This window comes from Scyliorhinus canicula, chromosome 5 (genome assembly GCF_902713615.1).
Source record: "Scyliorhinus canicula chromosome 5, sScyCan1.1, whole genome shotgun sequence".
Classification (NCBI taxonomy): Eukaryota; Metazoa; Chordata; class Chondrichthyes; order Carcharhiniformes; family Scyliorhinidae; genus Scyliorhinus; species Scyliorhinus canicula.
The window spans coordinates 146,899,711-146,971,799 of record NC_052150.1 but is presented as its reverse complement, the minus strand read 5'-3'; the positions used below and the strand labels follow the sequence as shown (position 1 = coordinate 146,971,799).

Below are 72,089 nucleotides of genomic sequence, written 5' to 3'. Positions count from 1 at the left end.
GTTTCTTCGGGGTCGATTTGCAGGATTGAGGGAGCTGGAAGCGAAGTATGGGCTGGAGCAGAGAGAAATGTTTAGATACATGCAGGTTCGGGATTTTGCCAGGAAGGAGATACAGAGCTTCCCGGAGGAACGTGCCTCCACATTGCTGGAGGAGGTGCTGATGACAAGGGGACTGGAGACGGGGGTAGTGTCAGCGGTGTACAGAGCTATTTTTGAAGAGGATAAGGCACCACTGGAAGGGACTAAAGCAAAGTGGGAGGAAGAGCTGGGAGAGGTTATAGAGGAGGGGGTCTGGTGTGAGGTGTCCGGAGAGTAAATGCCTCCACCTCATGTGCGAGGTTGGGGCTGATACAGCTGAAGGTGGTATATAGAGTGCACCTCATGAGGGCGAGGATGAGCCGATTCTTTGAAGGAGTAGAAGATGTGTGTGAGCGTTGCCCGGGGGGGGGGGGGGGGGGGGGGGCTAATCACGTTCATATGTTTTGGGCCTGTCCAAAGCTAGTGGACTACTGGAAGGAGGTTTTTAGGGTAATTTCCAAGGTGGTGCACGTGTAACTGGACCCGGGTCCCCGGGAGGCCATATTCGGGGTGTTGGACCAGCCAGGGTTGGAAACGGGTATCGTAGCCTTCGCCTCGTTGATCGCCCAAAGGCAGATCCTGCTGGGATGGAGAGCACCCTCTCCACCCTGTGCCCTGGCTTGACGGGGGGACCTGTTGGAATACTTGACCCTTGAGAAGGTTAAGTTTGAACTGCAGGGAAGCTCGGTGGGGTTCTACAAGCCATGGGCATTATTTATTATGCACTTTCAAGAACTGGATAACATCGAACATTAGTTGGGGGGGGGGGTGGGAGGGAGGGTTTGGGGGAGGGGGACAGTGTGTGTTAATGGTAACTATAGGTAATCCCTGATTCCCTTTTGTCATTTGTTTATGTAAACATGCGGGCTGATGTTTAGGGTTGGTGGGAGGATGGGATCGTTGTGATTGTTGTGGGGACTGACATATCTGTTGCTGATTATTGTATATTTTTGGTGGGTGTAAATTCGGGAGAAAATGTGAAAAAGGAGAATAAAAATGTTTTAAAAAAGAAACAGGCAAAACTGGAACCCATATAGGTACCCATCGTCATGCCTTTGGTTTGGAGGAACTGAGCCAAGTTAAAGGAGAAATTGTTCTCCTGAGAGGACACGTTCAGCCAGATGGAGGACAGTGGTGGTGGATGAAGATTGTTCAGGCCTCTGTTCGAGGATGACGTGGAGTGTCCTCAGACCATCCTGGTGGAGAATGGAGATTGAGAGGGATTGGACATCCATGGTAAAGAGGTTAGGGCCAGGGAACTGGAAGTTGTTGATATGATGTGAGGTATCAGAGGAATGGAGGAATAGGGGGCAGCAGGGTAGCATGGTGGTTAGCATAAATGCTTCACAGCTCCAGGGTCCCAGGTTCGATTCCCGGCTGGGTCACTGTCTGTGTGGAGTCTGCACGTCCTCCCCCTGTGTGCGTGGGTTTCCTCCGGGTGCTCCGGTTTCCTCCCACAGTCCAAAGATGTGCGGGTTAGGTGGATTGGCCATGCTAAATTGCCCGTAGTGTCCTAATAAAAAGTAAGGTTAAGGGGGGGATTGTTGGGTTACGGGTATAGGGTGGATGAGTAGGGTGATCATTGTTCGGCACAACATTGAGGGCCGAAGGGCCTGTTCTGTGCTGTACTGTTCTATGTTCTATGTTCTATGTAGGTGGGAATGGACTGGACTCTTTTCTTTATTCCCACCACCATCATTCTTCATACTCATATTTATTGCCTCATTCCCCCAAGCCCCATCTATTGCTTGGCATAAATGTAGTGTCATCTCTCCAACTCTTTGTTGGACAGACTTGAAGAGCTGCCTGGCATGTATGTGATTCCCCTCCCAAATCAATGTACTTGACTCTCAACTGCCCTCTGAAGTAGACTGGAAAGCCATTCACGTGCACCAACCCAAAACTGGAATTTACTCCAATTATTGCTCCAAATATGCAAAGAAATGGACTCTGGAAATGATGAAGTAAATGCCTCTGCAGACCATCGGTGGTAATAACTCATTTTTCACTGATATACAAGTGATGCAAGACATCACAAGAAACACCTAGGCATATATTTGCAGGGATATGTTGTGGTGACCAACCCTTGCTTGCTGCCTTTTTAAATGGCAATGTCTAATTTTGAGAAATCTATTGCCTTTGCATTAAACTTTCAACACCTGCAGCTAATCTTGATAATAACTACAATTTTTGACAAAATCTCACTGACAAGTTTGATTGCAATGATGGCATCAAAAGAAAGCTACAGAACAATTTACTGATGAAGAATTCTTAATGTTCATTCTGTTTCTGATGAGATTCAGATTGGTGTATATTTGATGGAGTCATTAACACTGTCATCTTGTAGTATCACATTTCACTGACTTGCTTGAAAATTAATTTCACTAATCATGCTGCTATGTAATTTAAATTCTACAAAAGTGTTCTAGAATGGTACATGGTTAATTTGTTGTGCATAGTTTACACTTGTGATTAATGCGGAGATTGCTCTCGGTATTCACAGAGATAAATATCCAAATATCCCTGTTCACTATTTGATTTTAATGTGTTTCAGATGTCAATTAGCTGGAAGTAAAAGCTATTCCCTGTCCAATTTGTATTTGCCATGATGATCAAACAGTCACAAAGAAAAAACATTAAAATGTGTTGGACTCCATTTTCCATCTGCTAATGCCTCAACAATCTGAATGTTTATTCCCAACAATCCATTTCCATCCGTCCATATGGTCATAGATTTAGGAAGGAATTACATTACCTAAAATATTGTTCATTTTTGAAATGCATGAACAATTCTATGGATCATTTGACCTACAACCGTGTAATTTTCATACAGGTAGGAAATACATTCTGATTTGGATTGCTATCAGTAATACACACTATCTGATGTGGTTCAGTTGGTAGCATCCTTGCTATTCAGTCAGAAAAGTTGTGGGTTCAAGTCCCACTCCAGAAATTGAGTGTAAAGATCAAGGCTAATGCTCCAGCGTGGTACTAAGGGAGTGTTCGAGGTGTTTTTTGGATGAGACAATAAACAAGAGGCCCCCAACTGCCCTTTCAACTGGATGAGAAAGATCCCAAGGCACTGTTGTACCGTCTAAACCACAGTGTGTATTTAACCCGTATACAATGGGCAAATGACCACAAGTTACTGAGAACAATAATATTTTATTTCACACACACAAAGTTAATGTTAATTAATAACACACAAGTTGAACTCTAAGCTAATACACTAGAAAGACCTTAATTTAACTTCCAGGTGACTGGCAAGTACAGAGCAGATATGGCCTTATCTGCAATCCTGTTGTCTGGCAGTGCTGGATGTCTGTTGCTGGTCGTCTGTGTCTTCGGCTCTGGTCCCTCTGTAGATTCCGTGGGCAGTCCTCTGCTAGGCTGGTGTAGGGGTCACCATTGTTGTCGTCTGTCGAATGCTGCAGTCGAGAGAGCGAGTGGTGGGCTGCGCAGCACCTTTTATCCCTTGGGAATTTTGCATGCTTTTGGGCGGTCCCAGGTGAACAGCCAATCAATCGATCAGGGCTCAATCACCCTGATTGATTCTAACCAATTGAGGGTGGCCACCTTGATGGCTGGGCTCTTCCTGGTCAGCCATGGCCATTAGTGTCCAAGGCATGTAGGCCTTCCCAAATAAGGAAAGCAGACGCCACCAACTCTGCCACTTATTGTTAGTCTCTACCTGGAGCCCATTGTCCCAGGATGGCCTTTTAACGGCCTTTTTCCTGTGTCAGTTTCTGCAAAAGTCTGAGCTGCAGCTTTTGTATATTTGCGAGCTGCAGTCTGTCTGTGTTCTGTCTTTAACCAAATTTCCCATCGATCTTTACGGGTGGCCATTTTAGATGGCCACAGGACTGTTGTGAAGAACGGCAAGGGTGGGGGGGTAGTTTATCCCTGGCATTTTCGCCAATATTTATGTCTCAGTCAACATCACAAAAACTGATTGTCAATGTAAAGCTATTACATTGATTTTTTGTGGGAGCTTGTAGTGAACAAACACTCTGTTGTGTTTCTTACATTGCAACTTAACAAGGTTCCTTAGGCAGCACCTTCTAAACCAACGGTCACTACCATCTCGAAGGACAAGAACAGCAGATACCTGGAACAGCATCAGCTGGAGGTTCCCCTCCAAGCCACTCACCATCCTGACTTGGATATATAACGCCTTTCCTTCATTGTTGCTGGTTGAAAATCCTGAAATTCCCTCCCCAAAGGCACTGTGGTGTACCTACAGCACAGGACTACAGTAGTACAAGAAGGCAGCACACCACCACCTTTTCAAGAGCAATGAAGGATGGGTGATGAATCAAATACAGAAAATGCTGGAAAATCGCAGCAGGCCTGAAAGCATCTGTGGAGAGAGGACAGAGCTTACATTTCGAGTTTGGATGAGTCCTTGTCAGAGATAGAGAGAACTGGAAATAGGATGAGATTTAGACTGTTGTTGTGGAGGTGGGATGGGGTGGAGCAGGAAGATGGATAGAGGGCCAGCGATAGGTGGAGGCTAGGGAGAAATTGACAAAAATGTCATGGACAGGAAGACAAAGGGACTGTAAATGGTGGTGATCATGATTAAGAAGGCTGTTGATGGTGGCACATTAAGAATGTGTTGATGGCAGAACAAAGGAAAGCAGTATGTCAAAGTACAACTTGGAACAGATGGCCCAAGTGAGGTGGGGTGATGTGGGTTATGGGGAGACAGTGGTAAGAGAAAACAAAATGGAAAGCGGGATGAAAAAGGGGATATATCAATTGAAGAAATGAATATAAATTGATGGAAGAAAAAAATGAGGTGAAAGTCGAGCAGAGTATTCACAGTCGGAAGTTGAATTTTAAGTCCAGAAGGCTGTAACGTGCCTAATCGGAAGGTAAATAGATACATATACATAGAAGATAGGAGCAGGAAGAGGCCATTTGATCCTTCGAACCTACTCTGCTATTTATCACGATCATGGCTGATCATCCAACTCAGTAGCCTAATCCTGCTTTCTCCCTGAAAGGGCTGGGGGGGGGGGGGGGGGGGTTTCAGCGATGATACCTCTTAAAACTGAATAGTTAGCATGCCACAAGAGTAGTTTTACATAAGTTATTTTATTAAGGATTTAGATGAATTATAGGACGGAGTAATCATTATTAACCATTAAACATGTATATTTAGGACATCGCAGTAATAAGTAATCAAATGGGATTTAGGATAGCTAACTTGACCAAAAGGACATTACTTCTAACATTTTGCCTATGTTAAACAATCCAGGGTGCTGGTTCTGTTGCTCACAAACAGTCAGCACAGACTGCTGGGATTGTACACAGCTGTCAGGATGAGGATCAATCATAAGAACATAAGAACTAGGAGCAGGAGTAGGCCATCTGGCCCCTCGAGCCTGCTCCGCCATTCAATGAGATCATGGCTGATCTTTTTTGGACTCAGCTCCACTTTCCGCCTGAACACCATAACCCTTAATCCCTTTACTCTTCAAAAAACTATCTATCTTTATCTTAAAAACATTTAATGAAGGAGCCTCTACTGCTTCACTGGGCAAGGAATTCCATAGATTCACAACCCTTTGGGTGAAGAAGTTCCTCCTAAACTCAGTCCTAAATCTACTTCCCCTTATTTTGAGGCTATGCCCCCTAATTCTGCTTTCACCAACCAGTGGAAACAACCTGCCTGCATCTATCCTATCTATTCCCTTCATAATTTTATATGTTTCTATAAGATCCCCCTCATCCTTCTAAATTCCAACGAGTATAGTCCCAGTCTACTCAACCTCTCCTCGTAATCCAACCCCTTCAGCTCTGGGATTAACCTAGTGAATCTCCTCTGAACACCCTCCAACGCCAGTACATCCTTTCTCAGGTAAGGAGACCAAAACTGAACACAATACTCCAGGTGTGGCCTCACTAACACCTTATACAATTGCAGCATAACCTCCCTAGTCTTAAACTCTATCCCTCTAGCAATGAAGGACAACATTTCATTTGTCTTCTTAATCACCTGTTGCACCTGTAAACCAACTTTTTGCGACTCATGCACTAGCACACCCAGGTCTCTCTGCACAGCAGCATGAAATAATATTTTGCCATTTAAATAATAATCCCTTTTGCTGTTATTCCTACCAAAATGGATAAACTCACAGTTGTCAACATTGTATTCCAACTGCCACACCCAAGCCCATTCACTTAACCTATCCAAATCCCTCTGCAGACTTCCAGTATCCTCTGCACTTTTTGCTTTACCACTCATCTTAGTGTCGTCTGCAAACTTGGACACATTGCCCTTGGTCCCCAACTCCAAATCATTCTATGTAAATTGTGAACAATTGTGGGCCCAACACTGATCCCTGAGGGACACCACTAGCCACTGATTGCCAACCAGAGAAACACCCATTAATCCCCACTCTTTGCTTTCTATTAATTAACCAATCCTCTATCCATGCTACAACTTTACCCTTAATTAATGCATCTTTATCTTATGCAGCAACCTTTTGTGTGGCACCTTGTCAAAGGCTTTCTGGAAATCCAGATATACCACATCCATTGGCTCCCTGTTATGTACCGCACTGGTAATGTCCTCAAAAAATTCCACTCAATTAGTTCGGCACGACCTACCCTTTATGAACCCATTGCTGCCCAATGGGACAATTTCCATCCAGATGCCTCGCTATTTCTTCCTTGATGATAGATTCCAACATCTTCCCTACTACCGAAGTTAAGCTCACTGTAATTACCCGCTTTTTGCCTACCTCCTTTTTTAAACAGTGGTGTCATGTTTGCTAATTTCCAAACCACCGGGACCACCCCAGAGTCTAGTGAATTTTGGTAAATTATCACTAGTGCATTTGCAGAATCAAACACTGTTTGCAATTCTATTGGATAAGTTTAAAAGTAGCAGCTTCAGGCATTGGATCGCGTCCAACTGGGGTGGGCTATTGATTTTTGAATGTTGTATAAGTACTGTGTTCTGGTCTTTGTTCGGCAGAACAAGTCTTGGCAGATATCCAGTCTGTTCTCTGTGTACACGTAACAAGCTTGCTTAAATAAGCCATCTTGTCCAGGTTGTCGTGTTTGTTCCTCTCTGTACTGAGTTGAGCCACAGAGAATAACCCCACGTGGAAGCTGACTCAATACACAGGTCTTGAAACTGTCCTACATCACTCCCCATAACCTTTGGTCCCTTCGCCCCAAGTGCTCTATCTAGTCGCCTCTGTGCGGAGTCTGCACGTCCTCCCCGTGTGTGCGTGGGTTTCCTCCGGGTGCTCCGGTTTCCTCCCACAGTCCAAAGATGTGCGGGTTAGGTGGATTGGCCATGCTAAATTGCCCGTAGTGTCCTAAAAAGTAAGGTTAAGGGGGGGGTTGTTGGGTTACGGGTATAGGGTGGATACGTGGGTTTGAGTAGGGTGATCATTGTTCGGCACAACATCGAGGGCCGAAGGGCCTGTTTTGTGCTGTACTGTTCTATGTTCTATATTCAATGTTTTAGCATCAGCTACTTCCTGTGGTAATAAATTCCACAGGCTCACCATTCTTTGGGTGAAGAAATGCCTCCTCATCTCTGCCTAAAATGGTTTACCCTAAATCCTCAGACTGTGACTCCAGGTTCTGGATACACCCACTACTGGGAACATCTTGCCTGTCTAGTCCTGTTCGAATTTTATATGTCTCTATGAGATTCCCCCTCATTCTACTGAACTACTGTAAGAACAATCCTAACCTAGACAATCTCTCCTCATATGACAGTCCTGCCATCCCTGGAATCAGTCTGGTAAACCTTCTCTGCACTCCCTGGAGAACAAGAATATCCTTCCTCAGAAAAGGAGACCAAAACTGCACACAATATTTTAGGTGTGGCCTAACCAAGGCCCTGTATAATTGCAGCAACACATCCCTGCTTCTATACTCGAAACCTCTCACAATGAAGGCCAACATACCATTAGCCTTCTTTACCGCCTGCTGCACCTGCATGCGCACCTTCAGCGACTGGTGCACAAGGGCACCCAGGTCCCGCTGCACACTCCCTCTCCCAATCTACAACCGTTCAGGTAGTAATCTGCTTTCCTGTTTTTGCTTCGTAAGTGAATAACCTCACACTTATCCAAATTATACTGCATCTGCCATTGATTTTCCCACTCGCCCAACCTGTCCCAATCATGCTGTAGGATCTCCGTATCCTCGTCACAGTTCACCCTCGCATCCAACTTGGTATCATCTGCAAACTTTGAGATGTTACATTTTGTTCCCTCATCCAAATCATGAATATATATTGTGAATAGCTGGGGTCCCAGCACCGATCCCTGTGGTACCCCACTGGTCATTGCCTGCCAATTTGAAAAGGACCCATTAATTCCTACTCTTTGTTTCCTCTCTGCCAACCAGTTTTTTATCCACCTCAATACACTTCCCGCAATCCCATGCGCTTTAATCTTGCACAATAATCTCTTCTGTGGGACTTTGCCAAACGTCTTCTTAAAGTCCAAATATACCACATTAACTGGTTCCCCCTTGTCAACTGTGCCAGTTCATCTTCAAATAATTCCAACAGATTTGTCAAGCATGATTTGTCCTTCATAAATCCATGCTGACTCTGACTGATCCTGCCTCTGCTTTCTAAACGTTCTGCTATAACGTCCTTGATAATGGATTCAAGAATTTTCCCCACTATCAATAGAACATAGAACATACAGTGCAGAAGGAGGCCATTCGGCTCATCGAGGTTGCACCGCCCCATTTAAGCTCTCCTCTCCCACTAACCCAATCACCCCTCCTAACCTTTTTGGACCCAAAGGGAAATTTTAGCGTGTCCAATCCACCTCACCTGCACGTCTTTGGACTGTGGGAGGAAACTGGAGCACCCGGAGGAAACCCACGCAGACACGGGGAGAATGTGCAGACTACGCACAGAAGTGACCCAGCAGGGAATTGAACCTGGGACCCTGGCACTGTGAAGCCACAGTGCTAACCACCATGCTACCGTGCTGCCCATATGTTAGGCTTACTGGTCTATAATTCCCTGTTTTCTCTCTACCTCGCTTTTTGAATATTGGAGTGACATTAGCTGTCCTCCAATCTGCAGGGACTGTTCCAGAGTCTATAGAATCCCGGAAGATGAACGCCAATGCATCCACTATTTCCAGAGTCACTCTGGGATGCAGATTCTCAGGCCCTGGGGATTTATCCGCCTTCAATCCCATCAATTTTCACAGCAACATTTCTCTACTAATATGTTGTCTACTAAGATGTGCTGTTCCTCTAGTTTGTGTTGGGCTTCACTGGAACATTGCAGAAGGCCAAGGATGGACATGTGGATGCGAGAATAGGACGGTGATTTGAAATGACAAGCAACAGGAACGTCTTGGTCCTGCTTGCAGACAGACCGGAGGTGTTCTGCAAAGCAGTCACCCAGTCTGAGTTTAGACTCTCCAATGTAAAGTAGCCCGCACTGGGAGAAGCCACTGTGGTCGACAGGGATCGCGCCTGTGTCTGACCCATCTCCAGCACATCTGCCCCTGCCCCCCCCCCCCCCCCACCTCCCTGCCAGAACCAGGATACACTCCCCCTTGTCCTCACTTTTCACTCACAAGCCTCCACATTCAAAGAATCATTCTCCACCAGTTCCGCCAACACCAGCATGATTCCACCACCAAACACAGCTTCCCCTTACTACCCATCAGCATTTCACAGGGACTGTTCTCTCCGGGGTACCCTTGTCCACTCCTCCACCAACCCCAACACCTCACCATCTTCTCACAGCACCTTCCCATGCATTCTTAGAAGGTGTAACACCTGCCTCTTTACCTCCTTCCTGCTCACCATCTATAATAATCTTTATTGTCACAAGTAGGCTTACATTAACACTGCACTGAAGCTACTATGAAAAGCCCCTAGTCACCACATTTTGGCGCCTGTTCAGGTACATGGAGGAAGAATTCAAAATGTCCAAATTACCTAACAGCACATCTTTCGGAACTTGTGGGAGGAAACTGCAGCACCCAGAGGAAACCCACACAGACACAGGGAGAACGTGCAGACTCTGCATAATGACCCAAGCTGGGAATGGAACCTGGGACCCTGGAGCTGTGAAGCAACAGTGCTAACCACTGCGCTACCCTGCCAGATGAAGGCCCTAAACACTCTTTTCAAGTGAGTCAGTGCTTCATGTGCACTTCCTTCAATCTGGTCTATTGCATTTGTTGCTCCCAGCGTGGTCTATTCTACATTGGAGAGTCTAAACTCAGACTGAGTGACTGCTTTGCAAAACACCTCCGGTCCGTCTGCAGGCAGGACCCAGACCTTCCCGGCGCTTGCCATTTCAACTCATCTCCACATCCACATGTCCATCCTTGGCCTGCTGCAATGTTCCAGTGAAGCCCAGCGCAAACTGGAGTAACAGCACCTCATCTTCCAATTAGGCACGTTGCAGCCTTCCGGACTTACAGACAACTTCAAACTGTGAACTCTCTCTTCCACCTTCACCCCGTTTTTATTTCTATCAATTTATTTTCATTTCCTGCATTGATCTGTTTTTCACTCACCAAATTGGGACCTACTCCGTGTTTTACTGTCACATCATTAGCTGCCAGGACCAAAGATGGCGTTCCTCAATTCATCACAGCTGTTTTCGGCAGCACCAACCTTTTAACCTCGGCAATCAACGTGCATTACGAGCAGAATTATCCCAACTGTGAAAGTCCACATAATTCCAAATCCACGAGACAGAGAAAATGCCTAAACTTAATATATGAATAGGTATTCAACCAAAACCAATTTGTAGAGGAAATGTTAAAGCGAATGACAGCCATATGACAATAAAGATTATTATTCAGTAGTCCGAGGGTGAAATCTGCCCTGTGATTGTCTTGTGGCGGGACGGCGGCTCTGCACGAAATGTCCATTATATTCTGCAGTTGCCTTTGTTCGCAGGGCCCATCCGTGTCTTACGTTATCCGATGAATGACACTTTTTGTTAGTTTTCTTGACACCTTTTCTTAACGTCTACGCACGTGACTGACACGTATCATTAGCACATTCTGAATTGGTGAAAAGACAAATGGAAATCTCAGGGCACATCCAGATAAAGCCATCGTGTCCCTGAGGAGGCCCCACGAGTGCGGGCGCTGACGTCACATATACGTCCGTGATTACGCCATCGCAGCACCAGCAGTGACGGGCCGCGCATGCGCACGCGGATACCGGCAGCCATCTTGCGTTGGCGGGAGACTCGTGCGTTTTTGGTTTAACAGCCAACAATCGACAGCGCATTCCTCTGCAGCTTCCCACGGTCAGATCTGCAGCCTCCTGGAGCAACCAGGTTCAACCATGTGGCCACATTGACAGTTAAACCGACAGTGGATGACGAACAGTCATCCAGTGTCCATTCTTTCTCCACAGATGCTGCCAGACCTGCTGAGATTGTTCAGCATTTTCTGTTTCTGTTGCCAGTTAAACGGACAGACTGGGAAGCCTTCAAACAGTGAAGGAAAAGAGGAACTTCCTCTGAGAGTGTGCTTTTATTTACTGTCGACAGCTGATTTCCAACTTATTAGGAGTCTAATATCACTGTTCCAGGTTGTCCTTTGACACACTGCTTACCTTTATTCTGCCATTAACACATTCTGATCTCTTCATGTGCCACTATTCTTAGTCGTTATTTCTCCCATTTATATTCCCTTTATCTTTGTCAATCTCCACCTATTGCTTTCCCTCTAACCAGCCCCACTGCTCCTTGCCCCCAACTCAACTGTATAAATCATAAACAAAAGAGAAAATGCTGGAAAATCTGAACAGGTCTGGCAGCATCTGTAGGGAGAGAAAAGAGCTAACGTTTCGAGTCTGATGACTCTTTGTCAAAGCTATCGCTATCCCTCTAACCAGCCCCACTGCTCCTCACCCCCAACTCAACTGTATGAAACATATCTTATTTCCGTTCTCACTAGCTTTGACAAAGAGTGATACACACTCGAAACACGTCTTTCTCCACAGATGCTGTCAGACCTGCAGAGATTGTCCAGTATTTTCTGGTTTTGTACTTGGGAGTCAGTTTGTTTACCTTACATTTTACTCACTTGAAATCTACTTCTGGACAGTCAGCCTTCACCAATGGCACGGGAGCAGCTTATGCAACTCCACTTTCCATCAACAAGAAGAACAACATCACTAACAGGAGAAAGAACAGGAGCAATACCAGCAGCAGCACAAGCTCCCCTCAGCCATGTGTGGCTCCACTGTACAGAGGGCATGGACACAGATCCAGCTCCAAGATGGCAAGACTCGCAACCCAGGGCCTACTGGCAGAAGAGCAGGTTTCTTCAGATGTGAGAGTTCAGGAGGCTCAGGCTTTCGCAATAGGTCATATGGAGCCTTCTGGAACAAATTCTCATTTGCAGTGGGCAAGGTGATGTTCGCTGAAGGCATATCACCATGCTAGTTCACTTTTTCTCAGAATCATAGAATCCTTACAGTGCAGAAAGAGACCATTCAGCCCATTGAGTCTGCACTGACCCATCGAAAGGGCACTTTTACCCATGTCCACTCCGCCCTATTCCATAACCTAACCTGCACATCCCTGGACACTAAGGGGCAATTTATCATGGCAATTCACCTAACCCGCAAAGCTTTTGGACTGTGGGAGAAAATGATGCTATTAGGCAGCAGTGCTAACCGCTGTGCCACTGTGCTGCCCCTCAGGTTCTGCGCTCACTGTAAGGGGTGAAATTAGAGAGATTTGAGTGTGAGAATAGGATAATAGGATGTGTGTGTTAGCTGATTGTATAGGGATGTGAAGAGGTGCCTGGGGAAAAATGAGTGGAGTTGTGAGATTTGTTGTCCTGCTGTGATGCAGAAAACTGGGAAAGTTAGAATATGACTTGGCAACAGAAAGTGTTATACACGGTCCTTGAATCTCTTGGGGCACTGGCTCCAGGTTCAAGGGACCACATTGCTACTGCTTACCTCCTTGGCCATTTCCACACCCATGGTTTGAGAGAGTGTCCTCTTACTCCCGACCTTGGAAGCTGACTTCAGTCCCTCAGATTCCACAACAAAATTTTCATGTAAGAGACAGATCCTGGGGGCAGCCTTCTCAGGTCTCTTTCCCTTTCCTACTGATGGTGAAGCTACTGCAACCACAAACAATGTATTGTTCATTCATTCTGTCGAGCTCTCTTCAACAACAAATCCATATTTTGACAAATTGACACCTCATGATTGTTTGAGAATATGAAAACTAAATGATGGCTGAGGTGAAAACACAAGGGCAAAATCTGTTTCATTTTAATGGGGTTCCCAAGCCATTATCAGTCTCTATATTGTTGTTGGTCTGTTTTGTTGCAATTACCCATTGCAGCAGCAAGAAATATAATGAGACCCAAGTGTGAATGATATATGACTACATTTATGGGGGAATGGGGGGGTTGGAGTGAGAGTTCCAGATTTCCACTAGCTGTTGAGTAAAGGAATACTTTCTGAAATTACACCTGAATAGCCTGGCTCTAGGGTGGCACAGTGCAGTGATTAGCACTGCTGCTTCACGGTGTCAAGGATCCAGGTTTGGTCCCGGCCCTCCATCATGGTGCGGGTGGAGTTTGCATATTCTCCCCATGTTGGCGTGGGTCTCGCAACCACAACCCAAAGATTTGCAGAGTAAGTGGATTGGCTATGCTAAATTGCCCTTTAATTGAAATTTTTTTTTAAAAATTGCCTGGCCCTAATTAATAATAATAATAATCACATATTGTCACAAATAGGCTTCAATGCGAAAAGCCCCTAGTCGCCACATTCCGACGCCTGTTCGGGGAGGCCGGTACGGGAATTGAACCCACGCTGCTGGCCTTGTTCTGCATTACACGCCAGCCGTTAAGCCCACTGTGCTAAACCAGGTTATATCTCATTGTCTGGACTCAGCTACCAGCAGAAATAATTTCACTGTATCTATTCTATTTAATCCTTTAATCATTTTAAACACAGACAAATTGAGAGATACAAATGTGAGTGATAACGCTAAATCAGCAGGACAGGGGTAAATAGTTCAAAAAACGCTAAAATGGGTTTTTGTAGAATCTATGCTGATTATTAATTCCAAAGCTTTTCTATCCAAAGAACAATATCGCGAAGAGGAAGAAAGCCAATTAGAAAATGTTTCCACAAGCTTTGCTGTAAGGAAACAAGAAACTAAATCTGAGCTTGAATATGTGCCAAGAAGGGCGGCAAGGTGGCGCAATGGTTAGCACTGCTGCCTCCACATGAGGACCCAGGTTCGATCCTGGCCCCAGGTCACTGTCCCTGTGGAGTTTGCACATTCTCCCTGTGTCTGTGTGGGTTTCACCCCCACAACCCAAAGATGTGCAGGTTAGGTGGATTGGCCACACTAAATTGCCCCTTAATTGGAAAAAAAATAATTGGGTACTCTAAATTTATTTTTAAAAGGTGTGCCAAGAATGCTGTTATCCACTGGGAGAAATATGTTTTCAAAGCCTTGGCTGCCTCCAGAAGAACAAATGTGCTGAATCATGCAATACAAATATTCATTGTTGTGTCAGTACATGGAATGAAATTAAAGGTCATTGCTGTGGTTGTGGGTACCTATGCCTGATCTTTAAATGACAATAACATATGAAAAGATGTAGATATTTATGAATACTAATGTTAAGTGGATGCCTGCATTTGTATCTTATCAGCAACAATATGGTGCACAGTGCTGCTGCCTGTGTTGATTTTCCTGACCCAACGCTACTATCAATTTCTTCCAGTATCTTCTAATTCTGGCTGAAGGAGAAATGGGAAGTGCAGCCTCTCTCAGAGAACTCCAATGAATAGCAATAGAGTTGGGGATGTGTCCTGTTTTTACAGCATTAGCTGCTGTTTTTGGTTAGATATTTAAAGACCCAGTCTGTTAATAAATGAATGCAAGTTAGCGAATGGGTGAGTTAGCGGAGGGCCGAAGGGCCTGTTTCTATGCTGTACTTTTTTTTGAATGGGCGACTGGATAGGATAGCTACATGGGTGAGATGAGTAGATGGGCAGGTGGGTGGGGTCAGAGTGATAGTTGGGTGATTGGGATGGGGGTAGACGAGTTGATCAGAGAGGTTGTTGGGTAGTCGGGGAGTAGCCGGGTTGATCAGGGTGCTGGTCGGGAAATAGCCAAGTTGATCAAGGTTGCTGGTCGGGAAATAGCCAGGTGGATCAGGGAGGTAGCTGGGTAGTCGGGGTGTAGTCTGATTGATCAGGGAGGTAGTTGGGTAGACAGAGTAGCCAGGTTTATCAGGGAGGTAGTTGGGGAGTAGCTAGGTTGATTAGGGAGGGAGGTTGTCAAGAGGTAGTCAGTTTGATATAATTCAGGGGTGGGGTCAATTGTGGAATTACCCAGGTGTTAGATCACATTTCCAGGGTAACTGAAGATAGGTTGCATGGATTTGTCACAAGTCTCTTAACTCTAGCTCAGAGTTGGAATCATTTGCAGATGGACCTGAGCAGTAGAGAATTGCCCACTGAATGTTTGAACTTCCTGAGCAATTCCCATGTAGATTCACATGTCAGGACTTCCGTAGGATCCTGACACATATCTTCCATCGTAAGTATGGTCTCCAACGACCTGGAGACTAAAGGTTTGAGCCAGCATTTCATTATTAATGTGATTTTGTTCAGGGGCTCATCATAGTTCAAACACAGTCACACACCAGGAGTAATAGGCTATATTGAAAAAGACAGTCCAATGTGAAAAGTCCCTGCATTCTATATGTTTCACACATATTTCCACCGGCATTTGCAACTGGTGCAAGAAACAACTGCCTGAACCATAATATTCAAGTGTACAGGTAGCTCTTCAGTCCATAATGGACTAAAATAAAACAAGTTTCCAAAGATACAAGATGTTCATCTAAAAGGTGTAGTCAGATTACTTGGTTAGCATTTTAAGATCACTTATGGATATGTTTTTTACATAGAATTTACAGTGCAGGAGGCCATTCGGCCCATTGAGTCTGCACCGGCTCCTGGAAAGAGCACCCTACCCAAGGTTAACACCTCCATCCTATCCCCACAACCCAGTAACCCCACCCAACACTAAGGGCAATTCTGGACACTAAGGGCAATTTATCATGACCAATCCACCTAACCTGCACATCTTTGGACTGTGAGAGGAAACCGGAGCACCCGGAGGAAACCCACGCACACGCGGAGAGGATGTGCAGACTCTGCACAGACAGTGACCCAAGCCGGAATCGAACCTGGGACCCTGGAGCTGTGAAGCAATTGTGCTATCCACAATGCTACCGTGCTGGAGTTTAGTTTAGTTTTAACAATAATTTCCCTTGGAAAGGCCATAATTATTTATTATCCATCCTCTGTAACTTATTCATCATCTTTGACACCCCACGATAAACTATATCTGCTTCCTCCTCGACCACTATCCCATGCTGAACCAGTGTTCAGCTCCGCAGCATCAGCAGTTAGAAGTTGCTGCAACTGTACAAGGCATTGGTGAGACTGCATCTGGAGTACTGTACAGTTCTGGTCCCCTTATTTGAGGAAGGATGTTGTTGCTTTAGGGCCCATTCAAAGGAGGTTCACTAGATTGATTTCAGTGATATGGGGTTTATTTTATAAAGAGAGATTGAGCAGTTTAGGCCCATACTTTCTCAAGTTTATAAGAAAGTGAGGAGATCTAATTGAGGTATATAAGATGATACAACGTATTGACAAAGTAGACGTAGAGCAGAAGATTGTGGGGCAAACTAGAATGAGAGTTCATAGTTTTAGGATAAGGGGTAGCAGATTCAAAACAGTATTGAGGAGAAATTGCTTTCCAAAGGGCGAATCTGTGGGCTTCACTACCCCAGAATGTGGTGGATGCCGGGACAGTGAGTAAATTTAAGGAGTAGATAGATTTTTAATTAGTAATCGGTTGAAGTGTTATGGAAAACAGGCAGGGAAGTGGGGTTCAGGCCCAGAAGAGATCAGCCATGATCGTATTAAATGGCAGAGCTGGCTCAAGGTGCGTAATCGCCTACTCCTGCTCCTGGTTCTTGTGTTCTTGCATATCAAGCCCTGATTGCAGAGCACCTCACTAAACAAAAACTGAAAATATTGGACAATCTTGGCCTGTCTAACAGCGTCTGTGTCAAGAGAAGGGAGCTAACATTTTGAGTCTGGATTACTTTGTCATTCAGACTCAACGTTAGCTACCTTCTCTCCACAGGTGCTGACAGGGCTGCTGAAAAGGTCCAATATTTTCTGTTTTTGTTTCAGATTCCAACATCCGCCGTAATTTGCTTTTAACTTCACTAAACGATATTGGCTCCAAATTCCCAGGTCTCATTCTTATGTCTAAGTCGCTTCATACCTTGCCACCTCCTGCCTTGTAGCTTTCTCCAGTACTAAGATTCCCTCTTTGAGTCTCTTCTGTACACTCCAGTTGAGGCTGAACCAGTGTTTCAAGAACATTACTTTATTTAGCGCTACCCTAAGGGCCTTATCCTTAAAATCTTCCAAGTAAAGCTCCTCACACAACTGAGCTCAGTCCGCACTTCTGGGATGATGACAGAGCGATTAGAACTACCGTAGTGTAACATGTCTCTGGTAACAGGAATGTAATCTGTCCAGTCTAATCGGGTTTCTAGGGCGTGGGACGTTTGGAGTCCACTCTGAACCAACCAGTCGGTCTCTGCAGGATGTGCTCACTCACACATATCCTCAGCAAATTGACCTGGGGCACCTTGCAATAATTTTTCAAGCTCACCTCCATCCACCCTGCGCCCTCCTCCCCGAAAAACGTACAACGCACATTGTTACCCCGTAATTCGTTTTGTAATAAAGGTCAGGCATGTGGCAATTTGGTCATTACAACATGGGGTCTTTGTCTCCAATGACTGGGGTATCCCAGCAACTGAACACAGGCGCTGCATGAAAGATAATTTAAAAACATCAACAAGAATTGCAGTGACACACCACAAGCGTCCCGAGTCAAAACCAAATCAACACGGACCCGCCCTGACCTTCCTTATTCGGAGGAGGAGCCACCACCTGAATGTGAGGGATGATTGGTGAATCGAGAGTCATGAGGGTGACAATCCTAGCTTCCGTGACAGAGGGAGAAGCAGTCAGTGAGTGACTGGCTCAGTGAGTGAGTGAGGGGCACACAGCAGCACATCTACCGCAGGGAAATCGAGCCCAGCGCTACCACTCGACAGCCCTCACACCGTCTTCATTCTGCCAATATGTGTGGCAAGGGGTAAAACGCTTTTTGTACACTTCATTCCTCTAACCTCAGGGTCGTAACGGGGCTTTGAAAATCCTTTTTTTTTAAATAGCAAAAAGAGCCAGCAGTAGTGATTTCACGTGAGGTCGGAATGTGGTGTAAATTAAAGGGGGTTTGAAGGATAACTTTATGTTTCTGTTGAAATATTTTGGAGTTTTGTTACTTTCGCACCATTCTCATGGTGACAAAAATACTGTATTCACTGTCTTTATTTGCAGTTTTGATTACATTCCACGGTTCTATATTTGTTTTACTGTAATTCCAAGTTTTAAAAAAAATCCGTTTGGCTCACTGGCAACACAGCACATTCTGGGATCCAGCCTTAATCCAAGATTTAAGCACTTCAGGTTGACGTTTCAGTGCAGTATTCAAAGATTTCTGGACGAGTCTTGGCCCCCACGTCCTTTTTGCTTCTTCAGTGCTCCTGAAGTCCATTGTGCCATGGGATCTCTCATATTCCTCTGAGGCAATGGTCAGGACTGCAATTTAATGGCTGCAGCATTACTGCACTGAAGTGTCAGTCTAGGTTGAACGCTTAAATCCTGGAGTGGGACCCACTGCCCTTTAACTGGGGTAAGAATGCCACTACTGAGCCAAACCTGACATCCATGGGTGGAGCATCTCTTTCTTAGGTAATCACACCAGATGAAGGGTGACCTGTTCTGCTCCTGTTTGATGGGTTCTAAGGTGGCTGACAAATCCAATGGATTATCTCTGCCACATGTGGGGCAGGTGGAGCTTGAAGGGTTGGTTTAATGGCTTATTTGCTTTGATGTTTGGCTTCACCTCTGCAGGTTCCCAGTGAAGTCTGTCTGTGGTCAGGCCTTTATGAATAAACCTCCGTTTTGGTCAGTCACTCACTTGAGTCAGGGGGATGTTTAACCTCTCCAGGATTTGCTTTGAGGACACCTCTAGAGTGTTTCCACTGTTCTCCAGGGAGTCTCCTACCGTGGCCACGTTCTGAATAGAACAATTGCTTCAATAGTCTGGTGTCAGGCACATGAACAACATGTCCCACCTGGCGGAGCTGTTTTTGAGTTTTTCACGCCTCAATACTGGCAGGTTGACTTGGGAGAGGACGCTGCTGTTGGGCTGACTTTCTTGTCACTTGATTTGAAGGATCTTTTCTGGTGCTTTGAGATGTCTGTTGTAGGTTGTTCTAGTTTCTGAAACATAGGAATGCAAGGATCCCTGCTGCCCTGTAAACCATGACTTTAGTTTTGAGATTCTGGCCCTCAACTACTCTTTTCCTTGATTGACAACGGCTGCGCTGGCACATTGAAGGTGATGATGAATTCTGCTTATCTATCTGCCATTGTCAAGAGGAGGTTCCCAAAGATATGGAAAATGGGCCTAAATTTGGGCAATGGGGAAGGGAGCAGGGAGTGTTTTGCTGTGTAAGCTAATTAGAAGAGAACTTTTGTTTTCTGGATGTTTAGTGGTTTTAGATGGGAGACCGTGTAGGTTGGACCATTTCCTGTCCTATAGGTTATCTCCATGCCGATGGGCAATGTGCTGAAAGTGAGGTGCAGTATTGCAGTGAAGAAAATGGAGAAGAGAGTTGGTGCAATGACACAGCCTTGACCCCAGTTTTCACTGAGATAAGGATTTTGGTGGTTCTGTTGTGAGATTCATCATGACTTGCATGTCATTGTGGAGTAGGTGGAGAATGATGACACATTTCTAAGCGCAGTTGAATTTGAGGAGGACAATGCAGAATAGCCTTTGCATGTTGGTTCTGGTTCATTGCATCTTTCTTGAAGTTGTTGCATAGTGCATATAATATTGGACCATAGAAAAATTATGGTGCAGAAATTCAGCCTGCCATGTCTTCTCCAGCCAAAAGAGAAATTAGCTGTTCATTTGAATCCAATTTTCCAGCACCTAACCCGTAGCCTTAAAGGTTACAGCACGTCAGATGCAGATCCAGGTACCTTTAAAATTAATTTTTTAATTTAATAATCTTTATTGTCACAAGTACGCTTACATTAACACTGCAATGAACTGTGAAAAGCCCCAAGTTGCCACATTCCGGAGCCTGTTCGGGTACACAGAGAGAATTCAGAATGCCCAACTTACCTAACAGCACGTCTTTCGGGACTTGTGGGTGGAAACCGGAGCACCTGGAGGAAACCCATGCAGACACAGGGAGAACGTGCAGACTCCACACACAGTGGCCCAAGCTGGGAATCGAACCTGGGACCCTGATGCTGTGAAGCTATAGTGCTTGCCACTGTACTGTCCACACGGTAGTTGAGTGTTTCAGCCTTGACCACCAATGAGCAGTGAATTCCAGACACCCTACTCTGGGTGAAAAGACTTTTCCTCAAGTCTCTTCTAATCCTTCAGCCAATCACTTTAAATCAATGCCCCCGGTAATTGAGCCCACATCTAGGGAAAATAAGTCTTGCTTGTGTAACTCATAAATTTGTGCATTCCAATAATGGGAATCTCGTAGTTTCTTATGTTCTAAGGAAACCAACCCTAGCCTATCCAATCTCTCCACCTACATGAAATTTTCAAGCCCTGGCAACATTATTGCAAATCTCTTCTGCACTCTCTCTCCAGAAAAACCCATGTCCTTCGTGTGACCTGATGACCAGAACTGTACACACCATTCTATCTGTGGCCTAACCAGCATTTTATGCTATTCCATTATTAATCCCTGCTTTTGTATTCAATACCTAATCCAATAAAGGACAGCAATCCATTTGCTTTCTCGACCACCTTGTCTGTGTTGTCTTTCGATGGACAAAAACTGTCCTGCAACTCTGGAAGGAGTTCCTCACCCCTGGAAGGAGCTAGTTGACGCAAATCCTTGCAATGATCTTCTCTGTGTCAGATGCCAGGGAGACTCTTGGCTGGAAAACATGTAGCAAAGGTTGTGTTTGCAGCAGGTTTTTCCTTTTTGTAAGAAATGTAAATGCTGCTATCTGTTTATGTTGTACTCTGATCTGAGATTATGTTGTACTCTGATCTGAGATCATAAATTAATTAAACTCTTGGACTGAACAAACAAGTTAGATTCTGCATAATTTTATAATGTGCTGAAATAGGGGTGGCACGGTGGTTAGCACATTTGCTTTACAGCTCCGGGGTCCAAGCTTCAATTCCTGGCTTGGGTCGCTGTCTGTGCGGAATCTGCACCTTCTCCCTGTGTCTGCGTGGGTTTCCTCCGGATGCTCTGGTTTCCTCCCACAGTCCAAAGATGTGCAGGTCAGGTGGATTGACCTCGATAAATTGCCCTTCGTGTCCAAAAAGGGTAGGTGGGGTTACGGAGATGGGGTGGAGGTGTGGGCGTGCTCTTTCAAGAGCAGGTGCGGACTCGATGGGCCGGATGGCCTCCTTCTGCACTGTAAATTCTACGATTTTATAAGAGTTAGAATTTTTTTTCATTGATGGAATTTTGGTTGCAAAATTATTTCCGGTTTACTTTAGATTGGAAAATTAATCCTGCTAACCAGTAAGTGGTGTTATTTTTGATGAGCAAACTGAAAGACCTAAATAGATGCCTGCTGCTGCCGATCCTCTACACAGTTCCAAGATTGGATTTTAAAATAAATTCTTCCACAGAATGTACTCTCGCTGACCAGACCATCATTTGTTGCCCATCCCTAATTACCCTTGAAAAGGTGGTGAGCCGCCACCTTAAACTACTGCTGTCCATCTGGTGTAGGTACATCACAGTGCTGTGAACAAGGGATTTTCAAACTTTTGACCCAGAAGAAATGGGCATTATAGCTCAAGTGTGATGGTGTGTGGCTAGGAGGGGAAATTGGCTTAGATTAATTTAAGTTCGCCATTGATGAGCCTCCATTAATGCTGTCTTTAGCTGAAATTAATACAATCATATAATTTCACTTTTGGTGCCAGGCATTGCCATGTGCATTGCTAACTCCAGGGGGCAAATTTTGGAATGTGTCTGCAGCAAGATGTCAGCTTCTTTATTGTATTGCTTCAATTTAACCTAAGCTTGCATACACTTCAACTTCAGGTTTTTCTTTCTGGTGCCTTTCTTGGTGGTTAAATGTGACATTAGCACCTTTCGTGTGTTCAGGTAGACGGCGTCTCTGGCAGCCTGGTCGCATATAAGCTCTTTCATTATTAATTGTAACCATATGGCAGCCGTGGCAAAGTAGCGTCTTGTAATAAAGGTGTGAGAGACTCCATATACAATATCCTCGGTCAGGAGACTCTCTGGTTTATAGTTTTCATTAGTAACTTCTTGACCCAAAGAAGAAACTTTCTTATTTGGTCAATGTCATCTGCTTCTAGCCTATTCTACTTCTAATTTGTGTGTTTATGTATAAGTGAACTGCAGCCAAGAAACTAAAAGCACTTAAGGGAGTAAATTAGATATTTTGTTAGAATATTATCAATTAACTTAAGCTAGAGTCACAGACTAGCGACACAGACTCTTATCGGTTGTGGCAAGGCTTAAACAACATATCGGGCTACAAAGCAAAGCCGAGTAGAATCTTGGGCAGCAACACAACCTTCCCCGATGAACTCAATGCATTTTATGCTCAGTTCGAGCAGGAAATCATTGGACCATTGCCAACTGCCCCAGCAGCATCGGACGCACCCATACCTACCGTCACAGCTTCCGAAGTCAGATCGGACTTCTTGAAAGTGAACCCTTGGAAAGGGACATGTTCTGATGGGGTCCCTAGTCGTGGACTCATATATCCTGTGCGGACCAACTGGCGGATGTGTTCACGGACATCTTTACCTTTCTCTACTCCGTTCTGAAGTTCCCACCTGCTTCAAGAAGACTGCCATCATACCAGTGCCAAAGAAGAACCAGGCAACATGCCTCAATGACTACCATCCGGTAGCCTTGACATCTATCATTATGAAGTGCTTAGGGAGGTTGGCCACAAAACAAATCAACTCCATACTCCCAGAATGTCATGGTCCACTGCAATTTGCAGATCGCCACAACCGGTCCACAGCAGACGTTTCTCCCTGTCCCTACACTCATCCCTGGAGTATCTCTACAACAAAGATTCCTACGTCAGACTCCTATTCATTGACTACAGCTCTGCTTTCAGCACCATAATCCCAGCCAAGCTCCAAAACCTAGGACTTGGCTCCTCCCTCTCGAGGGTCAGGATTGTCACCTTCTTCCTGACCCACAGACCACAATCGGTAAGAATACAACAACACCTCCTCCATGATAGTCCTCAATACCGGGGTCCTGTGATGCCAATCACCACCAGCGTCACCAATAATGTTGCCAATTAATAATGATGCTCTTTAGAGTTGCCAGGTATCAAATGATACCACCGCAAGTCTTTACCGGATAGCGATCAAAGGATCACACAACCAGTTAGTCAGTTCAAGTTTATTTACACACAAGGGTTACTTCGACATGCAAGCACAATATACTACAAGTTAAACACCTATCAACTACAATAACCTATACTTATATACTTAACGTCGGGCAATCGACACTGTGCAAGTGGATAAGGCCTTTATCTTGATCACATGGCTGGTTTGAAGAAGTGGCTCTGTCTCTGCTGGGCTCATCCGTCAGGTAGCGATCGTTGGCCTTGAACTGGTCGTTATGCTGTAGTTGGGCTGGCACAGGCTGGATTCAAAGGAGGCTGGCACAGGCCGGGTCCAAAAGAGACAGAAATCATGGCTGCATTGTTTTTTTAACTGGCTTGAGCAGTTTCTGGGTCACTGTCAATCAATTCCTCAGAGCTCCACCCTCTGGTCACATCCAATCAGGGGCTGCCACATCACTTTTGAAGTGGCCAAAGAGGGCTCCGAGCAGGACCTCGGGGCCCCCTAGTCTGGAAGATGATGCAATGGACCTGATGGTCCCATTGTTATTTTAATCGCCTTGAATGGCTCATTTGCAGGTGTGAATTCCTGCATACTTCTGGGCTGCCGTTTGCAAAGATAAAAGCTGCAACTTGTCTGTGTCCCAAACCTGGCCATAATTCCCATCATTCTTTGCAGGTGGTCATCTCCGATGGCTACACCTGTAAGGCTGTGTACTTAGCCCCCTACTCTACTCCCTAAACACACATGACTGTGTGGCAAAATTTGGCTCCACGTCAATCTACAAGTTTACTAATGACACAGCTGTAATGGGTCGGGTCTCAAACAACAATGAACCAGAGTACAGGAGGGAGATAGAGAACCTAGAGGAGTGTTGCAGTGACAACAATCTCTCCCTCAATGTCAGCAAAAAGAGCTGGTCACTGACTTCAGGAAACAAAGTATCATACATACGCTTGTCTGCATCAATGGTGACGAGGTGGAGATGGTTGACAGCTTCAAATTCCTAGGTGTTGACATCACCAACAATCTGTCCTGGTCCACCCATGTCGGCACTGACTGAGAAAACGCAACAGCACCTCTACTTCCTCAGGAAACTGAGGGAATTTTGCATATCCACATTGACTCTTACCAATTTTTACAAATACACCATAGAACACAGAACACATTCTATCTGGTTATAGAACATAGAACAGTACAGCACAGAACAGGCCCTTCGGCCCTCGATGTTGTGCCGAGCAATGATCACCCTACTCAAACCCACGTATCCACCCTATACCCGTAACCCAACAACCCACCCCCTTAACCTTACTTTTTTTTAGGACACTACGGGCAATTTAGCATGGCCAATCCACCTAACCCGCACATCTTTGGACTGTGGGAGGAAACCGGAGCACCCGGAGGAAACCCACGCACACACGGGGAGGACGTGCAGACTCCGCACAGACAGTGACCCAGCCGGAATCGAACCTGGGACCCTGGAGCTGTGAAGCATTTATGCTAACTACCGTGCTGCCCACAGACTTATGTCACAGACTTGTATGGCAACTGCTCGGTCCAAGACTGTAAGAAACTACAGCGAGATGTGAACACAGCCCAGTCCATCATGCAAACACGCCTCCCATCCATTGGCTCTGTCTGCACCTCCCTCTGCCTTGGGAAAGTGAGCAGCAAAATTAGGCCCCTCCCACCCGGGTTATTCTCTCTTCCAACCTCCTCCATCAGGCAGGAGATAAACAAAAGTCTGCGAACACATACTAACAGATTCAAAAACAGCTTCTTCCCCACTGTTACCAGACTCCTGAATGACTCTTTAAGGATTGATCTGATCTCTTCACACATCTTTTCTACTGAGTAGTATTACACTCCTGTATGCTTCACCCGATGCTTGTGACTACGTATTTATATTGTGTATTTATATATGTCCTACGTTTTTTTTTGAATGATCCGTCTGGATGTACTCCGAACAATACTTTTCACTGTACCTCGGTACACTTAACAATAAACTAAATCCAAATCCAATTATTTTATTATTGTGATAAGAGAGAATATGCTACTAGGTAAGTAGCCAGGAGGTAAACCATGTGACCAGCAGACATTCAGAGAAGCGTTCAGTTTCGCGAGTAGCATGTACTGTGAAGAAACTGCAATTGTACTTTACTGTTCACAATAGCTGCTGAATTTTTTTGGTAAATCCATCTGCTGAGCAATCTTGTACTACGCATTCAAATAAACCAAGTCTATGTACATCAGTCCTGCATTGAAGTGTATGCAAGCTTAGGTTAAATTAAAGCGATACAGTAAAGAAGCTGACATCTTGCTGCAGACACGTCTCAGAAGTTGTCCCCAGGAGTTAGCAATGTAAAGTCACCAAAAGCTTCTATTCCCAAGAGAAATACAGCTGTTATACGATATTACTTCACCTCATCTGATTTTATCTGCAATCTCCTCAGCCACAATCCTCCAAGCTATTTTCATTCCTTGGATCATACCCTTTTAAGCATCCCTGTTTTTAATTGCTCTACCATCGGTAGTTGTATCTTCATCTGTCAGGTCCTAAGCTCTGGAATTCTCTCCTAAAATTCACTACCTTCTTTTCCTACTTTAAAACTCACGTCTTTGACTAATCTTTTGGTCATCTGCCCTATATCCTATTCACAGCTTTGTCATTTTGTTTTAAAGTGCCTCGGAATATTTTGGGTGCAATTCACCTGAAAAATTTCAAGTCCGGTTTCAGATGTGTTTGGCGGGGTGTTTCATGACGGCTGCAATGCCAAGATTGAGACCGCTTTTCAACGGCACTTAGCCTTTTTTTGGGCCTTGGGAAATTTCTCCCCGTCAAGGCCACACTTTTTAATTTCCCGGTACTGGGAAGTTGAATTCGCCAGCAGGACCGGATCCTCACAGATCGAGCAACATTTTGAAAGGCTACCTCAATCTCTACACCCCCACCACCCCCCTTCCCCCAACCTTTCTGCGGCCTCCTTCCCTTTCATGGGCATGAACCCCCAGGCCCTAACCATTGGTGGTGCAACATGACACCCAGGCACCTTGGCACTGCCAGCCTGACACTGGTGATGTCCAGGTGGCACTGGCAAGGTGCCCAGGTGATACTGGCCAGGTGTCAGGTGGAGGGTCTTGTTCCTGGTCACCTGAGATCCACCCCCAATGTGCCATCCCGCCTGGTTTCGCTTGTGGAAACCAGTGCTGATCGGTGCCTGGTTGAGGCCTCACAGACGTGGGATGTTGACCCCCGGGCATCAGGTGTATGTGGTGTTGAGACCGTTAAATGAGCCCAAAAGCTTATTTGAATATCATTACCTGAAACATGCCCAGCGGGGCAGCAGGGTAGCATGGTGGTTAGCATAAATGCTTCACAGCTCCAGGGTCCCAGGTTCGATTCCCGGCTGGGTCACTGTCTGTGTGGAGTCTGCACGTCCTCCCCCTGTGTGCGTGGGTTTCCTCCGGGTGCTCCGGTTTCCTCCCACAGTCCAAAGATGTGCGGGTTAGGTGGATTGGCCATGCTAAATTGCCCGTAGTGTCCTAATAAAAAGTAAGGTTAAGGGGGGGGTTGTTGGGTTACGGTTATAGGGTGGATACGTATGTTTGAGTAGGGTGATCATGGCTCGGCACAACATTGAGGGCCGAAGGGCCTGTTCTGTGCTGTACTGTTCTATGTTCTATGAGGGGATGATCCAAATCGTGCCAGGCGTAGTGAGTCGGGTGACTTGCAATCAGCCCAACGCGTGTCCCGTTTGGAGCTCTCCCAGGTTTCATCTGTTGCACCTGACTCGGTCCCAGGCGCAATACGGTGGCTGAATCGTGCCCTATATTATGATAAAAGTGTTATACAAATACGAGTTGTTGTTGATTAGCACCATAGACAGAATAATTCAAACACAATTAATCTTGTAGACAAATTGGTGCTGAGATTTTACCAGCCAAATATGCTTCTTCCTTTTAAAGGTAGCACTGCTTTGTTGAATTAAATATTGGCTTCTTCCAAAGTTAAAACAAGAGATCACACTTTCTCTAAGTAAGTAATTCCAACGTGAGCAAAACTCCAGTTAAATAAGTAGAAATAAGTGAACTAGGTCACAAAATGTATCTCCTTGAACAAGATACATTTGAACTTGAACATTTGCAAAATACATTTGCTTGAACAAGAAGCAGAGGTAATAGTTAAAGGATCTCCACCTGTGTTGTGATCGCTTCTTCATCGAGTAATATGCTAGAGATTTCTCTCGACCCTCTTTGCAAAAAGCACTAATTAGAATTAATAAGTAAGCGTTCTATTGTGCTGATGTGACAGTCAATTTGGTGTGAATGTTTTCTTTCTAAGGGTTCATTTTGTCTTTCCCTTCTTTAGCTTTGCACAGTATGAGGAAGGATGTTAGGTTGCTTAATAATAAAATGTGGATTGCCTCATTCACAGTGACTTAAGGTTCATAGATATAGATATAGAATTTACAGTGCAGAAGGAGGCCATTCGGCCCATCGAGTCTGCACCAGCTCTTGGAAAGAGCACCCTACCCAAGGTCAACACCTCCACCCTATCCCCATAACCCAGCAACCCCACCCAACACTAAGGGCAATTCTGGACACTAAGGGCAATTTATCGTGGCCAATCCACCTAACTGCACATCTTTGGACTGTGGGAGGAAACCGGAGCACCCGGAAGAAACCCACACACGCACGGGGAGGATGTGCAGACTCCGCACAGACAGTGACCCAAACCAGAATCGAACCTGGGACCCTGGAGCTGTGACGCGATTGTGCTATCCACAATGCCGTGCTGCCCGTTTTTTTTTTTTGTTTTTTTGTTTATATTTTTAACAGGCACAGAGACAACTTTTATTCCATCAGGCAGAACAGGGTTTGAATCTAAACCCAAAGTGAATGATATGCAAAACTGAACTCCAATAAAATAACCCGACTAAAATATCCCTAATATCCTTTTGAGGTTACAAATCTCAAAACAAGCACATACTTGATGACGGTTCCAGAGGAGCAGGTGACCAATCTTCCATTTAAAGTCTTTATCTGCTACATATACTGTATACATACATATTCTTTAAAAAGATAGTAAAGCCATGATATCGAAGTGGTCCAGCGAATAATGGAGAGGAGAAGAGACAGGTTTACATTTTACAATACTTTAAATGCTACTCTTACAGGAACAGTTCAGAATTTCAAAAACCATAGGGTAAATTACTCATGCTGTTCGACACTGGTGGCGAATGCCACACTGCAGAACTGGTGCGCTTCAGGTAACGTGGCTTAATTTTGCCAAAGATGGTCTTAAGGTCAGGAGGTTGAATGACACCAAAGAAGTGGTCCACATCATCTAGTGAGTTCCTTCATTCCTTCAGTTTTCTCTTAATGCACCATTCTGTTTTGTAGAACTGTAACTGTGTATGCTTCCAAGACTCAAAATTTCTTAGTTCCATCTTGCGTCTAATCAAAGAATGAAGCTGTGTGTCAGAATCGGGGCTTTTATGTAACATTGATGGGAACAATATCTGATCAAGTGCTTATGTTTGGCAAAATGCTTTTAGCTGGGCAACGATTATTTTCGATATCTTCCCTCTGGCTGGATTCCACACAGGCAATGATTCACTAAAGCAAAGCACTAGAAATCTGAAATCAAAACAGCATATGCTGGAAATACTCACCATATCTGACAACATCTGTGAAGAGAGAACACTTAACCTTTCAGGTCTGTGACCGGCTGTCAGATTGACCCTAGTTTTTATGGATCTGAATCACGTGGAGGGCATTCAACTTATCAATAGGACCATGTGGAGACAAACATTTTTACTTTAATTGCTTGTGCTGTATATTTTCTTCAGCTTAGTAGGACATAATTTTGTAAGTGAGTAATGATTTGAAAGAATGTGTTTAGAACATAGAACAGTACAGCACAGAACAGGCCCTTCGGCCCTCGATGTTGTGCCGAGCAATGATCACCCTACTCAAACCCACGTATCCACACTATACCCGTAACCCAACAACCCCCTCCTTAACCTTACTTTTTAGGACACTACGGGCAATTTAGCATGGCCAATCCACCTAACCCGCACATCTTTGGACTGTGGGAGGAAACCGGAGCACCCGGAGGAAACCCACGCACACACGGGGAGGACGTGCAGACTCCGCACAGACAGTGACCCAGCCGGGAATCGAACCTGGGACCCTGGAGCTGTGAAGCATTTATGCTAACCACCATGCTACCGTGCTGCCCTTTCTTCCGTTTCTTCCCACCTTGGGACATTTTATGACGTTATAGGTTTTTTTGTCGCCATCGTCCCATGGGCTGCTTCTGACTTTGAAGGGGAGAGATGACTGGTGGTGATTTAACCTGAGGAACACCACAGATGAGGCAAGGTTGAGAAGGGGACACCTTGAGCGGCATGAGGCGCAGTGATTAGCACTGGGACTGCGGCGCTGAGGATCCGGGTTTGAATCCCGGCCCTGGGTCACTGTCCATGTGGAGTCCATTCGCCCCATGTCTACATGGGTTTCACCCCCACAACCCAAAGATGTGCAGGTTAGGTGGATTGGTCATGCTACATTGTCCCTTAATTGGAAAAAAAATTAATTGGGTACTCAATGTTTAAAAAAAGTAAATAACCTTGGCCAATACAGGAATTGAACCCACACTGTTGGTCTTGCTCTGCATCATGAAACAGCCATCCAGCCAACTGAGCTAAACTGGCTCCCAATTGACATTATGTTTTGGGTGGATGGTAACATCAGCTTGAATCCAATTCAGTCTTGAGATCCATGTTGAGATCCACTTTATGGATGCTTATTCACTTTTCAGTGACAGCAAAATTCAGATACAGGTTGAGCTTGTGACATAAAAGATGTATGTCCAAAAAGTTTACCGCCTTGTTTTAGAAAATCCCTAATTGCCCTTAGTGTCCAAAGGTTAGGTGGGGTTATAGGGATGGGCGGTGGAGTGTGCCTGGGTAGGGTGCTTTTCAGAGGTTCGGTGCAGGCTCAATGGGCTGAATTCTGCACTGTAGGTATTCTATGATATGTACCGTGATGTTTTTCATTCTCCTACTCTGAAGAAGTGTGGCTGCTTAGTTGATGAATATACTCAAAACTTTCCGGTGAAAGATTTCTGGGCATTGAGAAAATCGAGCAAAATGGAGATTGGATGGGAAAGTGTAATGATGTAAAAGAGGAGCCACGATCATCTTGGATAGTTGAACAGACTTGTAGGCATGAAATGAAAATTGACACTGAGCCAAAGGAGGGGGATGATAGAACAGGTGACTAAACATTTGGTCTTCAAGGAGAGAGTGAGGTGAAAATAATGAGGAGTCCAAGAAGGGAGTTTCCAGAACTTGGAACCTAGACACTGCTGGCAATGGGGGTGGTGTGTCAAGGGAGCACATTCTTGGAAGGTTGTAGGGCTGCAGGGGGTTACAGAAATAGAATCATAGAATATTACAGCACAGAAAAGGCCTTTCGGCCCATTGCGCCTGCGTTGGTCAAAAACAACCACTCAAACATTCTAATCCCATTTTTCAGCACTTGGCCCAAAGTCTTGTATGCCCTGGGATCGCAAGTGCACATCTAAATACTAAATGTGGAGGCATAATGAAGCATTATGAAATCTCAGATCGGTTTTAATACAGGACTCTACAGCTAATACCAGAATTACAATTAACATTTTTCTATGAACTTTTGTTTCTCAACAGAAAAAGAGCAACAAAATTGTCAGGAATCAGACTGGAAAATAAAACTGTATTAATAACTGGCGCGAACACTGGAATTGGCAAAGAGACGACAAGAAACTTGGCAAGAAGAGGTACAAGTAGTTTAACTTGTTTATAGTTCAATGCCTTGATATTTACTGATGGTGGCCGTGATTTTATGAATTGAATTTTCTGGGATTTAATGGAGCATTTGCCAGCTATTCCTTGTTATTATTGATCGCAAAAGTTTTGTCACTGAAGTGTGACATTAGTAAAGTCATCTGAGATAATACTAAATTTGGTGATGTTGGGAATAAATTCCCTCACTAACTTGATGTTTCAATCAGTCTTGAGATGGAAAAAGTGCAGTTGGGTGGAACAGGGAAAGTCCTCCATACCTGTGCCCCGCAAGGCTGCATGCTTATCCCTTACAATACTCCCTATACACACATGACCGTGTGGCAAAACTCGGCTCCAACTCCATCTATGATGACACTACCGTAGTGGGCCGGATCTCAAACAACGATGAGTAAGAGGACAGGAGGGAGATTGAGAACTTAGTGACATGGTGCAACGACAACAATCTCTCCTTCAATGTCAACAAAACAAAGGAGCTGGTCATCGACTTCAGGGAGTAAAGTGTCATCCATGGCCCTGTCGGTATCAATGGGGCCGCAGTGGAGATGGTTGACAGCTTCAAATTCCTCAGGGTAAACATCACTAACAATCTGTCCTGGTCCACTCACGTCAACGCTACGACCAAGAAAGCTAAAAACAGCGCCTATCCTTCCTCGGGAAATTAAGGACATTCAGGCATGTCCACAATAACTCTTACCAATTTCTATACATGTACCATAGAAAGCGCCCCACCTGGCTGCTTCACAGCCTGGAATGACAACTGCTTGGCCCAAGACCGTAAGAAACTACAGAGAGTCGTGAACACAACCCAGTCCTTCACTATAACCCGTCTCCCACCCATTGACTCTGTCTATACCTCCCAGCGCCTTGGGAAAGATGGCAGCATAATCAAAGACCCCTCCCACCCGGCCTATTCTCTCTTCCAATCTCTTCCACAGGCAGAAGATACAAAAGTATGAGAACACGCATCAACAGATTCAAAAACGGCTTCTTCTCCACTGATACCAGACTCCTGAATGGCCCTCTTCGGGTCTGAACTGATCTTATGGATTGAACTGATCTTTCTATGCATCCTCTTTACAGTTCATAGAATCATAGAATTTACAGTGCAGAAGGAGGCATTTGACCCATCAAGTCTGCACCGGCCCTTGGAAAGAGAACCCTACCCAAGCCCACACCTCCACCCTATCCCTGTAACCCCAACTAACCTGGACACTTGAGGGCAATTTAGTATAGCCAATCCACCTAACCTGCACATCTTTGGACCGTGGGAGGAAACCGGAGCACCCAGAGGAAACCCACGCAGACACGGGGAGAACGTGCAAACTCCACACAGACAGTGACCCAAATCAGCAATTGAACCTGGGACCCTGGAGCTGTGAAGCATCTGTGCTAACCACTGTGCTACCGTGCTGCCCGAGTATTTGTAGCACTATATACCATATACTTCACTTTATGTTTATGTATCCACGTGTATTTATCATATGATCTATGTTTTTGTGATGGAACTATCTGACTGGACTATACTTTTCACTGTCCCTCGGTACAGTACATGTGACACTAGATGTAAATATATATCAGACCCGCAATACAACAAATTCATTTCTGTCATGTGACAGACTTTGACCTAGAAACTGTAACAGTAAAGACAATTATTAATTACTGTAAAATATTTGTGGAATCTATAATTTTTTTTTTTAAATGATTGAAAATGATGTTTTGAGGGTTTGAATCATGATCAGAAATTACGTTTAAAATATGTAGGCTATACGGCAGACAAAGAGGAAAGAGAAGAGCTGTATTCTTGAGCAGTTAGAAAGCACATTTAGAATTGCTGCTACTGTTTCTTTAGTTCTGAGTGATTGAATGCCTAGAATCAACTGTACCATGTGACTGACAGAATCTGTGAATTGAGAAAGTTGCAGAAGTTAAGTGTGTCATTGTGTCGAAAATTGCACAAGAAGAGTTGACTCTGTTCACACAGGAACTGCTGACTGCATAGAGTCACTATGTCCTTGAAGGAAAGGGGCTTAAGGAATTCGGCTTAAGAAAGTTCTAAGCTTGGAAACGGTGTGGTTGAAATAGGAGCCAGACAGCGGGAGTGGACTGCCTAGTAACTCCATGATGTATCTTGAATTTGTTATTAGATTTATAATTATAGTTTGCATTGACCATGTCAGTTTTATGATTAATTGTGATTTCTATTGAAGTAAAAGTTAGCAAAAATGAAATCTTATCTCGTCATTTTTTTTCTTTTGGGGGGCTATTCAGTAAATGTGGTTCTTTTGGTGGAGGAATTCCCATGGGAATTATAACAATTGCATATTTAATGTAAAAAAACATCTCAAGCGCTTCTCAAGTGTAATGAGACAAAAATCAGTCCTAGGTTGAAGATATTTTGAGGGGAATCGCTAAAGCATCGGTGAGAGACGTGGGTATTAAGAAAGCGCCCTCCAAAGGAAAAATAAAGATGTAATATCCCTCACGGAACCTACGGGGTGGGAATGCTAGTCTTCCCTGGGCTCCTTACGGAGTACGAGCTCCCCCACTAGAGGCGGGGGGTATCTCGTATTTAACCCATGTGTATAAGGTCAGTAAGGCACTGACCTCCGAATGAGCCTGACAGGGATCTACTGGGAAATGCACATATCGTTCATATAAATAAAACTTTGTTTCTTCTTTTACTCGGTTACTCGGTGTGGACTCCCCATGTCCTTACTAAACTGGCGACGAGAAATAAACTAGTTTGCTGTTGACACTGCGACCCACTCAGCTGAGCCACCTCCCTGATTTTCTGGACCCAGGTTTGGATTTCTTTGATTCATCATGCCTCTATTTGGGTGGTTAGATGCATTTAGCGCCGGTGTTGAAGACTGGAACCAATATGCTGAACAAATGTGTTATTTCTTCCGGGCCAACAATTTCACCAAAACAAGCCCAGATGGTCATCGTATTGACTGCCTGTGGACTGCATACATTCGAATGCCACCGAGACGCCGTCACCAGTCCCAGCTGAAGATAATTCTGGCTAACGTGTGGATGCTGCTCTAGGCGAACCCGCAGGCAGCAAGAGGGTCAGAACTCCAGGCACCCTGGTCGAGGTAGGCATCAGCCCTGGTGGCAGGCCTTGCATCTGGATGACCCAGAAGAGGCAGAGGATGAGGCTGAGATGCAGTTGAACTGTTTGGTAGTGCCCCATGTGGCCCCTATTCTTCTTCCAATACAAGTGAATGGCCATATGCTCCAAGTGGAGCTAGATGTGGGAACGGCCATTTCTGTTGTGGCACAGAGCACTTTTGATCTTGGCAAAAAAGGAGTGGCCAGGATTCTCCAAAAACGCTGCTAAGTGTTGACGTTGGCTAAAAACACCGGAAAGTTTCACGCCGGCGTCAACGGGCCTCTTAGCCCAACAATTCTGTAGCCCACGGGCACAGCACGGCACCGGAGTGCTCCGTGCTACTCAGCTGCAGTACGCGGCCCTGCACTGCTGGCCGTGGGTCCGCGCCAGCGCGCACAACATGACGGAGCCTCACAGCGGGCTGGCGCGGAATAATCGCCGTCAGTCGCCTGTGCGGTCGATGCGACGCCGGTCGGGGGCCGTTGAAACAGGCCCCCACGGTGATTCTCCGCGGTTGACCGGCCGAGTTCCCGCTGGCTTGGTTTACGTATGGTTCCACCTGGCGGGAGCTCAGCGTCGTTGCTGCTGTGGCCATGGGGTATCAGTCTCCGAGGAGAGCTCCACGACGGCCAGGCCCATGATCGGGGGCCACCGATTGGTGGGCGTGCGCGATCTGGATCTCCAAGTGGGGTCTGGCGGTCTGTGTACGGACTGAGCAAATTCACGGACGTTTTCCAGTCTGGTTTGGGCACCATTCAAGGTGCTGTGTCCAAAACTCAGATGGACCCAGAAGCCCAGCCCTGAAATTATCATGCCGGCCTGGTTCCCTGTGCTATAGTGGAGAAGTTTGAGACTGAATTTCGGCGTTTAGGAAGTTTGGGCATCCTTCGACCTGTGTGCTTTGCTCATTGAGTGACGCCGATGGTCCCCACAATGAAGCCAGATAAGACAGTCCACCTCTGCGGAGACTATAAATTGACAGTGAATACGGCTTCGAGATTGGACCTTAACCGCACATCGTGGATTTGTATGCCAAGTTGGCAAGTAGCTGTACATTCACTAAATTGGACTCTAGCAACGCTTATCCACAACTGGAGCTCAATAGATCCTCCTGGAAATACGTCGCAATTAATATGCACAAGGGACTCTATGAACCCTCGAGCCCCCCTATGGTGGATGAAGTAATTACCATCCCGAATTTCATGGACTCCTTACCCGACTTTGCCTCGTGTGTTCGTGACTGGATGCAAACTGACTCTGTGCTTGCCAATGTCCGACATCTGGTGCTATATAGTGGGCAGCCGTGACAGCCAGTAGGGGAGTTAAAGATTTTCTCCTCAAAATTGTTGCAGCTGGCCATGGAAGAAGGTATCCTCCTCTGGGACACGAGGGCTGTTGTCCCAGCAAAAGGCCAGGTAATCATGTTAAAGAACCTTCACGATGGACATCCTGGATCTCCAAAATGAAGATGCTGGTGAGAAGCTACGCCTGGTGGCCGGGTTTGGACATGGGTATTGAGATGTTGGCCAAGCAGTGCTCCAATTGTCAAGAGCACCAGAAAGATTGGCTTGGTGGCACCCTTTCATACCCTTGTGAGTGGCTGGGGTGCCCTTGGGCTCATGTACACGCCGGTCTTGCCGGTCCATTCTCGCGTTCGATGTTTCTCATCCTGGTGGATGCCCACTCAAAGTGGCTGGAGGTCCACAAATTGGCGTTCATCACTTCCTGGGCAACCATCAAGCGAGTTGCGCATTTCTTTTTCCACACACAGAATGCCTGATATACTCATGACCGATAAGGGGGCCTCCTTTAAGAGTGAAGAATTTGCCACTTTTCCGAAAAGCAATGGGATTTGCCGTGTCTGCACCACCCAATGCTATCCAGCATTGAATAGTTCGGCAGAGAGGACTGTACAGAAAGTTAAACGGGGACTCGAGAAACAGACAGCTGGCTCAATGGACACGATACTGGCGAGATTTTTGTTCTCGTACAGGACCACGCTGTAACTGGGCTAGCCCTCGCTGAGATGTTAAGAGATCATAATCCTTGTGCACGGCGGTGTTTGATTCTACAGGACATTGGTACAAAGGTGCACCGTAACCAAGGTTTGCAAGGCGTTGGCCAGTTCGACGTTGACCTCTTCGATGCTTCGTGTCTAACGACACTGCGTTCGTTCATAATTTCAATAACCGTGCTCGCAGGCTCTCTGGGATTGTCGTCCGTCAAACAGAACCAGTCTCTTACCAAGTTTGGGTCTGGGGCAAATAATAAGACGGCACCTGAATCACATTCGCTCATGGAGGTTGCTCCCTCACAAAGTATCTCAGAAGAAACCTGTCCGAGATCCTCCAGTTCCATTGCCGAACCTGCCTGCTGTGAAGCCTCTGGTCTTTCTTGACAATGACATACCCGACATTGTGTCTTCCAATTGTGAAATGGAGACGCAGATCTCTGAGATCTCAGATGCCAACTCCTGACGATCGTCTGCCACAATGTTCCTGTACAGACAACGTTCACCAGCGACTGATCCAACGCAGCAGCTCCATGGTGACTTGCTGGAGCCGAAGGACTCCGTCCTCCGCCTGCTGCTCCTCTGCCTCATCACATGTTGAGGGGGTCTTCAGATGAACCTACGGTGTGTGGATGCCCGTCTTTCCCGTGCTCCTTACGAATATGAACTCCATCGCTCGGAGTGGGGTATCTCAATTAACCAGTATATAAAAGGTTGGTCAATAAGGCACCAACCTCAGAAGGACCCTGGCAGGGATCTACCTGGTAGTGTACATATCATACGTGTAAATAAAACTTTGTTTCTTATTTTACTCGGTGTGGACTCCCTGTGTCCTTATTAACAAAGCCTTGACTTTACAGAGCATCTTCACGGCTATAGTCCAACTGATATCTGGGGTTTATAGAGGAAGTAACAAGCCCTGCTTTCAGTTTTCCAAGTGTTCCACGAGAGGAAAATTTTGCTTCATTCACTGCTCTGTGTCGGACAAGGAAAGGCAATCGAGGGGTGAATGGAGTGATGAGAGCGTGGTGTTCTCCGTCTTTATGGAATGTATTCCGATTATGTCGCCATTATAGGACATTGTGGGGGCCAAAGGGATAAGATAAGTAACACAAAATTGATTGAAATAGATTGCTTCAGCTGAACAATGATGGATAGGTGTTCTGACCAGGCACTTGAATGTTAATGACTCAGACATACAGCTGTCATTTGTGGACTAATGCACAGTTTTCCATGCTCTTGAGTGGGTGGATGTTTTGGTTTCACACACAATGTACAAGTGAATGGTGCCAGTGTCTATAATTCATGTCCCTAAGAAACATACACCACTTAGCAGCCACCACAGTGATTGAAGATGTGAGACAAACAACTGATGACTTCACTTTTAACACTGCTCTCTGAAGTGCTGTTGCTGTGAACAGTACAATGTGCATTGTTGTGCTGGCTTCTCAGTTCATTATTCTTGACACAATTGTTAATTGGATGCACATATGCTACTGTACAGAATAGGAAGTGCGTGCAGGTTTTTGTTTTAGTCTGAATATTGCTTGTAAGCACTGAAATATTTACTACTTGGCTAAACCATCACCTTCCACATACCGCTGTGCTAGGAACTGTGTGCAGGGATGGCATCAATTGTAAGCACGAACCAATTCAATTAAAAAAATCAAAGAGTAGGGCTTCTCTGACTCAGGTCTTCAAAGTTTACAGAACATGAGGAAAAAAAGTTTGCAGAAGGTAAATATAGCACTACATAGCAATTTTTCTAAGAGATAATGATAGGATCTTATTTTTGTTTGTTTTTAATTTGGAGTTTTTTTTGTACTACTTTGATGCTTTAACAAAATATTGGATCCAACAAGAATACATTTTCATTGCAACATGACAATTAATATCTGCAGGAGTCCCAAGCAAAAGTTCACTGTCTATGTTATTTGTTTCTTTGCCTTTCTAACCCTTGTCCTCTTACTATTTTCTTTTACACATAGGAGCCCTGGTTATAATGGCATGCAGAGATGTAGAAAAAGGTGAAGATGCAGCTAAAGAAATAATAGAGGAAACAGGAAATAGTCTTTTAATTGTGAAGAGGTTGGATTTAGCCGACACCAAATCTATTAGGGAGTTTGCTCAACAAATCAATGAAGGTATGTTTTTCTTTCTTTCTAACAGTAATACATTCTCATTTTATTCTGGTCTGTCATTTTATGAAAATTGCCCAGAAATTCCAGTTCACAAACTTGCACACTTAAACTATTCAATCAGTTCTTTTTTTTTTTTATGGTGTTGTGGATGGGGGTCCTTGTATATCTGGATATTTGTGGCAAGGGTGTGGACAAAGCCATAATTGGGCATGGAGGCCCCGTGGATCTCAGTGATATGGCCACATTTAAATATATTTCTGAATTCTCCCACCTGACTATTGTCCAGATCAATAATCTAACCAACGGGCGGCAGTATAGGAAATACCGACCTCTCAACTTTAGTGGAGTTTGGGACTTGAACAACTGCAGTTGGGTGGATGTGGTTGTGGCAGGCAAAGTGAGTGTCAACTATGGAGCGGAGGGTGGAGAGGTGGCCTTTTCACAAGAAAACCTGCAAACGTAATTTCAAACTTAACCAGCAGGGCCTCTAATGGATCAGGGTCAGACTCTCAGCAGATTCTTCCCGACAGTGGAGACCCTCCCCCATGCTCTGACCACTGGCTGATGTTGACCAGGGAAAGCACAGGAAGAAAGTAACCAGTCAGTAAATCCAATTTCCGATGACTTACTGTGACTCATTTCAACAATAGTGAGGCATTTTGATGTGTTAGACTGGTGCAAAAAACACTCTAGAATAACAAGAATAGTTTTATATGTGTGTGTCCAGGGACCTAGGTTCAATTCCGGCCTTGGGTGACTGTCTGTGTGGAGTTTGTATGTTCTCCCCTTGTCCGTGTGGGTTTCCTCCCACAGTACAAAGATGTGCAGGTTGGGTGGATTGGCCATGATAAATTGCCCTTAGTGTCCAAAAGGTTAGGTGTGTTACGGGGACCGGGTGGAGTTGTGGGCTTAAGTAGGGTGCTCTTTCCAAGGGCGGTGCAGACTCAATTAGCCGAATGGCCTCCTTCTGCACTGTAAATTTTATGATTCTATTCTCACCCCCAGCGCTTGGCCCATGGTCTTGAATGCTATGACATTACAAGTGCTCTTCCAGTACTTCTTGTTAATTCTGTTTCACAGATGCTGAACGTTTCTCGCATTATTCGTTTTTTATTTGTTTTCCCTTTCAGTCTCCCGAGCATTGGAATATTCTATGTTAGTTCATTCTGTTTAACTGTAAAATGCATTACCAACATGGTAAGAGGGGAAAATAAATCACTTTCAGTTTGTGTTGGGATTCCCTTTTGACAATCAAATCCTTGGGGAGGCTTTGGAAGTGTATCATAGAATCATAGAATTTACAGTGCAGAAGGAGGTCATTCGGCCTATTGAGTCTGCACCGGTCCTGGGAAAGAGCACCCTACCTAAGCCCACACCTCCACCCTATCCCCGTAACACCACCTAACCCTTTTTAGAAGTGGAATTTATCATGGCCAATACACCTAACCTGCACATCGTTGGACTGTGGGAGGAAACCGGAGCACCCGGAGGAAACCCACGCAGACACTTGAGAGAACGTGCGGACTCCACACAGACAGTGACCCAGCGGGGAATCGAACCTGGGACCCTGGACCTATAAAGCAACTGTGCTAACCACTGTGCTACCGTGCTCACGTGTAGTAAGATCTTTATATATTTTGTTAGCATTATCCATTATTAAAAATCCCTATGAGACCATTCTGGCTTGAATATATTCCTCTGCAAACAATTTATATCTCAGCAACATGAAGTCGCTCTAAACAAGAGTTAGAATAACTCGACTAAAGTCATCTCCCACAAAAGCTGGAAATCAGTAATGAAAACAAAGTGCTGGAAATATTTGGCAGAATATTTAGGGCAGCACGGTAGCATAGTGGTTAGCATCAATGCTTCACAGCTCCAGGGTCCCAGGTTCGATTCCCGGCTGGGTCACTGTCTGTGTGGAGTCTGTACGTCCTCCCCGTGTGTGCGTGGGTTTCCTCCGGGTGCTCCGGTTTCCTTCCACAGTCCAAAGATGTGCGGGTTAGGTGGATTGGCCATGCTAAATTGCCCGTAGTGTCCTAAAACGTAAGGTTCAGGGGGAGTTGTTGGGTTACGGGTATAGGGTGGATACGTGAGTTTGAGTAGGGCGATCATTGCTCGGCACAACATCGAGGGCCGAAGGGCCTGTTCTGTGCTGTACTGTTCTAAATTCTAAATCTGTCAGCATCTGTGAAGGGAGAAACAGACTTAACTTTCAGGTTGATTATCTTTCGCCCAAATCTCCCCTTTTGTACTTAATCGTGCATGGGTGTATAGGACATCACCAACATTATTTCAGGCAATATTTAGCAATTATAATTCTACAATACATTTTCCCGTGTTTTCGAAAACTTTTTCCACTATAAATATAGGGAGACACGGTGGCACAATGGTTAGCACTGCTGCCTCACAACGCCAGGGATCCGGGTTCAATTCCGGATCACTGTGTAGAGTTTGCACATTCTCCCCGTGTCTGCAGGGGTTTCCTTTGGGTGCTCTGGTTCTCTCTCTCAGTCCAAAGATGTGCTGGTTAGGTGGAGTGGTCATGCCAAATTATCCTTCAGTGTCCAAAGGTTAGGTGGGGTTTCAGGGTTGCAGGGATAGAGTGGGGGTGTGGACCCAAGTATGGTGCTCTTTCGGAGGGTTGGTGCAGATCCAATGGGCTGAAGGGCCTTCTTCTGCGCTGTTGGATTCTATGATACTTAACGCGTTTTTTTAAACAACAAGAGGTGATAGGGTTTTAAATTGAGCAAAATGTTCCATTCCAATAGTCGCTGGATTAATGCTAAAATTCTGCCAGATATCACTGTGTCTTCTAACTAGATTTATTTTTCTCTCTCAGAATATCAGCAGCTTCACATTCTCATCAACAATGCTGGAGTAATGATGTGTCCTTATTTAAAGACAGCAGATGGGTTTGAGCTGCAGTTTGGGGTCAACCATTTAGGTGCGTCTAAACATAGAAAATAATACTGGTTTTCTAAAGCACTCTTTGATAAATTGAATAAATGGTGTTCAGATGTCTTTTAAACCTTTTTGCTTTTTTGTAATTTTCTCCATTTTTAAATCTCCCTCATCAGAGTCCTTATTTGAATTTGCAGTTTTATGGTGGGCCATTTTAGTGTTGTGAACTCTGCCAGTGAATGAGTGCCAGATGCTGCATTTTGTGAAGAGAAGTTGTGGTAAAGCCTGAATGGTGTACAAAAACAATGTTTATGTTTTGGTGTTTGTCGCAGAGTTTAAGCAATCTTGATCACATAAAATTTCTCTTGACAGAATGGGGGGGGGGGGTTGGGCTTACGTAGGGTGCTATTTACAGGGGCCGGTGCAGACTCGATGGGCTGAATGGCCTCCTTCTGCACTGTCAATTGTATGATTCCATGAAAGTTAGTGGTGGAAAGGAAAGGGAAAGACATTTCTGTATTTAATTTTTAAAAAGTGTACTAGACTCAAGAAGTGCTGAGAGGTTTCCGTTGAAGGAGAGGGATAAAAGATAGACCATCAAAGCTCCAAATGGCAACGTGAATTTGTAACATTACCCAACTCTGCCCCTGCCTCAGCTCATCTGCTGCAGAAGCCTTCATCCATGCCTTTGTGGCTTCTTGACTAGAGTACTCCAGTGCACTCCTGGCTGGTCTCTCACATTTTACTTTCATAAGTTGGTCATCCATACCTTTACTTGCACCAAGTCCCATTCAGTCATCACCTCAAGGTTCACTGACCAACATGACTCCTAGATGAACAACATGTTAATTAAAAAATTCTCATCCCTGTTTTCAAATCCCTTCGTGGCTAGGCCCCCTTCCCCCGCCCACATCCTTGTAATCTCTCCCAGCCCAATAACCCTCTGAGCCATCTCCACTCATCTAATTTTGGTCTCTTAAGCATTCCTAATTTTAACAAGTCCGCCATTGGCAGCTGACACCATAGACTCCTAGGTCCTAGGGCTAGATTCTCCGTTATTGGGCCGAAGTCCCCACGCCGTCATGAAAACTGTGGTCTTTTACGCCAGGAAAACCGGTGTCAAAAGGCCACAGATTCATTGTCTTGCTGGGCGCTAGCAGGCAGCCGTGGTAAAGCTCGCAGCTCTATCTGCTGATACAGCCCCCCAGCACATTCGGGTCAAAGGCTGTGCACAGTTGCGGCTTGCAGTGGCTGCACCGTGCTCCATGGCAGACTCAGCCCGCAGGCCTGGACCGGCAAAACGCCGCTACGTACGGCCCGTGAACGAGGTCTACGCGCGACACCTCTTCACCAGTTCCAGGACCTGGATGACACGGTAACGTTAGCCACCTCTCTGGGGGGGAGGGTCGACATTTAGGGTCTCGAGGCTGCATATGGTGAGTGGGGGCAGGGGCCCTCCGAACTTCAGGGTTAGGCTCCTGAGGTTACATTGGAAGTCGAGTCCCAATAGGAGAGGTGCGCAGATGTCTGGGAGCACATATAATTTAAAGTTAGCGTACTCAGCACCCTGTACTTCTAGGGTTGCAGTAGTGCACCCTTGGATTTGCACGAGGTGCGACCCAGAGGCGAGGGAGATGGTTTGTTGCGCCGGGAAAATTGGGAGCGAGCAGCGTCCTACCATGTCCGGGTGAATGAAGCTCTTTGTGCTCCCGGAGTCGAAGAGGCAAGGCGTCTCGTGCCCATTAACCCGGACGGCCATCATGGAGCTCCGGAGGTGCTTGGGTTGCGACTGGTCCAGGGTGACCGCGCTGAACTGCGGGTAGCCGGCTGCATGGTCGGAGGTGCTGGGCCGGCTCCGCGATGACTGTCCATATTGATCATACGCGTCGAGCGGCGTAGCAGATAGCGGCCAAGGTGGCGGCCCCCATGGATCGCACATGGCCGGCCATGTGGGGGAGGATGGGCAAGATGGCGCCCCCTCGTGCATCGCACGTGCTGCGTGGGCTAGAAGATGGTGGCCCCCCACTGATAGCACGAGGCTGATGACTCGTCTGCAGGGGGTGGAGTGGGCAGACACGCTGCCACACTGCGGGCCTGTGAGTTCGAGTTTTTAGACCTGGCCAGGCAAACTTTGGCGAAATGTCCTTTTTTTCCGCAGCTGCTGCAGTTTGCGATGCGGGCCAGGCAATGCTGTTGGGGGTGTTGAGACTGGCAGCAAAAATAGCTGGGTAGCCTCCCATGATGGGTGGGCGGCCGCACAGCACAGGCCTAGGGTAGTCTTTGGTCCGGGGCCCACGAGGGGGTCGCATGGTCAGCCGGGGACGCAGTAAGGCTCTGCAACGCAACCTCCAGAGAGGTGGCTAACGCCTCTGCCTGCTTGGTTGAGGGTGGCGGCGAGAGAGACCTCTGATGCGCCGCTCTCCACCTGGAAGGGGACGGACTCGTCCACCACGCGCATCACGGCTTTGGCAATGTCCGCCCACTAATCAAGGCCACCATCTTTCCACTGGCAACTGAGCCCCGCCAGGCCTTCAGCTGCATCAAGGCGGACATCGCCAAAGCCGCGATGCGCACGGTGGATGAGTCCGTCCCCTTCCAGGTGGAGAGCGACGCATCAGAGGTCGCTCTCGCCGCCACCCTCAACCAAGCAGGCAGACTGGTAGCGTTCTTTTCGCGCACCCTCAGCACCTCTGAAATTTGACACTTCTCGGTCGAAAAAGAAGCCCAAGCCATCGTGGAAGCCGTGCGGCACTGGAGGCACTACCTCGCGGGTAGGAGGTTTACCCTCGTCATCGACCAACGATCGGTAGCCTTCATGTTCGACAATATGCAGCGGAGCAAAATCAAGAACGATAAGATCTTGAGGTGGAGGATCAAACTCTCCACCTATAACTGCAATATAGTATATCGTCCTGGGAAGCTCAACGAGCCCCTAGATGCCCTGTCCCACGGCACATGCGCCAGCGCGCAAGGTGACCGAATACGGGCTATCCACGATGACCTCTGCCACCCGGGGTCACCCGGCTCGTCCATTATATCAAGGCCCGCAACCTGCCCTACTCCACCAAGGAGGTCAGAGCTATGACCAGGGACTGCCAAGTGTAAACCGCACTTCTATCGACCGGATAAGGCCCACCTGGTAAAGGCATCCCGGCCCTTTGAACGCCTCAGTATCGATTTAAAGGGCCCCTCCCCTCCAATAACCCAATACAGATTTCTTCAACATCATAGATGAGTTCTCCCGCTTCCCATTTGCAATCCCCTGCCCCAATATGACCACGTCCACTGTCATTAGAGCCCTGCATAGTGTCTTCACCATATTTGGTTTCCACAGTTATGTCTACAGCGACCGGGGCTCGTCGTTCATGAGCGACAAACTGCGTCAGTACCTGCTCAGTAAGGGAATTGCCTCGAGCAGGACTACCAGTTACAACCCCAGGGGAAACGGGTAGGTGGAAAGGGAGAACGCGACGGTCTGGAAGACCGTCCTACTGACCCTGCGGTCGAGGAATATCCCAGTTTCTCACTGGCAGGAGGTCCTCCCCAATGCGCTCCACTCTTTCAGGTCCCTCCTTTTGGGGCTGAACAGGGGCTGTTTAGCTCACAGGGCTAATCGCTGGCTTTGAAAGCAGACCAAGGCAAGCCAGCAGCACGGTTCGATTCCCGTAACAGCCTCCCCGGACAGGCGCCGGAATGTGGCGACTAGGGGCTTTTCACAGTAACTTCATTTGAAGCCTACTCGTGACAATAAGCGATTTTCATTTCATTTCATTTTGCACGGCCCCGGACGAGACTCCTCATGACCACTTGTTTGCTTTCCCTAGGGGAGCTACCTGAGGGGCCTCGCTTCCATCCTGGCTGAAGACATTGGGACCAGTCCTCCTCAGAAAACACATCTGGAGCCATATGACCGACCCTCTGGTAGAGAGGGTCCAGCTCCTGCACTCCAAACCCCAGTATGCTTATGTCGAACACTCCGATGGCCGACAAGATACCGTCTCCCTCCGGGACCTGGAGCCCGCAGGCTCCACCACCACCTCAGTCCCCCCACTATATCCTGCCCAACCTACCTTGTCCAGCGCCCCTATATGGTTCCCGCGTTCCCACCCGCTTGCCACACCAGTCCACAGGAATGAAGCTCCAGAAGAGACGCTCCCGGAGTCCACGCCTGTGCCCGCACCGACCCCACTTCCGATGCCAGCACGGGTGAGCCCGACACCTGGACTAGCAACAACTCCAGAGCTTCAGCGATCGCAACGCACAATCCGTGCGCCGGACTGGCTGAACTTATGAGCCCGTCACCCCCACTGGACTTCATTTTTTAACAGGGGGTGAATGTGGTCAATGTATAGTACTAGTAATTCACCAGTGTATTAGTATCATGTTCTGCCGTTGTGTTACTGCTATGTTATGTTGTTGACCATGTGGGCTCCACCTATGGGCCATTGTGTGGCTTCACCCACAGGGGCTATGTTGGGGCATGTATGGGCTCCGCCCATGGCTCCTCCCCATGAAATGAAATATAAGGAGCAGTTGACCTGTAGGCGGTCCACAGTATTGTACTAGTCGCAGGCAGGCTCTCTTCTAAGCTGATTAAAAGCTCGGTTTGCTTCTACTCATGTCTTTGAATGAATTGATGGATGCATCAGGCAATGAGGTGATGGATACTCGGCGCGGCATACTCCACAAGTATGTCGATTTTCGGTGGGGGGGGGTGGAGAATTTAAAAAACCGGCACCACTCCCGATTTCGGCACCAAAATGGATTTTCCACCCTGTTTTTGAACGCGATTTTGGCGTCGGGGAGCAGAGAAACCAGCCCCTAATCTCTGGTATTCGTCCCTAAATCTCGGTCCCCTTCTCCCTTTAAAGATGCCCCTTAAAGCAGACCTCTTTCACCACATTTTTGGTCTCCTTAAAGTGGCATGGTCTCGTGTTTTGTAATGCTCCTGTGAAGTGCCTTGGGACTTCAATACATTAAAGATGCTAATTTATTCAAGCGGTTGTGAAGAGTTTGCAAATCAGCTTCCCATGTTATTTCTGAATAATGAAATTAAATATTTGCTCTATTTTCAGGTCACTTTTTATTAACCTATTTGCTGATTGATTTGATAAAACAGTCTGCTCCCTCTCGTATCATCAACGTCTCCTCTTCTGCACACAAAATGGGAAGTATTCATTTTGACGACTTAAACAGTGAGAAGAGCTACAACTCGGTGAAAGCTTATGCACAGAGCAAACTAGCAAATATTATGTTTACAAGGGAACTGGCTCAAAAACTCAAAGGTAAAGCCAAGTTGAAAGTGGTTTGTAAGAAATTACTGAATTACGTGAATGGAATCAGATTTTGTCACCATTTATGTTACAAGAGAAAAAAATGTCCTTTAAAATTGCATTGATCTTTACTTTTGATTTATTCATTCACGGGATGTGGGTGTCGGTGGCTAGACCAGCATTTAATGCCCATCGCTATATTTAAAGATATTTACCAAAATATACCAATCCTGCAATAGTCTGCTTTAGAGAAAGTGCATTTTGTTTTTTGGCAATTAAATTGAATTTTTCTGATATTGCTTTGAACATATATAAGCCAAATTCTTTATTGTTTCAATATACTGTCCCATCATACTGTTTAATTTTAATATTTAAAGACTACTGCAGTACCAAAGAACAAAATCCAATCAAAAGTTAAAAATTGTATTTGATTGTGATGCCAAGTCACGGTGTACGTATAAATACAAGCATAATACTCTGGTGCAAAATGATTTAAGCGGTCTTAACCACCTTATGCCATTCTCAACTTAACCCAATCAATTTATCCACTCCAATATTAAATATGTTTGACAAAATTCTCCATTTGAGAGACTAAGTGCTGACGCTGGGACTGAGCTGCGGGTGTTTTGCGTTCGCAAAAACAGTGCCAGTCCTGGAGCAATTCAGGACCTGTTAATGGTCTAGCACCCCCCCCCCCCCTCACCCCCCACCCCCGGGTCTGGCAGGCACCCCCAGCCAGTGGCAACACCGGTAGCATACAGTTGTGCCTTAGAGAACATGTCCTACCTCCCCCCTCTCCTCCTACTTCATCCCTCTCTCCCAGTAGCCATGGTACCTGCTTCCCGATTTTATATACCACAAGTAAATCATTCTGTTAGTAATTCCTCCTGGCGGAGGTGGAGCATCGCTGGAGGCCCGGAGAATACTGGGGCGAGCCCGGTAATGATATGCCAATGGTGTTTACTGTACAATATGCATGGCCATGCCGACGTGCGGCGTAGAACACATTCACGCCGCTATCGAGGGCCCAGAGCACGGCATTCTGTTTGTCGCCTGTCTACTATTTCTCTGTCCAATCATGTTCCCCAAGAGTCTGGCCTGTTTTGTATTATCCCCACTTACTGGGCCAAGAAAGATCTTTCCATTTTTAAATAATGCATTTACATGAAATTCTGATGAGTTGATGAGAAATCCTTGGTGCAATAGGTTTCAATAATGCTTCTCGATCACTGACACTAGTATTTAACTATGGCCTGAGATAATAGCAAAATATCTTCATTATGTGTGCAAGGCTATGCACCAAGTTTCAATCGTCCAGATCCTGTGTCTCGTTGGGCATGTTTTGCATGATATATATGTGATATAATAATTAGTATTAAAATTGGTTATCTCACTGAGGAATCATAAAGAACATGTTTAAAAACTAATGTATGAAAGATGCTCTGATGCCCGAGTTAAAACTTCATAGTTTGGGCAAAGAGAGAGACAGACAGACAAGAAGTTACGGAGGACAGTTTGTATGCAAGGACATGCTAGCTAAAGCTCTGAAGCAAAAGATGCAAGCGGCACAACCAATTGCCGCCCCAAATGTCAGCTGGAGTCATGAGTTGAGAGTGTACAATAATAAAAGCAAAATACTGCGGATGCTGGAAATCTGAAATTATGACAGAAAATGCTGGATAAACTCAGCCGGTCTGGCAGCATCTGTGGAGCGAGAAACTGGGTTGATGTTTCGAGTCCGCATGACTTCTTCCTCCGAAGTCATCAAACTCTAAACGTTAGCTCTGTTTCTCTGCACAGATGCTGCTAGGCTAGCTGCGTTTTCCCAGCATTTTTTGTTTTTATATTCGTGGAGTTTGACAGCAGAAACCTAGGAACTCACTGAGGGGGGGTGGAATGAACTGGTGGATATGGTGGAATGAAGTGGTGGATATGAAGAGGAGGCAAAAATCTGAAGGCCAAAAGCAGCTGTTAAATATTGAATAGTTGCAACTCGGTCGAAAATGGGGTAGAGTAGCTCTTTTAAAAAAAGAGTTGCTGGAGTTTGAAGTTAAGGAAGGACCACTATATATAGTCTGTTTTCCAATTTTATCGCATCATCCTTTTTGCTGACAAATATCAAAACTTTTGGAATTGGAGTTGATGTGTGAGAATCATTAAAGAAACAGTGTGCAGCAGTACATGATGTGGCAGTAAAGAGTTGATGGTAGGCCTCTTAAGGATGTAAGTGTTGGCAACAGTTTTGAAGAGGATAATTGTGCCTCCCTTGGAACAGCCAAAATGGAGTCTGTTTGAACTCAACACAAAGTCGAAATGGCTGTATTGGGTGCAGATATCCTTCTTGTTTGAATCACGTCTACCCTCGTCCCTTGCCGACATAAAATGCATTTGTCGGAAAGAGGAACAAGACTATCCAGGGGCACAGTTACACAAATAATGAATGTTGGCATATGTTAATTTTTTTTAAAGGCAAACCAAACATTAGGGTTTATTTCTAGAAGGATAGAATTGAAATGTAGTGATGTAATGCTAAACCTGTGTAGAAGTTTAGTTAGACCACACTTGGCATGTGCAGAGTCTCTAGAGCATGAAAATGATATAGAACTATTGGCAAAGCTGTAATACAGATTTACAAGGGTGATACCAGAACTGAGAGGTTATAATTAGCGGGAAAGACTGAATAGATTGCATTTAAAAAAAAAATGATAATAGCTGTTCACTAGAATGGATGTAGAAACTAGGGATCATAAGTCCAAAGGTTAAGTGGATTGACCATGCTAAATCGCCCCTTAGTGACCAAGAATGTGCAGATTAGGTGGGTTATAGGGATAGGGCGGTGGAGTGGACCTGGGTAGGGTGCTCTTTCAGAGGGTCGGTACAGACTCAGTGGGCCAAATGGCCTCCTTGTGCACTGTAATAATTCTATGGTTCTTCTATAAATATACGATACTTACAGATAAATCCTATTAGGATTGGGAAGGAAGATTGTTATCCAAACAGTGTTAACAATAAGTAATGCACTGTCAGAAGGTGTACTGTTGTTGAGGCAAATAGAATAGACATCTTTAAGGAGACGCTCAACATGAAAAAGCCCAGAAAGGAATGGGATATGCTGCGAGGTTTAGATGAAGAGGCTTGTGTGGAACTGACACAGACTGGTAAGGCTGTGTGCCATTGTTTTCTCTATGTTGTGACGTGATGCAACTCCATGCCGACATACAATTTTAAAAATAATTCCCGAGAAATCTGCAAGGAAAATAGAAGTGTATATTTGAAACAACGTTATAAGTGCGCTCAGTGGTGTATAACAGTGATTGGCTATTTTGTCTGTTCTTATTTCCCTATCTCTAATAGGGACAGGTGTACTTGTCTTTTCTTTGCATCCTGGCGTAGTTCGGACTAACCTCGCGAGACATTTGAACCCTGCTGCTCGGTTTGGGCTGGCAATGCTGAGACCTTTTACCAAATCTCCATCGACTGGTGCAGAAACTTCAATTTATTGTGCCGTGGCTGATGGACTGGAGGAGGAAACTGGGCAATATTTCAGGTAAAAGTAGAATGAAACTTGTGTTGTATTTAAATGCATGGTATTCAACATGTATTCCATTCTCTCTGTGTTGCTAAGAAAATACCTTTAAGCCATATACTTCTGTGACTCATTTATGGACAACATGGTACCAGGTGAAAGCACAGTATCACACTGTTGCTTCACCAGGGTCCCAGGTTTGATTCCCGCTTGGATCACTGCCTGTGTGGACTCTGCACGTTCCCCCTGTGTCTGCATCGGTTTTCTCCAGGTGCTCCGGTTTCCTCCCCACAAATCCCGAAAGACGTCCTGTTAGGTAATTTGGACATTCTGAATTTTTTCTCTGTGTACCCGAACAGATGCCGGAATGTGGTGACTAGGGGCTTTTCACAGTAACTTCACTGCGGTGTTAATGTAAGACTACTTGTGACAATAAAGATTATTATTATTAAATGTAAACTTCATAAGGAGTAGCTCTCACATTGATGCCAAATGCACACACAAACATTTTACAGCATTTTAATTTTTTGACTTTAAATGCATTTTGGTGACTATCCCGATCAGGAAGGTTTGGAATGATGTGTGAAGAGGACTTAAGCCCAGATGGGTGCTGTATGAATGGTGTATATCCTGCCCATTGCTGATAGATGCCAGCTTTCTGCCAATAGGGGTAAGGGAGCATTGACTCACATATCATGGAAACCCAAACTCAGTAGACTGTTTGAGGAGACTGTTGGGTGCTGAGCTCAAACAAATCCCATTTTCACTGGAGTGAGGGAATTAATCCACAGTGTGGAACACATTAATTTTTTGAATTGAGAAAAATGCTTGTGAGGGGCAGATACGATCCGTAGAATGGTCGAGCTGTGACGTTATTTAAGCAGCCTGTGTTTTAAAATTTGAAAAAGCTACCAGCATTGTGCCTGAGTTGAAAGAAATCTACTGGCCGTTTCGGTAGATATTTGACCCAAGTGTTTTCATAATAGTATTTTTACCACTTGACTGATGCCCACAACCTATCGTTATCACAGCTGTAAGTTCACAGTTTGATTGATAGTTTGAAGAAGCTATTAAAGGATTTGTTGTCTCTAAACATTATGAATATAAATCCTTTCATAAGGGATCAAGTACCTGAAGGGATATACGGCCCATATTTTTCCCTGGTCGGATCTGCGTAGTTGTGTGATTTCCTGACTCAGCAAACTTGAGCTTTTAAATGGCCGCCCATAGATCAGAGTTATGGTTGGGTTACGCCAGGAGTCCATGTGGAGGATGCCAAATGGAGGCAGGCATGGGCCTGCCTCCATTTGCACTGGATTGCTGAACCTGTTGCATTTGAGTGCTACAGTGAGAGTTTGGTGACTGAGGGAGTATAAGGGTTCATTTTTATTTAAAGTTTAGTATTTCTTTTATTTAGTTAATTAACTTAAAAGTTGCTGTTTGGTCTATAAGAAGGTGAATTTTGAATCGGCTTTAAACAAGGTTCTACTTGTAGGTACTTGCAGCTGGAGCTTGTTAATTAGTTAATTGGATTAGGCCACTTTTCAGAGGCTAGAGTCACACTATAAATCTGAGCTAGTTACAGTACAGACTTTGTTTGCACTGGAGTGTTGAACTTTTTGCATTTGAGTGCTACAGTGAGAGTTTGGTGACTGACGGAATGCTGAACTGGTTGCATTTGAGTACTACAGTGAGAGTTTGGTGACTGAGGGAGTTAGGTGAGGAGGGAGTAAGGTGCTCCTTACATTTCATTTCCTATATTTATCAAAGAGCGTGAAGGGAGCCAGGAGTTTAGAGTACAGCTGACTGGAAGCAGAGTCAGAGGGCGGAGGTCCAGTTGGTCTGCAGGGCAGCTATACTCTGTAAAGTAAGAGGGGATGGAGGCTAGGGCAGCTGCATGCTCTTCCTGTAGGATGTGGGTGGCGAGGGATACCACTGGTGTCCCCGCTGACTATACCTGTGGGAAGTGCACCCAACTCCAGCTCCTCAGAGACCGTGTTAGGGAACTGGAGCTGAAGCTGGATGAACTTCGGATCATCCGGGAGATAGAGGGGGTTATCGAGAAGAGTTACAGAGAGGTAGCCACACCCAAGGTACTGGACAAGAGTAGCTGGGTTACAGTCAGGGAAAAGAAAACTAACAGGCAGACAGTGCAGGGATCCCTCGTGGCCGTTCCCCTTCAAAACAAGTATGCGGTTTTGGATGCTGTTGGGGGGGATGACCTACCAGGAGAAGGCCCTAGAGGCCAGGTCTCTGGCACTGAGTCTGGCTCTGGGGCTCAGAAGGGAAGGGGGGAGCGTAGAAAAGCAATAGTAATAGGAGATTCAATGGTTAGGGGAATAGATAGGAGATTCTGTGGGCGCGAGCGAGACTCCCGGAAGGTATGTTGCCCCCCCCCCCCCCCCCCCCCGGTGCCAGGGCCAGGGATGTCTCGGATCGTGCCTTCAGGATCCTGAAGGGGGAGGGTGAGCAGCCAGAAGTCGTGGTGCACATTGGTACCAACGACGTAGGTAGGAAAAGGGGTGTGGAGGTAATAAACCAGTTTAGGGAGTTAGGCTGGAAGTTAAAGGCCAGGACAGACAGAGTTGTCATCTCTGGTTTGTTGCCGGTGCCACGTGATAGCGAGGCTAGGAATAGGGAGAGAGTGCAGTTGAACATGTGGCTGCAGGAATGGTGTAGGAGGGAGGGCTTCAGGTATTTGGATAATTGGAGTGCATTCTGGGGAAGGTGGGACCTGTACAAGCAGGACAGGTTGCATCTGAACCAGAGGGGCACCAATATCCTGGGGGGGAGGTTTTCTAGTAGCCTTCGGGAGGGTTTAAACTAATTTGGCAGGGGAATGGGAACCGGATCTGTAGTCCAGCAACTAGGGAAGCCGATATTCAGGACGCCAAAGCACGTAGTGATGCAGTGGGGAAGGTAACACTGACAAAGGAGAGGACTTGCAGGCAAGGAGATGGGTTGAAGTGTGTACACTTCAATGCAAGAAGCATCAGGAATAAGGTGGGTGAACTTAAGGCATGGATTGGTACTTGGGACTATGATGTGGTGGCCATCACGGAAACTTGGATAGAAGAGGGGCAGAAATGGTTGTTGGAGGTCCCTGCTTATAGATGTTTCAACAAGATTAGGGAGGATGGTAAAAGAGGGGGGGGGGGGTGGGGTCAGAAATAGGAAAGGAGCAGTCACCTTGTTGGGAGTTTTCTATAGGCCCCCCAATAGCAGCAGAGATGTGGAGGAACAGATTGGGAAACAGATTTTGGAAAGATGTAGAAGTCACAGAGTAGTAGTCATGGGTGACTTCAACTTCCCAAACATTGAGTGGAAACTCTTTAGATCAAATAGTTTTGATGGGGTAGTGTTTGTGCAGTGTGTCCAGGAAGCTTTTCTAACACAGTATGTAGATTGTCCGACCAGAGGGGAGGCCATATTGGATTTGGTACTTGGTAATGAACCAGGGCAAGTGATAGATTTGTTAGTGGGGGAGCATTTTGGAGGTAGTGACCACAATTCTGTGACTTTCACTTTAGTAATGGAGAGGGATAGGTGCGTGCAACAGGGCAAGGTTTACAATTGGGGGAAGGGTAAATACAATGCTGTCAGACAAGAATTGAAGTGCAGAATTTGGGAACATAGGCTGTCAGGGAAGGACATAAGTGAAATGTGCAACTTGTTCAAGGAACAGGTACTGCGTGTTTTTGATATGAATGTCCCTGTCAGGCAGGGAAGAGATGGTCGAGTGAGGGAACCATGGTTGACAAGAGAGGTTGAATGTCTTGTTAAGAGGAAGAAGGAGACTTGTGTAAGGCTGAGGAAACAAGGTTCAGACAGGGCGCTGGAGGGATACAAGATAGCCAGGAGAGAACTGAAGAAAGGGTTTAGGAGAGCTAAGAGAGGACATGAAAAATCTTTGGCGGGGAGGATCAAGGAAAACCCCAAGGCCTTTTACACATATGTGAGAAATATGAGAATGACTAGAGCGAGGGTAGGTCCGATCAAGGACAGTAGCGGGAGATTGTGTATTGAGTCTGAAGAGATAGGAGAGGTCTTGAACAAGTATTTTTCTTCAGTATTTACAAACAAGAGGGGCCATATTGTTGGAGAGGACAGTGTGAAACAGACTGGTAAGCTCGAGGAGATACTTGTTAGGAAGGAAGATGTGTTGGGCGCTGTGAAAAACTTGAGGATAGACGAGTCCCCCGGGTCTGACAGGATATATCCAAGGATTCTAAGGGAAGCAAGAAATAAAATTGCAGAGCCGTTGGCAATGATCTTTTCGTCCTCACTGTCAACAGGGGTGGTACCAGAGGATTGGAGAGTGGCGAATGTTGTACCCCTGTTCAAAAAAGGGAATAGGGATAACCCTGGGAACTACAGGCCAGTTAGTCTTACTTCGGTGATAGGCAAAGTAATGGAAAGGGTACTGAGGGATAGGATTTCTGAGCATCTGGAAAGACACTGCTTGATTAGGGATAGTCAGCACGGATTTGTGAGGGGTAGGTCTTGCCTTACAAGTCTTATTGACTTCTTTGAGGAGATGACCAAGCATGTGGATGAAGGTAAAGCAGTTGATGTAGTGTACATGGATTTTAGTAAGGCATTTGATAAGGTTCCCCATGGTAGGCTTATGCAGAAAGTAAGGAGGCATGGGATAGTGGGAAATTTGGCCAGTTGGATAACGAACTGGCTAACCGATATTCAGCCTGGAGCCCAGTTACCAGTGGCGTATCGCAGGGATCAGTTCTGGGTCCTCTGCTGTTTGTGATTTTCATTAACGACTTGGATGAGGGAGTTGAAGGGTGGGTCAGTTAATTTGCAGATGATACGAAGATTGGTGGAGTTGTGGATAGTGAGGAGGGCTGTTGTCGGCTTCAAAGAGACATAGATAGGATGCAGAGCTGGGCTGAGAAGTGGCAGATGGAGTTTAACCCTGACAAGTGTGAGGTTGTCCATTTTGGAAGGACAAATATGAATGCGGAATACAGGGTTAACGGTAGGGTTCTTGGCAATGTAGAGGAGCAGAGAGATCTTGGGGTCTATGTTCATAGATCTTTGAAAGTTGCCACTCAAGTGGATAGAGCTGTGAAGAAGGCCTATGGTGTGCTAGCGTTCATTAGCAGAGGGATTGAATTTAAGAGCCGTGAGGTGATGATGCAGCTGTACAAAACCTTGGTCAGGCCACATTTGGAGTACTGTGTGCAGTTCTGGTCACCTCATTTTAGGAAGGATGTGGAAGCTTTGGAAAAGGTGCAAAGGAGATTTACCAGGATGTTGCCTGGAATGGAGAGTAGGTCTTACGAGGAAAGGTTGAGGGTGCTAGGCCTTTTCTCATTAGAACGGAGAAGGATGAGGGGCGACTTGATAGAGGTTTATAAGATGATCAGGGGAATAGATAGAGTAGACAGTCAGAGACTTTTTCCCCGGGTGGAACAAACCATTACAAGGGGACATAAATTTAAGATAAATGGTGGAAGATATAGGGGGGATGTCAGAGGTAGGTTCTTTACCCAGAGAGTAGTGGGGGCATGGAATGCACTGCCTGTGGAAGTAGTTGAGTCGGAAACGTTAGGGACCTTCAAGCGACTATTGGATAGGTACATGGATTAGGGTACAATAATGGAGTGTAGATTAATTTCTTCTTAAGGGCAGCACGGTAGCATTGTGGATAGCACAATTGCTTCACAGCTCCAGGGTCCCAAGTTCGATTTCGACTTGGGTCATTGTCTGTGTAGAGTCTGCACATCCTCCCCGTGTGTGCGTGGGTTTCCTCCGGGTACTCCGGTTTCCTCCCACAGTCCAAAGATGTGCAGGTTGGGTAGATTGGTCATGATAAATTGCCCTTAGTGTCCAAAATTCTATGATTAACCTAGGACAAAAGTTCGGCACAACATTGTGGGCCGAAGGGCCTGTTCTGTGCTGTATTTCTCTATCTATCTCCCTCTGTGCTCCACCACTGTGTTTAGATAGTGTTGATAAAATAATAAAACAAAAAACCTCTTCAATCCTCAAGTTTCCCTACTCCTGAATACACTCCTGATGACCCATCCATGCCAACCTATGCCAACTCTTACCCTTTTTGCCAACTTGTGCCACATCATACTGCCCCACCCATTTCCGTCTGCCCTTAACCCCTTAATGTCAACTCACTCAGAATCCTTTGACACTTGCTGGATAATTTGATGGTTCCAAATAGTTTGTGTGTAGAAAGTGTATAATCATGTTTAATGATAAAATAAAATTCAAAGGATGCCTTAGCAATCGCAAAGGGTGCCTTACTTCACCTAAAGGTGTCCCAGAGCACCCTGTAAAGGGGTAACCTAATTATCTAAAAAATCCACCAAGTTCTAACATCCGCTTGTCTGGTTTGCTGTACACCCTCCAGGATTCATAGCTAGAGTTCAAAAATCATAGTTCAGTGTAGGCAGCTGGCAGTGCAGGCACAAACCCCAGCCTGATTCCAGTACCCCTTCCCCACAAAAACGGGAAATGCTGGATCGGGGCGGGACTTTGACATTTCACCCATTTGACCATTTCTGGGATTTTCACCAATAGCCTAAATATATTGAATGGACTTTCATGAATGATATTTTTTTTATAGTGAAGCCTACAAACTTATTTTGTATAATCATGCATGGCTTCTGAGATCTGTCTGTCCATGGTGGATTTGGTGTGCGGGGTGGAAAGGCAAATGGTGGTGGATAGGGGGCTGTAAGGGGCCATGGTGGTGAGTAGAGGGCATGAGTTGGCAGATGGGCTATAAGAGGAGCTCTTGGGGTAGGCAAGAACATGGGTCATAGCGCAGTACAGGCCCTTCGGCCCACGATGTTGCACCGACATGGGAAGTCAAAAACTAAAGGCCATCTAACCTACACTATGCCATTATCATCCATATGCTTATCCAATAAACTTTTAAATGCCCTCAATGTTGGCGAGTTCACTACTGTTGCAGGTAGGGCATTCCACGGCCTCACCACTCTTTGCGTAAAAAACCTACCTCTGACGTCTGTCCTATATCTATTACCCCTCAATTTAAGGCTATGTCCCCTCGTGCTAGCCACCTCCATCCGTGGGAGAAGGCTCTCACTGTCCACCCTATCTAACCCTCTCACTGTCCACCCTATCTAACCCTCTGATCATTTTGTATGCCTCTATTAAGTCACCTCTTAACCTTCTTCTCTCTAACGAAAACAACCTCAAGTCCATCAGCCTTTCCTCATAAGATTTTCCCTCCATACCAGGCAACAGTAAAAACAGATCCTGGTAAATCTCCTCTGCACCCGTTCCAAAGCTTCCACGTCCTTCCTATAATGAGGCGACCAGAACTGTACGCAATACTCCAAATGCGGCCGTACCAGAGTTTTGTACAGCTGCAACATGACCTCATGGCTCCTGAACTCAATCCCTCTACCAATAAAGGCCAACACACCATAGGCCTTCTTCACAACCCTATCAACCTGGGTGGCAACTTTCAGGGATCCATGTACATGGACACCGAGATCCCTCTGCTCATCCACACTGCCAAGAATTTTACCATTAGCCAAATATTCCGCATTCCTGTTATTCTTTCCAAAGTGAATCACCTCCCACTTCTCTACATTAAACTCCATTTGCCACCTCTCAGCCCAGCTCTGCACCTTATCTATGTCCCTCTGTAACCTGCAACATCCTTCCACACTGTCTACAACTCCACCGACTTTAGTGTCGTCTGCAAATTTACTCACCCAACCTTCTGTGCCCTCCTCTAGGTCATTTATAAAAATGACAAACAGCAACGGCCCCAGAACAGATCCTTGTGGTACGCCACTCGTAACTGAACTCCATTCTGAACATTTGGCATCAACCGCCACCCTCTGTCTTCTGGTTGGGGCTGAGGGTATGTGAGGGGTGAAACCTAAAGGGCCTAATATTTAACAAATCAACTGAGACAAACCCCCAGAGGTAGGCCTTTTAACCCACCCACCACGGCACTCTACAGACCCTATGGCTGTCTTGCAACTGAATTACAATTTACACCCACAACAAATCGGTTGTTCAACTTCATCAGTTGATTTTATGTGATTCTTCCACACTTCAGAAAAGAGAAAGCAACACGTACTCTTAGCATTAGGCAAAGCATTATAGTTATCAAGTTCAGTGCTACAGTATTTCAAGTTAGATGAATACAACCAACTGCAAATGAGAAAAAGTGTTCTGAAGGACAAACCTATAAGGTTAAGGATAGTTATTTTCACTTCACATTGGTACCTCCCTGCACTGTGCCATGGAGCAGCAAGCAAATGAATGTGAAGTTCCAGACATAAGGCAGCGAAATCACCAGTCCTTCCAAAGTTGACCCCGAACGCGGGTTCCTCAACAGCGGCATGGGCAAGGAATATAGATCGGCATCTACTTTTAGACTATCCCACCAGTGGTCACTGAGTGAACCACCTCCATCATGGGCCAATACGCTGTGGGGGTGCTGGTGAATTCCACCCGACGAGTGGCCAAGTTGAATAATGTGAACTCCTTTAAGGATATAAGATAAAAGCAAGAGCTTTCTCTCCCAAGCCAGACTTTGTGCTCCCTTGTTGCCAATTTAAGACAACCATTGACCGAGTGCCGGGATCAAATGTCCCATTGGGGTGCAAAAAGGGGAAGAGGAATTGTAATAAAACTGTTGCAAATGGTTACGAATAAACAGGAAATTTCAACATCTTCCTTTCCAATTTTTGCCAACCAGAGATTCTGAACTTACGGCTAGTTCACCGGCTGCCCATGATGATGAAAAATCAAAACGATTATGGGATGTAAGCTGCCAAATGTTGGAAATCGATTGGCAGTGAGAACAACTCTGATCCTTGACCTCAACAGCGTGTCATATAAAATGATGTTTTTAGCTTCAGTTTCTTTGTTCTGTTCTTCATCAACAAGATTAAGATTGAATCTGAAAAATACAATTACATTAACATTATTGACATTGAAATGCAAATGATTTAACATTCTCAAGATGCACATTTATTTACATATAATACATATTTGTGTATTATATATATATATATATATATATATATATATATATATATATATATATATATATCCTATTTATGTGTAAGTAGATTTGCATTTTCTACTTATTTGCTCTTAATAGTTCAGGTTTTTGTCCAGGTGTACTAAAATTGTGCTTTGTACTATTTTAGTATGATTTATAATTTAATTGTATAATGTTTAATCTTGTAGAAACATAATCAGTTTGTACTCTGATTTAATACAGTACTTATTGTTAATGCACATTTGTATCTTCACTATTTGTCTTATATATTATAAAAGTGTTGAGAATTTTGGCCAATTACCTTGCAAGAAATGTTTGCAGTTTTTGGGATAATGTACAACTCCAATTGATATTTTTCCATAATGGTTTATTTTACAATGCAGAGCTCATCAGAACTGAAAATTTATTGCAAGTGCTGTGACTTATGTAGTTTCAAGCAAAGAATTAAAGCCTTCTGAAAGGTGTTGAATGTTTGTTTTTGGAACTGTCAGTGCAATTTCATGGAGTTCAATCTGTTTTTTCTGTCCTGTGATGATTTTTCTGTTTGAACCATTCTGCCCTCTCTCAGTTATTGAACTTAATGTGACATCTGTTTATAAGGTGCAGCTTGTGAAAATTGAAAAAAAATAGTGTTCGGCATTTTCTGACACGCTATAACCATCGAACAATATGTTTCTTTTCTTCACCTTTATTCTGAAACAATTGTACATTTTGATTGCACTCTATTTGTGAGACCCTGTTGTATGTTCTTGTGTGGTGATACCTTTTGAAATATCTTGGTGTGGTTTTTCTTCTATGGAGAATTTTTCTTCATTTACGGGATGTGGGCATTACTAGCTAGGCCAGGATTTATTGCCCATCCCTAATTGAAGGTGGTGGTGAGCTGCTGCCTTGAACCGCTGCAGTCCATATAGTGTAGGTACACCCACACTGCTATCAGGGAGGGAGTTTCAGGATTTTGACGCAGCAACAGTGAAGGAACAGCGATATATTTCCAAGTTGGGGTTGTGAGTGACTTGCGCGGGTGGGGGGGGGAACCTCCAGGTGATGGTGTTCACAGGTGTCTGCTGCCCTGGTCTTTCTAGATGGTACTGGTCGTGGGTTTGGAAGGTGCTGCCTAAGGAGCCTTGGTGAGTTCCTGCAGTGCATCTTGTAGCTGGTACACACAGCTGCTACTGTGCACGCTGGTGGAAGAAGTGAATGTTTGTGGAAGGTGAAGCAATCCAGCGAACTGCATTGTCCTGGATGGTGTTGAGCTTCTTGAATGTTGTTGGAGCTGCACTTATCCAGGAAAATGGAGAGTATTCCCTTACAATATCTGTGTCTAGGATTGCACCAACTTGTTCATCAGTCTGTGGTTTTGTTGGTTCAAGAAATATGATCAAGTGAGGTTATGTTAAGATTGCTCTTGTTGTTGGCTTATTTCTCTTGTAAGAGGTGGAGGAATGGATTTGGGAGGAATGGATTATGTCTCACAGATTCTTGAGAGAAGGTATCATATTTTCTCCCAACAGGTTATGAATCCATTTGAGGGGAATGTTCGTGGAAGTTCCGTGTCGTGTCACTTTGAGGAAAAAGCTGTTGGGCTGGAGTGAGGATATAGGCTCATGCATGTTATTTCTGAGAACATATGATTGTGCAAAGGAGGTGGTGGGAATAGTGTTCTGTTTGGGAGGGTGTGCCTTACTTTTAGAACTGAATATGCGTGATGCATATTTGCAGTCTCTCGCCCGGCCGAAGAACTTTAAGTGCCATGGTCCTACTTTTAGAAATTTTGGCTGGACGTTAATATTCTTTTTGGGGTTTATTTGCTACAGAATGAAAAGGAGGTTCCAGTTAAACATGGCCACCCATCTGCTCTTGGCTGAGTAAAGTTGGGGCGGGAGGCGGACACCCAATCCCTCATGAGCTTGGGTGGATTTGGTAATGTGCCTCTTATGAAAATCCAATGTTTAAAAACTCTCTGCGCACCCCATCCATCCACCATGGGCAGGAGAGTGTTGGGGTTAAAATATCAGAACTCAGCAACCTTACCCCATGCTTATACTTTTTAAACTAACATATATGGCCCTAATTAATATTTCAAAACCACATACTGATGGCATAATTGGCATCACAAATTAAATGTAACTGGAGTCAAGGCCGAGGCCCAAACTCATTTGGAACAATGCTAGAACCTTCAACTCCTTTTTTATGTTAAAGTGGCAGGCCTCCCACTGTTGTAGCCTTGCCAGGTTCTTTGTCTGATATGGCTTCCCTCGTTCCCAGTAATGTCAGTGACTGTTTCACCGTATCTGCCCTGTGCTAGATCAGGTTTTTTTTTTAAAAGGCTTGATTGGATGATTTGAATCCTTTTTAATACTTTGGATAAAGTGAGATATGTATGTAATGTACATGGTGGCCATATTTGTTCCTTATGGAATCACCCCTACACCTGTAGAGACTGATAATATTTAAAAAGAGATCTGAATTGTGAAAGACTGACTGAAAGGATCCGACTGAAAGGATCCTACAACAAGGGCTGAAATCTCCGGCTGTACCCGCCGGCAAGATCTTCCCATCCTGCTGCCGACGACCCCGCATCATGGGTTCCGTGGTGGCGGAGCGTGCGAGTAATGGGAAAACGTGTTGACAGTGGCAAGAACGGAACATCTCGCTGCTAGCTAATTGCAGGATCATCCGCTGCTGCAAAACTCACCGCAGGAGGGATAGAGAACATTTAAAGACTTTAAAAATAAGTTACAGTACAAAGAAAATATCAACAACTGAGTGGGCGAAAAGATCTATGTCAAAGCAATAAAGTGATCTTTTTAAAATAGAAGTAATTAATACAAATGACTTAAAAAGTGCCAAGTTGGGCTGGAATTCAAAATGGAGGATACCTCTCCATCACTTAGCTACAAAGGTAGGTTTGAGAATCTTCTGTGCTGGAGGCCTCCTATTGGCCCTCCAGCAAGCCTGCCCTCTGGTCATCAATCCGCCAATTAAGGCAAAATTGGTCAAGTAATTTCTCTCGACACAGGGGTTGGGATCCACATTTGACCCCAACATCATGGACCCAATCCAAATCACATGATCCAGTGGAGAAACTGGTTAAACCAAAGTATATTTGAATCAAACTTGGTCAAATTAATGTTCTTTTGGGCTCTTGAAATTATGATCTGAGGTAAAGTTACTAGGTCTTTCTGACAGACAAAAGGTAACTAATTTTACAAACATTGTAACGAGTATCAATCAGAAATCAGGTGTGCAATATTAAAAGATCAAACTTCAAAGGGATAAGGAAGGAACTTAAGGTGAAGAAGTTGGCATTTCAGAAACAACATCAATTAGGTAAAAAATGAAACTTTCTTAAAACTCCTTTAGTTAATACAGAATAAAATCCCAAGGATTGTAAGAATATACCTCAAATAGTTTGAAATAATCTATTTATTTAACCACCTCTGCATTACCATTATTTAATCTCCCCCCCCCCCCCCCCCGCTATTAATACCCCGGGGGTCACCAATGACCAGAAACGTTCCTAAACTGATCCAATAAACAATGTGGCTGTGTGAGCTAGTCAGGAGATAGGTATTTTTCGATTTACAAAAGCCTGTCCACCATCTACTAGGCACAAGTAAGTGGTGGTTGCTTGAGGCACTCTGATCAGAGTTGATCAGCTGGATCCTGACCTTTGGATGCTACAACACATTGGGGAGGGGGAGAGGAACCTCAACACTGTGTTTCAGGAAGCAGTCACACCCCTTCAACTAACTAAATTCGGCCAGTGGTGAGGGACAGGAGGGTATGGTTGTGGGTGAGGCAGATAGAGGGAACCAGGAGGTAGGGTTGCAGGAGTCTCAGCCCCTGTCCAACAGGTTTGAGATTATTGCTCCCTGTGTGGACAGGAACAGGGACTTCAAAGAGGATGAGCAAACTGCCCACAGCACCATGGTACAGGGAGTCATTCAAGTGGGGTGGGTGGGGGGGGGGGGAAGGAAAAAAATGTAGTCTAAATTGTGGATAGTATAGTTGGGGGCATAGATGCTGTTCTTAGTGACCAGCTGCTCCTCCATCCCAAGGTGAACCCCAGGGTTCTATGGGCACCGACCGGGAAGAGGGGGCGCTGGGTGCCAATCCGGACCCATCCCATGGAGTGGCGACGTTAGCAACCAGCTCTCCAGAGCTCCACCCTTCTCATGAGGCCGCGTCTCGAGGTCAGCACATGGGTCAAGGCCTTCGACAAGTGCGCCGGGGTACTCAGGCACCAGAGCCCCCAGAGGACCCCCGCCAGGGACATCGAAGGCCAGGTACATGGTAAGCAGCTGGCTTCCTCCACCTCAGATGTGCACGCTGGGGAGACACCTTGATAGATTATTGATTTATTGATGTCTTTAGGTATTGATTGATACCAAAGCTAGAGAATGGAATTATTCAAAAGTCCATGACTGTGAAAAAATAGTCATTGTTTCAGATGATGAATAAACTATTGAACTTTAGAATCATGTCTGCAGAAATTCAGCAGCAAATATTTCATACATGAATAGACCATTGTATTTCAGTACATGTAGTAATAAGAATGGATCAATTAAGTAGTTACAGCAATGCTGATGGCTAGCAGTTGTGTGTGAATCCCCTTCTTGTAGGATGACGCACGTAGACAATAAATTATTCCTGATGGAGACCAGTCAATCTTAAGTAACGGCCAATGTTTAATTAATAAATTGCCCTCGAAGTAACAGACATCTATTTGAACGAACCAGGCGGTCTCAGCTGGGAATGAGAAACCAGTAAGAGTAAATGAGGGACGGGGCAGCACGGTAGCATTGTGGATAGCACAATTGCTTCACAGCTCCAGGGTCCCAGGTTTGATTCCTGTCTGTGCGGAGTCTGCACATCCTCCCTGTGTGTGCGTGGGTTTCCTCCGGGTGCTCCGGTTTCCTCCCACAGTCCAAAGATATGCAGGTTAGGTGGATTGGTCATGCTAAATTGCCCTTAGTGTCCAAAATTACCCTTTGTATTGGGTGGGGTTACTGGGTTATGGGGATAGGGTGGAGGTGTGGACCTTGGGTGGGGTGCTCTTTCCAAGAGCCGGTGCAGACTCGATGGGCTGAATGGCCTCCTGCACTGTAAATTCTATATCTAAGTCTAGTCCATAGGTAAGGATTCTGTTAAGAGTAGGACCTCGTGGTTAAGGTTCATCCCTGAGTTCTTACCTTCTCGAGTTCTTGAATCATTCTATTCATTTATTTTAGTGATTTCTTATGTTTTTTGATTAATGAACTCTTTGCCATGTATTTGAATATCTAAACATTGTTTGTTTAAAAATACTTAAGATCTCAGTTGCATAACACCTGGAAAGTGGGCCCTTGTGCTCCTCATAACAAAATCTATTAAAAGTTGTAGGTCAGGTGAACTCCCTCGACCCATAAAAAGTTTTGATTTAATTCTTATGTAAGTGTGTTGAAGTGAAGCATGGTAGCATTGTGGATAGCACAATTGCATCACAGCTCCAGGGTCCCAGGTTCGATTCTGGCTTGGGTCACTGTCTGTGCAGAGTCTGCACATCCTCCCTGTGTGTGCGTGGGTTTCCTCCGGGTGCTCCGTTCCCTCCCACAGTCCAAAGATGTGCAGGTTAGGTGGATTGGCCATGATAAATTGCCCTTCAGTGTCCAAAATTGCCCTTAGTGTTGGGTGGGGTTACTGGGTTATGGGGATAGGGTGGGGGTGTTGACCTTGGGTAGGGTTCTCTTTCCAAGAGCCAGTGCAGACTCGATGAGCCGAATGGCCTCCTTCTGCACTGTAAATTCTATGAAACATGAGGAATAAAGTTGTACTTTGGACACCTCCAATCAACTGGACAATCGATTCTTATTAGAATATAGAATAAGACATCCTACACACCTAGATGTAGGAGTAGAGCTAGGAAGGCCAAGCCTATTGAGGGTCACTGAGGGCACTGGGTGAGGGGGGTGACATGGAGGAGAGTGGGGCGGTACCATCGGGAGAGTGGGGAATTATATAACACATTAAAGACTCTTGAGCACAACCAGTATGACACCTCTGTCACTTTCTTCCGCAATGCGGGCCATCCTCGGAACCCTTGGCCCATCTCTCCAGGCATCTCCCTCTCCCACCGGGTGCACTGTCTGCAGGTGATGGGTGTGCGAGCACTCAGCAGACAGGCAGGGGTTAGACAATGGAATATATTGAGGTTCAGCAGCACTCAGCTCTCTACGGGTTATCATCATCCCCCCCCCCCCCCCACCCCTGCCCTCGACAGTGATCTGCTGACAGTGTCAACACTGTCCCAGCACCCTGGAGTGATGTGACACATACCCTGAGAGGGTGGGAGATGGGGTGGGAGCTGGATAAGGTATCAATGCCAGGCCAGGCATGTCCTATGTGCATCGGGCAAGTATGAGGGATTCCCTCCCCTCGGTCTGGCCGGGCCCTCGCCGCTGCCACCTGTCCTGCAGCCTCTAGGTGGTCGTGCGGTTCCTTCCTGGGATCATCCTCCAGCCCCTGCTGGTCCGGCACCACCTCACCATCCTCGTCCTCCTCGGAGGTGGCCAAATGTTCCTCATCACCAACTTCCAGCTCGTCTGCTGTGCGAGGTTGTGGAGGACACAGCAAGACACCACTGACCCGGCAATTCTCTGGCCGCATTAGCAGCAAGAGCTGGGGGCTCTACGATGCATGCCTGCTAGCCGCCAACCAGATGGGGGATCGGTGGCTGTTTTCTGCCGCTCTTCGGTCATAAAAGGCCACAGTTCCCACGCAGGCGTCAGCACTTAGTCTCAGAATTGGAGAATTCAGCCCAAGGAGAGAGACTCGCACCTGGGCCCCGCTTCCAGCATCAACTGAGACCAGTCCCCATTCTCCACTGGTGGGAGCACTTCGGCTCCAGAACGGAGAATCCAAGCTCTGGTCTCAATTCAGCTTCCTCTGCCCTCTTCCTATGACAATGTGAAAAACAGTAATCTTGTAACAAAGTAGAAATGCTAATTAGCTACCATTAAAATTAACTTTCTTTCATGGTTATATTCAGTATATGTTAAGTGCAGTAGCAATACCATTATGTCCTGGATAGAAGCACGATCTCCATGTAACTACTCATAGGTTGTGCCCCAGGTACTGGGTGTCAGTCATCACAATGTGTAACAGCTCGACAATTTCTATGCTTGGAGAATCTCTGCTTATACTTTCCTTACACAGCAAAGCCCATTGAAACAGATTTAAACCAGTCATCATCTTGTCATTATTTGAAAGCCCAAAATAGAAAAGGTGAGCTGTATCACTCGAGCCAGGTCTCATTATTCCTGATGCCTTCTGTTTTTCCAACTCTGGTACCTTTATCAGTAGGTTGAAATTCCTATGCCAAGTTTGACTATAGCAATAGCAAGATGGTTGCCTTAGTATTCATCTATTTTCTCTTTGCTCTTCCACACCCGAGCTCTGAAATTCTGTTAATCATAGAATTTACAGTGCAGAAGTAGGCCATTCGGCCCATCGAGTCTGCACTGGCTCTTGGAAAGAGCACCCTACCCGAGGTCAACACCTCCATCCTATCCCCATTACCCAGTAACTCCACCCAACACTAAGGGCAATTTTGGACACTAAGGGCAATTTATCATGGCCAATCCACCTAACCTGCACACCTTTGGACTGTGGGAGGAAACCGGAGCACCCAGAGGAAACCCACGCACACACGGGGAGGATGTGCAGACTCCCCACAGACAGTGACCCAAGCCGGAATCGAACCTGGGACCCTGGAGCTGTGAAGCAATTGTGCTATCCACAATGCTACCGTGCTGCCTACCGTGTTTATCTTTTAGCTCTTGCGTAACAGGCTGCCTGTTTACACTCTTCTGAAGATAACCTTTTTTTATAATTTGATCAATGAAGACCCAAATCACAATTTCCCAGCAAGCTACCTCCCAGTCACTTTTACCCTGGTTCTATTACAAACAGGAATTTTAAAAATGTTCAGTATAGTATTCAGGGAAACAATCACGGTATTTAATTTAAATGAATTGGCAAGAATATCCAATGTAGGGAATTCCCCAAGGTTTTTACAGACCTGAGTTCTGAATGGTGTGTTGCCTTCCTGGTGTCAGGGCAAGGAACATCACTGGATGTTTGGAGGACATTCGGCAATGGGAATGGAAGTCAGGAATCATGATCCATGTTGGAACCGATGTCATAAATGAGAAAAGGGTTGAGATACTACAGGCAAGGTTTTGTGAGGTGAGCAGAGATTAATAGCGGAATCTCCCAATGCCATTTGTTACTGAGTAAAGGAACAGGATTTTAGAGCAGGTGAATGCATGACTTGGAAAGTGCTGAAGGAAAAATAGCTTCAGTTATCTGAGTATTGGGACCAGTTCTAATGCAGGAGGGATTGCAACTAAAAGTGGCTTGGATCAATGTCCTCGTGAGGGTGTTAACTTATTCCAGGGGGACTATTCAGAAAGGGGCACTAGGATGTAGCAGCAGAGATGAGAAGTAAGTTGCATAGAAAACTAGGAGGGATGAACAGCAACTAAACAAAGAATCATGTGGGAAGAGCAGGAATGAGATGGAGGGAAAAAGCAACCTCTGATTAGCATGATGTTGAAATCCACATGTGTTAATGTGAGTAGTGTCACAAATAAGGTTATCGATCAAGAGCAGCAAGTTGCCATATAAGATATGATATAATCGCTATAAGGGAGACATGGTTTAATCATGGGCAGGGAGAATAACTAAACATTCATCACTGGAATGACAGGAAGGGGGTTTGGAAGAATTTATCAAGGATAATCTTACAGTTCTGCAGAAGGATGATGTACTGGAATATTCAGAGACTGATTCCCTTTGGTTATAGTTCAAGAACAGACAAAGAGTTGTTAGATTGCGGGGTATTTACTCAAACAGTGACAAGGCATTTAAAGTGCAAACCTGCAGGCAAACCGCTGAGAAGTGGGAAAAGGTAATGGTACTTTGATGTAAGCCAAGAAAAAGACAGAATAAAAAGGAAAGAATATTTAACACGCCTAAAATCTATATGGGAGAATGTCCTTCAGCGTTGTGTTTGTTACTCACTGAGGAAAGAAGTGGCATTCTGTCTAGTTTTGGGGAATGAAGTATGGTAAGTGGAGAGTGTTGCTGTGGGTGAATATCTGGTCATAAATGATCACAATGTAGTTAGGTTTAAAGGACTAGGGGAAAGAATAATCAATGGTGAAAATACTTTTCTGGAAAAGGGACAATTTCAGTGATTTGTGAATGGATCAAGTACAAATAGACTGGAAACAAAGATTAACTAGCTGTCGGGATCTACCATGCGGATCTAGTGGCACTTGCGAACACTACAACTCAGTAGAAATTTGAGTTAACACTTCTTGGGTGCAAATAAGAATCGTTTATTGTCCTCTATTTGATCACAATTGAGAATCATTTAAATCTTATTCTCTAATAAGTCCGGCATGCAAAAGGACTTAAAGAGAAGTAATTCGTACACAATTTAACTTTCAAATGATACAGAAATGATTTTCTTGCTTATGGCAAACAGCTTGCATTTACTTTTAAGAGTTAGTGTGGAAAAGTGAAAGTATAGAGACAGCAAATAGTTTAGATCAAAGTATAGATGATTCATGAATAAAGATGGCCGTACGGACCCTCATGGTTATACTAAATCATATCAGTCTTTAGCCATCTATCTACACCCCTATATAATCCTAATTGGTTTGGGTTTGAAACAAATGAGTTTGATTTGACGGTTAGCTGTCAGTCTTGAATGTGCAACATTAGTTTTTTTAAAATAAATTTAGAGTACCCAATTATTTTTTCCAATTAAGGGGCAATTTAGCGTAGCCAATCCACCTATCCTGCACATCTTTGGGTTGTGGGGGTGAAACCCACGCAGACACGGGGAGAAAGTGCAAACTCCTCACGGACAGTGACCCAGGGCCGGGATTCGAACCCGGCTCCTCAGCGCCGTAGGCAGCAATGCTAACCACTGTGCCACCGTGCCGCCCCCGTGCAACATTAGTTTTAATTGTTTCGTGTCTACATACTTGTGTATGTTAAGGAATGCGATATTGTGCTGCTATCGCAACCAGCTTGAACTGGTCTTTTGCTGACTTAGCTGTTATAACAATAGAGCCTTCATGTTACTGTGTCGTTGCTATGCTGTTGCTATGGAACCTGCCCTGTCCTTGGACACTGTCTTGGAAAATGTATTCATTAGTTCAGTTAAAGTGTTTGTTTTAATCTCTACTACTTTTGCATGTTTTAATCTCTACTACTTTTGCATGTATCAGGTTCTTTTGTGTTTCTGCTGTTTTTATGCTGTACTGTCTTGCTAGAATAATGGAACTTAGTAAAGTGAATTATGCTGTGTTATGCTGTTTTGTAAGCTGTATGTTTTGAGATGACCTGAGGTTATGAGAGTGTTGAAATCCTTAATTTAAAATGGGTAAAACTAGGGCTTAGTATTTATCCTAAATAGCTATCTTTTACCTATCAGGTTTATTAGGAAATAGTTGACTTCTACACAAGCAAATCAGTAAATAAAGAATGATAGTCTTGCAACACACAGATACTTTGGGTACAAACCAAGTTTTTTTTTAACTTATTAATTTACAGGGTGTGAGCATAGTTGGCTGGGCCAGCATTTATTGCCCATCCCCAATTTCCCTCGAGAAGGTGGGGGTGAGCAGCATTTTTGAACTATTGCAGTTCCTGTGGTGTACATACATCCACGGTGTTGTTAGAAAGGGAGTTCCAAGATTTTGACACAACACCAGTGAAGGAGAAACAATATAGTTCCAAGTCAGGATGGTGAGTGGCTTGGAGGAGAACATGCAAGTGGTAGTGTCTTTTGCCCTTGTCCTTGTAAGTGTTAAAGGCCCCAGGTTTTGAAGGTGCTGTCAAAAGAGCTTCGGTGAGTTGCTGCACTGTATCTTGTAGATAGTAAACACTGCTGCTACTGTATGACAGTGGTGGAAGGAATGAATGTTTAAGGTGATGGATGGGAGTGCCAATCGTGCAGGTTTCTTATATCTGGATGGTATCAAACTTCTTATTTTGTTGGAGCTGCACTCATCCAGACAAGCTCCTGACTTCCTGCACTCATGCAGACAAGTTCCCTCATGCTCCTGACTTGTGCCTTGTAGATGGTGGACAGGTTTTGAGGGGAGTTACTCTCCACAGAATTTCTATTCTCTGACCTGCTCCTACAATGTCAGAATTTATATAGCTAGCCCAATTCAGTTTCTCGTCAATGGTGATCCCCAGGGATGTTGATAGTGGGCAATTTAGTGATGGTAGTGCCATTAAATGTCATGGGGAGATGGTTGGATCCTCTGAGCGGAATTCTCCGCAACAGCCGACGGCGCCGTGAAACCCGGAGTGTTTCACGATGGCATCGGAGGCCGCTCCTCGCACCCTATTCTCCCCCGGGGCTAGGAGCGGCGTTTCGAGTAACTCGGCCACCAGGCCTTGACGCTGGCATGTGCAGGTTGGCTGGCTCCAACCCGCGCATGCACGGTTGCCGTCTTCCCATCCGCTGCCCCAGAGGGGAAAGAGTGGGCACCGATTGGTGGGCACCGATCGCGGGCTAGTCCCCTCCCGAGCACGGCCGTGGTGCTCAATCCTCTCTCCGCCCTCCACAGGCCCCAAACTCACCTGTTGCGCTATGTTCACGCCGGCAGCGACCAGGTGTGGTTGCTCCCGGCGTGAACAGGTCGGAAACGGCAGGCCGCTCGGCCCATCCGGGCCGGAGAATCGCGGGTCGCCGTGAAAAACGGCGAATCGCGACAAGCCATTTTGGGGGGGGGTGGGAGAATCGCGGGGGGTGCCAGAGTGGCCCTCCCGCGATTCTCCCACCGGGCTGGGGAGCGGAGAATCGCGCCCTCTATTGTTGGAAATGGTCATTGCCTGCCACTTGTGTGGCACGAATTATGTACAAATTGCATTGCTTATGGACATGGACTGCTTCTGTATCTGAGGAGTAACATACATAGAACATAGAACAGTACAGGCCCTTCAGCCCACAATGTTGTGCCGACCATTTATTCTATTGTAAGATCAACTTAACCTACACTCCTTCAATTTACTACTGTCCATGTGCCTGTTTAAGATTCGTTTAAATGTCCCTAATGACTCTCACTCCACCACCTCTTGACAGTGCATTTCACACACCCACCAGTCTGTGTTAAAGTACCTACCTCTGACATCTCCCCTATGCCTTCCTCCAATCACCTTAGAAATTATGTTCCCTCGTGACAGCCATTTCCACCCTGGAGAAAAGTCTCTGGCTATCCACTCTAGCCATGCCAATCATCACCTTGTACACCTCTATCAAGTCACCTCTCTGCCGTCTTCGCTCCAGTGAGAAAAGCCCTCGCTCCCTCAACCTTTTTTCATAAGACATGCCCTCCAGTCCAGGCAGCATCCTGGTAAATCTCCTCTGTACCGTCTCCAAAGCATCCACATCCTTCCTATAATGAGGCGACCAGAACTGGACACAATATTCCAAGTGTGGTCTAACTAGGGTTTTATAAAGATGCAGCAAAACCTCGCGGCTCTTAAACTCAATTCCCCTGTTAATGAAAGCCAACACACCATATGTTTTCTTAACAA

At 45.5% G+C, this 72,089-nt stretch overlaps 1 protein-coding gene across 2 annotated transcripts; it reads left to right on the top strand.

Moving 5' to 3' along the window:
* Positions 1-17,962: 17,962 nt before the first annotated feature.
* LOC119966314 (retinol dehydrogenase 12-like) lies at positions 17,963-59,330 on the top strand. Of its 2 annotated transcripts, none has more exons than XM_038797792.1 (7): positions 17,963-18,307; positions 31,342-31,451; positions 38,594-38,749; positions 41,589-41,693; positions 46,726-46,935; positions 50,317-50,470; positions 59,169-59,330. In XM_038797792.1, exons 1-7 carry the CDS (start codon positions 18,294-18,296, stop codon positions 59,269-59,271), a joined length of 852 nt encoding a protein of 283 aa, XP_038653720.1. In that variant the 5' UTR covers positions 17,963-18,293; the 3' UTR covers positions 59,272-59,330. The 2 variants fall into 2 exon arrangements, with proteins under 2 accessions (XP_038653720.1, XP_038653719.1); XM_038797791.1 differs by having other exon boundaries at positions 17,968-18,307; positions 50,278-50,470.
* The last annotated feature ends 12,759 nt before the right edge of the window (positions 59,331-72,089 follow it).

Bases quoted from the DNA above. Each gene is read 5' to 3' on its own strand.
- LOC119966314 (XM_038797791.1), top strand. The intron at 38,750-41,588 runs GTATGTTTTTCT...TTTCTCTCTCAG, and splicing joins TGCTCAACAAATCAATGAAG to AATATCAGCAGCTTCACATT. The intron at 50,471-59,168 runs GTAAAAGTAGAA...TTTGCCAACCAG, and splicing joins GAAACTGGGCAATATTTCAG to AGATTCTGAACTTACGGCTA.